This window comes from Ruditapes philippinarum, unplaced genomic scaffold (genome assembly GCF_026571515.1).
Source record: "Ruditapes philippinarum isolate M1 unplaced genomic scaffold, ASM2657151v2 ctg47_1_1_1_1, whole genome shotgun sequence".
NCBI lineage: Eukaryota > Metazoa > Mollusca > Bivalvia > Venerida > Veneridae > Ruditapes > Ruditapes philippinarum.
In genome coordinates this window covers 177,353-249,441 of record NW_026863890.1, presented here as the reverse complement: position 1 = coordinate 249,441, position 72,089 = coordinate 177,353, and the positions used below count along the sequence as shown (strand labels likewise).

The following is a 72,089-nucleotide window of genomic DNA, read 5'->3' as shown; positions in this document are numbered from 1 at the left end:
TTAGACATTGAAATGTTAACACTTTTCAAAGACATGAAATCGTTAACAATTGTCAGTATAATGGCATACAATTGGTGAAGTTAAAGGACATGGAATTGTTATCAAATGTCAAAGACATGGAATTGTCTACAATTGTCAAAGTGTATTGGCATAAAAAAATGTAAAAGTAAAACAACATGGAAATGTTAACACTTGTCAAAAACATGACATTGTTAACAGTTGTTCAAGTCAAAGGACATAGAATTGTTAACAGTTGTCAAAGTATAATGGCATACAACTGTAAAAATTCAAGGACAAGGAATTGTTAACAATTGATAAAGGAAAAGGAAATGCAATTGTTAACAATTGTCAAAGTTAAAGGACATGCAATTGTTAACATCTGCTAAACTAAAAAGACATGTAATTGTTAACAATTGCTAAAGTAAAAGGACATACAATTGTTGTCAATTGTCAAAGTAAAATGACATGGAATTGTTAACAATTGTTAAAGTAAAATGACATGGAATTGTTAACAATTGTCAAAGTAAAAGGACATGCAATTGTTAACATCTGCTAAACTAATAAGACATGGAATTGTTAACAATTGCTAAAGTAAAAGGACATACAATTGTTATCAATTGTCAAAGTAAAATGACATGGAATTGTTAACAATTGTTAAAGTAAAATGACATGGAATTGTTAACAATTGTCAAAGTAAAAGGACATGCAATTGTTAACATCTGCTAAACTAAAAAGACATGTAATTATTAACAATTGTTAAAGTAAAATGACATTGAATTGTTAACAATTGTTAAAGTAAAATGACATGGAATTGTTAACAATTGTTAAAGTAAAAAAAACATGCAATTGTTAACAATTGTTTAAGTCAAAGGACATGGAATAATTAACAATTGTTAAAGTAAAAAGACCTTGAATTGTTAACAATTGTCAAAGTAAAAGGACATGCAATTATAAACAATTTTGTCAAAGTTAAACGGCATGCATTTGTGTAACATGATTATTACAAGATGCTGCTTAGATATTTTATTTAATTAACTTGTTTTACAATTTTCAATTTATCTTTTTTAAGCTTTTAGATAAACATAAGAACTAATATCAACAAGGAAAGGCGGCATTCAAAGAACGCAGCCGCAACAGAACAAAGACACTATGCGATGACATTTGATAACTTAAAAATACCAAACCAAAGGTTATCAAAACAACAAAATTGTTTTTCATTTATTTTTCTTCTGGTCCCTCATATTTGTGGCTGTACCATAAAATATCATTAAATTGTTTCATCCTTTTTAGTAAGAAGGGGAATACTTTTTAAAAATATAATAAATATTATTATTGTAAAATAAAAGTAGCTCACAGTAATTTTTGCATATTTGGATAATATTAACCTAATTCAACTGTCATATTTTAAAATTATTTCAATTTTTAACAAATGAATAAATAAAACATCAATGAAACTTAGCGAACACCCGAACCTATTTGGCTAAAACGTAGAGGCATACTGTTCCAAAGCTAAATGTCTTCGAACAAATGTCACGTTTCATTTATACCGTTAACATTGTAATGATTAATATTGTTGATATATTTAAAGAGATAGTAGGAAGAGCATGTCCAGTCTACCATAAGGACGGCAATAATCCTTAATTTGTTTAAATGCCAAATTTTTTCCCGTAAACGTTTTTTCTATTTTCCTAAGTTTGTTTGTTTGATTGGGTTTTACGTCACACTGACACAGTATAGGTCATTTGGAGATGTTCCAGCTTTACTGGTGCTGGAAGACCTCAGGTGCCCTTCCGTACATTATTTCAGGTACGAACGGGCACCTGAGTAGAACCACCGACGTTCCGTTAGCTAGCGGGATAGCTTCCGCACATGAACGAATCCAAAGTCCCTGTCGGGATTCAAACCCACAGTGGTGGGGGCAAGTGGTTTGAAGTCAACGACCTTAACCACTCGGCCACGGACGCCCCATTTTCCTAAGTAAACGGTTCGATTCTGAAATAAGTCTTAATGTGGATTATTCCTTTCAATTTCTGACAGCCTGTTTGATTTTTTTTACTTTTTAAGTTTTGTACATGTTGTAAGACATTTAAATGGAAAAAAATATGGACATGATTTGCAATGTAATTTTTAGATATTAAACTAAAAAATCAATTCAATTCAAATTTTATTGCATTTTTTTGACAAACCATTGACTTTGGCAATACATACAAAAGATATATAAATCATTTGAAATATGACATGCACACAAAACAAATATACAATGTTCACATCAAATGCAGAAACATCACATTTACAATGTTTCTTTAACACTAGATCTTAATTTAGATTTTTACACTTAATCTTAATAATTGTAATAGTCTACATGTATGTCCTGATGACATCACCTGTAGAAAAAATGTTTACTGTCAAGCATAAGATCGGCATTGAAAGAATATAACCCGAGATATACAAACAATGTGGGTCTATAATGTTCTTTACATGAAATATAATAAATGAAGCCGAATCATTCCATATAAAATATACAAACTTGAGATCTTTGTTAGAAAATCCGACATTTGACATTTGATAGTATGCATAGAGTCCGCTAATTCTTAATTCTCTCCAGAAAGTATTTGACAGTTTGACAGTTTAATTCTTCTGTAGGTTAATAATACATACAAATTATTCAACATAATAATACCATTATTTCTTAATCTTTGGCAAATTGTAAAATTAAAATACATCCATGTTTAAATCATTCTGGATTAGGTATTAAATTAATCAGTTTGTTATTTTTCAAAGTTTACTCTTTTTCCTTTCTTTCTTTTTCTCTTTTTTATTTATTTTATTGTTTGTTCTTTAATTAACAGAAATTTCGAAAATATCATTAGTAACAAACGGATACTCCGGAGTATCTCGTTACATAACACCTGCTTTTAAATTAAAAAGTTCCAAGAATTCCAATTGAATTTAATAGTATAATAGTATAATTTACTATTCATCAACATTATAATGTTAATGGTGTTGGAGAAAAGTTTCGAACAGTATGCCTATATGTTTAAACCAAACAGACTCTACATGTATATAATTATGTATTTATTAGAGTATCAAATTAGGTACTTGACCCTGAAAATTGATATTTTGTGTAGCACAAACAATATCCTACTGTTTCTAATGATGACATCAACTTATTTTTTCAAAGGTCTTAATTCTTTGAAGGTTATTTGCCCGTGTAGTTATGTTTGTTCATTTAGGAAGTAATTTTCTTATAATATTGATTAAATTAAAATATGTTATCAATTTTGGTAGAAACAATAAGGTGTTTAACGGAGAATATATCTATGTTGAATATACTGGTGGAGATCATCTTTAAACAAAGGAACTTTTTTTGATAAATGAAAAGTTGAAAACCAACAATATGTATTTCATCATTCGGGGCAATTTTGTTTTGCTGCCATTTCCTGGTAAAAAGGAAAGAATGATTTTTTTCTTTTTTGGTATTATTGCCGACAAAACAAATGGAATTATTTTCCCTTTAAATAAAATTTATAACAAAACAAGATTATCTTATTATACTTCAAATTTATTGTTTCTTTTTTTCTTTTTTTTTCAAATTTTCAAATCAGTACCCTTTGAAAGAACTGCATTCAGAAGACTTGAAGATCAATAAATATTCTAATTTTCTATTTAATTCAACTTCTGTGTACAATCTAATTGGTTTAATTTATTGTGTATAAGTGTACATTACAGTGCATCTCATTTTAACATTTCGAGGTATACGCTTTACCAAAATAACTGTTCAATTAACTGTAAAAAATAATATTCTTTAAAGTTTTCTTGATTTTAGCGGAAAATATTCCTGGGCTAATAAAGATATCTTTCATTTCTAATATCCTTTAAATATTTATTGATGCAGATATAATGTTGCGCTATAAACGACACGGTAGCTAGAGTATTTAAGACTTTAATGGATGGTTTTATATGACAAAGGCCGCGAAGCGTAAGTGAATACATATGATTCACTTCTTGATGATATTAAACTCGCAGAGGGGAAAAGGAAATGATACGAAAATATTAGTTTTCCTCATTACCAATATAAAAGGTATTTATTGACCTTTGGAAGTCGGTTCGATCAAATCAAATATTTATCGTCTAATTACAAGTGAAAGCTAGGCTTATATTCAGTTTGTTCATGGATGGAAGGTTCCTTGCGCTTGGATGGATATATTTTGTAAATTGGACCAAATGAGTATGCTTCGTTTAATTTAGTCTATAAAATCAAATGCCAGCATTTGCAAAATATGTTCCAGGGAGTATTGGTGTGAAAATACATGACATTATAAATAGAAAGAATCAATATGCTTGTAAAGTAGAGTGAATGTCAGATTAAGATGTCGTCGCGGGGTTTCTTGGACTTAAAATGGAAGCTATTTATCTCAATGAAACAGAACGATGCCGCTATGATATAGTGATATGGTTTAACCAATGAATTTATAGATTTGTACATGCACTTAAAATATATATAAGGCGATATCTGAATCACTATTACAAAAACTTAAGAAGAAATGTATCTATAACATTTCATTTTATTTTTGTTTATTTTGAATTTCAGTTTTCATTTTTTTTATGTTTATGTAAACATGACAGATCATATTATTTATATATTTATGTTAGAATGTTTGATATATGACCGCTGTAAAATATAAATAAATCACAATTATTTATAATAGTGTTTTCTGTTGTTTTATAAAGCCATTTCGAACAAAAACAAAATTTTGAAAAGCTCAAGTCCAGTCAAGTCAAAACAAATTGCAAAGAAGTCCCTTGAATAAGACCTGAATCAAGATGATTGTTAAAATTTCATAAAATAGCACTTTGTGAATAGGTGGAGAACACTATCAAATTCACTTAAATTAATCACTTTTCATGATTGCTTTCTTCAAATGATAAGACCAAGAATAATCAATCAGTCATTTCCTGCATGTGTATGTGTTCACCTTTTGTCGTTTAAGGTTTAAGTTCCATGTTATTGGCAGCCAGCAAAATATTTCCTTTTGGCTATACACAAATATAAAGAGAAACAACTTATGGCCAATACAATCTCAATCATTATTGTAAACAATCATATAGGCAAATAATAAATGTAAATTTTCAAAAGAAGAAAAGAAAAGTATATTGTAAGATCAGAAGGCAGGTGGATTTTCAAGACCAGAATGTTCTAACGTAATGCTTTTTTGCTTCTTTAACATGTTTTGCAAAGATTACACATTTTTATTTTGAGATATTATTTCGTACAATTTTTGTTAAGTATGCCGGAAACAATGACCTTAGTATATTATAGAGTTGTAACATGATCAGTCTATTATGTCTTTCTTTTATACTACATCTTCCTAATTCTATTTCTAAACTATGTGAGCATAATCGTAAATCGTAAATATTGCCTTAATTAATCAGTTGATATAACTTTATATTTTTATCATAACATAATTTTATTTTTTATGGTCATAATAATGATCGGTCTGTTGTATAGTTTACCAAAATATTCGAATAAAAAAACATAATTTTGCTAAATGTCTTGCGATTATCATTTTAAAATAAAATCGTACTTTAGAAAATTTGGAAGCATGTTTTATTTTCCTTAACCAGAAAGAATTCAATTGATACATTTTATTTAGATAGTTATATTTCCTTAATACAACATGATTGGTAGTGTCTAAATATGATATTGCAGGCCAATATACACGTGAAAAGGCAAACCCTTTATATAACATCTACTATATTAAGTATATTTGAATAATATTATATAGTATTATATTGAAATAATTTAATATTATATTGAAATAGCATTAAAATATATAATATTATATTATATTGAAAGGATATCAAATTACATCAAAGCTATAATAGTATATCATATGATATCATATTATATCAAAATTACATCAGAATTATATTAAAATTATATTAAAATCAAATTATTCTATATTAAAATTTAACTTTTACATTATGAAAATGTTACTTATGGACTATCTGTTCTTATTAACATAATATCTGGACTTTCATGCATTAGAAACTTTGACAAAATACTATATGCTCACGCCCTGTGCAGCGGAATATTGTGACATAAAGTGCTTTTGTATTATCAGTTACAAATAAAGTATAAAAAAATCCTGCTAAAATCACCTTTTATGTTTACAATTATAGCTAATATCAGTCAAATTTATTTAGAACGTACTGTTTAATTTGAACATAATATTTTACTTATAACTACATACTAAATATAGAACAAATGTTTTAGTATTTTAACTGTACAATCGGGGAAGACATGACACATAAGACGGCAAAACCTAAATTCCTGACACTTATCCTTGATTCAGTGTTCGTCTAAAACATAGATTTCACTTATTTCTTGTTTTTGTGTGCTAGTGGTAGCATGATTTATCATATACTTCCAATAATGAACACAGTTTGTTGTTATATTTTTCTGGTCCTTCGGGAACATTGATGCCAGCACTATTAAGTGTTGAGAATTTAGTACCGCTCAAGCCGGTGCTAGGGGCGTGAGGGATGTTGCACGTATTCATTATCCCTCATGTACAGACTCAATCAAACCGAGTCTGCAATTCTCTTGTAATTTTGTTGTGATTAATTCTTCCGAGGGATCACTTTGTTTCCAGATTTTTTTTAAATTATGTTAATCAAATTATGGCATTGACACGTTTAGTAATCAGCCTAGAAATTATATAGTTAAATAGGGTTAAGAAATACATCTGTTGTATATCAATGTATTGAAATGTTTTAATCAATTATTATTTTCAGCAGAAGTCATATAAAACCACCAGGACTGAAAGGGAATAAGAATTAGTAAAAGCTTAATATTATTGAATAAGGATATGTTCAAATATTGACATTCGCGTGTCATCTGTTTAAAGCCGTGTTCCGGATGAGCATATTGTAGACGAATCAATACGCTGATACAGAACGATTCCCAAAACAATTTTGTTATTTACAAATTGCATTCAAATCAATTTCATTACGCATTGGCAAAATTTCCCGCACCTATTTGGTGATCGAATTTTACAGAGCTTTGCATTAGTATAATGTGCTTAGGAGAACAACATAGCACCCCTGTATAAATATTAATTCAGTAATGGAACCCGTACGGCTTTAGCCTGTCTCTATTCTTTACAAGGCTTTCTACATTGTTGGATGACCCGCTGTTTTCACGGACACGCCATCTGAAGTCAATCAAATATTTGAAAAGTCTATCAACGTAATTTGTCATAACAAATTACTTCTGTGTATTGACATTTTATTGTATCTTCCCCTCATTATCCTCGCTTTCAAACGCTTGCAGACGCGTTCCATAATCCTCTAATTCTTTAATGCCAACTTTATCAAGGGAATACACGCGTGCGGTATTATTCCACCGCGGCAGGGATCAAAAGCTCCATTTCAATTAACTTATAACAATTGTTACAAATGACAATAAGGTTCACGCGGCTGCAGTTGAACACGGTCTATTTTCTAATCAGATAATAAGGTGAAATTATTTAGATTCTATATTTTGAACAGTCCCTGGCATAATTCCCGGAAATAATCAAACTGGCAAAACGCCAAAATTTACATATTGAAATAGCAGAATTCAGAAGCATAATATTGTCATTATTACGATACATTATATATCCTAAGGTCTCCAGACACTGTTTATCTTTTATCAATTATAATGATCTAACATGAGTGTTGCTGTTCTCTAGCAAGTCAAAGTTTATAATTTGTGTACAGGGCAATATAAATACAACCTTTGATATAGCTTGAAAATCGTTCTAGAATTTAATTTTTCTCGTGAATTTGTCAAATAATAAATGTTAATAGGAAAAGCAACGTTTTCTTCCCATGAGATTTATTTGTATTAAGCAAATATAAAATACAATAGTCCATAGCATATTTTTAGTTTTTGAAGTTTTCTTTTGCCATAAGGTGTTTCATGCCATTGTATCAGAAGTTACCATTGCTCAAACAATGACAAACCAAAAGAAAATATTGTTTCTTCTGCGCGTGAAGCATTTAATGATGATTAACTTGAATTAACAGAATAAATCTTAAAACAAAACAATTGTAATTTACTTGTGATACTTCCATTTAAAGTGTTATACAAAATGAAAGTGGTCCTTGTTTGCAAAGCATTTTAAAGTGTAAACTTTATAGAGGTAAAGTCTGTATAAATATGTTCTAACTACATTGGAAATAACAAATAAGACTTGTATTTATACAAATGTTAATCTGCACATAAACATCAAAATACAAGTTTCATTTTGTAATAGCGTGTGTCATGCCACTATCAGAAGTAGCCATTGCCAAACCAATGACAAACCATAATGAAATATTGCTTTTTCTGCGCGTGAAGACCATATGGACGTTGCTTTGAATTTCCTCTCTGACACAAGTTTCCTTCCACAAGACCGGTTCCAGTTTCAGAACTGTTTCTTAAAAGATTGTTAAAAAATGTTTTGTTGCCATTGAACTTTAACCCTGGCTCTCTAAGGAAATTATATTGTTTCATTTCATTTCATTGAATGACTTATTATGTATTTATCACAAGATTTTAATTCCTCAAATGCAATATTCACATTAGTAGAAACATAATCGCTTGGAAATATTGTTGTATCATTTTTCCCTTTTTTTTATTTCTTTTTAAATATAATATTATTGTAATAATTTCTGATATGACTTATAAAAACATTTCTGTTCTTTATTATTTTTTCATATTTGTTCTATCTACATTCAGATATCTAAATAATGCAAAGCCGGTGACAAAGAAGGTTGTTTTGGATTTATATTATATCATTCATCATGTATTTGAATATATATGACACACTTAAAAAAATGAACGATATTAAGTTGGCAGATCAAGGTGTACATCAATTGTATATGTTAAGTCCGGAGAGAGGTGGATTTTGTAAGTGTGAAATAAGGGCATAAATATTGCAATTTACTGATTATGATGAAGGTATAAAACAACACTGACGTATAATTTAAGCATAATTTTCATAGGGACTTAATTTGAACATAATACTGTGTTGTTTCATTATAAAATGACTATAATCATTATAAACTATAAATTTAGCTAACTTATCAAGTAAAAAGAACTTATCAGAAAGATAAATAATATTTATACTTTAGTTAAGTGTATTTGTCCAATTTCGTATTGAAATTAATTCATTTCGTACAAATAAACAATATTTTAGAATAAAAAAATAGTAATAAAACCAAAGGGATTTGTTATTGTTGTTATCTTTTTTATTAATTCATATTTTTATTTACATCACAGCTTAAGAAAATAATTGAAATAGATACATATACTTGTAATTAATAAATAGTATTTTAGTTATTTGAACTACACGTCTAAGAATAATCAGAGAGAATAGTTAGAATAGTCTCTTAGGTGAATAATTTGCCATATAGAGAAGATAGCTATCATTTGTCATTTAAAAATAGGAACGTCATTTGTTAGCTGTTTAGAAATCAGAGCACGACATTCTGTGAGCATTAGAGACTTAGTAAAGTAATTATTGCGCGGATTTGACAAATATTAGATCGGTGATAAACACGAAGGGCGTAATTAATCTAGTGTTCGACAAGAGAGTGGCACGCGCTTAAGAGCTTTCTAGAATTGTAATGTGCTTGTAAAATTATCGCGAGGATTTGAAGAAGGCGGATTTTTGTACATCTCGTAATTTAATTTCGTGGGAAATATGGTCCAGTAGATTTCATAGCTAAACATGCAAGATTAACACGGAACTAAATATAGACCGGATGAAATTTAAAGTAAAAAAGATCATAATATGTTGATTGCTTTTTCGGAACTTTATGTTGTAAAAATAAACTGCCTTAAATATAAAAAGACTGTTCTACCATTTTGTTAATTGAATATTATAGATACTTTCTGAATGATGTTTATAGCCAATGGATTATTGATTATTCATGTGAAGGAAAACATAAAATAATTATTTATAACAACTCTGGCCAAATGTTAACTAATAATATTTTGACTTTTACCTGTACACTCGACATATTGGCATATTGACACTTTAAATTTCATTCTATTTGAATGGATGATAAAATAAAAAATCATAAAAATTACTTCTTTTGATAAATAATATATGCATCTAGTTCGACGGCCGAATTAATGCTGATTTTTTGCTTATGTTTTCTTATTTTAGTTTTGCTTTCTTTTAAAACCATAGCTTTTGACAACGTTCAAAGTTATCAGTTCCGACTTTGCGTGTTCTTTGAAGTTGTGGAATTTATGAAATTGTTATTAAAAGACCGTTGTCATTTTAGATAAAATGTGCAATTTGTGTCATCTTTGTAATGTACTATGAATAAAGAAATCAAAATGCGTTATGAGCAGACAGTGTGGCGCAGGTCGAGCATTTTTGTTGAATGTCCTAATGTCCAAATGTTGACCAGAAGTCGTGTCATCAAGTCACTTAATTTGAAATCAATCCTATTATAGAAATAAAATTAATTGATTCACATTTTGTGCCTTCTTGAACACTGGAGTAATTATGTCTTTGACACTAGCGTTACTACAAAGTTTGTCTGTTTAATTATGCCCTATTATCATTGTAATGGTATTGTGTGATGTAGTCAATGGTATGTTGTAATTGTTCATGGTTGGAGTGTTGACTGAACTCCTTTTGCTGCTCTTCTTGAAAATCAAATAGTTGTGCTGTGTTTTGTTAGAATAACTGATAAATTTAAATTAAACATTGAATTGACAAAATATTTCAAACGGTTCAAATTATTTTTCTTTCTTTTTTTGATTATTATTCATAATTTTTCCAATGATATTAGGGACTGTATCATGATATCTTGCTGCATAAAATTTTAACAGATTTAAAAGAGATAAAATTATAATATAGATAAATGAAAGAATTGATTGTCCTAAAACGTTGGTCAACTGATATCTTATTTTGTAATTATATTGAAGTCATAATATATGTAAATCTGGAAGAAGGGTGATCCCTCAAAAGTATAAATTAAAACAACAACAAAATTATATGAAAATTGCAAAGTCGGTTTCACTGGGTCTGTGCATGAGGTATAATGAAAAAATGTAACATCCGTCACGCCTCCTAGCACCATCTTGAGCCGTACTCAGTTTTAAAACTCCTAAAAGTGCTTAAATCAATGATCCTGAAGGACCAGAAAAATATAACAACACTGAAGTGAAAACTTAAATTCAAGTTACTTATTCAAATATTTTACTTTGTACAGTAGTACTTTTCAAGTATTGATTTCAGTTTAGATCATCTAAGTTTTTCATATTTAACAAAAAAAAATAATTTGTATCTTAAAACACTAAGATCACGTGCATCTACCTGCAATAAATTATGACTCATATACTGAAACATCAGCACCTCTAACAGTCATTGTTTTAAAAATAAGATTATTTTCTGAATTAAAAAATCAATCAAATATCGTATATGATAAGCTAAACAAAGATAAAAGGTTGCAAAAGCAGTTATCTGAATTATCAGTTCATAGATCATGTGTGGTAAATAATAAGTAACTATTGTATTATATTGCTTACCGGAAACAGGAGAATTGCCTGTGTAAGACTGTGCGTCAATTGTATAACGTTGCCTTTAATCAATGCCTCGCCCAACAAGAATAGTAGCGGGCAGTCTAGCACCGATGAATTTTCTTATGCCTCAACTTTGCCACAGATAATAGTCTCTCCATTGACATGTTATGGGTTGGTCTATTTGAACAAAGTCATGTTTTTAGGTTGAAAAATCAGTTATACCTTCAATTGCAGTAGCTTTCTATACTATATGACATTTGTATGATTGTAGAAAGTATTTTAATACCATGTTTTGTTCAAAATATTGATATTGTCATATTAATTCGTTTTGAATGTAAATACATACAATCATTGTAGCATATTTAAGACCAGTATAAAAATATAAGTGGAATTTTGTCTGGTCAAGACATAGATTGGACAGAGACAAAATGTTCAAAAATGGACTTGACATTTTTCATCATTTTTTTAACTTTGAAAGCATCTGTTCGGTTTTTTATTCTGTATCAAACGGTATACCAAGTTTCCACATTTTTCATGTCAGATATGTTGTTATGCTCTTTTCAAAATGTAAACAAACCAGAATTCTTTGAGACGTGTTTTTCTGTCTCTGTGGTTGACATGGCTTTTTAATCTTGAACATAAATCAAGTTTACTGATATTTAATTGAGCAGTCAATTCATTTCAAATAATTTATTCATTTATTTTCTCCTAAAAATAAATGTTTTTTTAACGAAGATTCGCCTATGTAAACACGGGTCGTCTTCATTTTGAAGAGTGTTGAAAAGCGTTCTCATTGTCATAAAATTACCATGGAAACTTTACATTCGGAACACTCGAACTTAACGGTTGAAATATGTCAGAACACCGCTATCGTGTCCTGATTAGCGCCTCAGCACTTGAAATATGTAAATAAGGCGATTCGTTTAATAGAAAGTAAGAATTCTACTACGGTTCGTGGAATTGTACCCGTCATGCATTTTTTCAGAGAGTAAACACAAACGATTTTAAATATGTAGTCTTTTAATGTTTTAATATAACAACTTTCAGACAAGCAATTTTTCGAATTGTAACAATCTGTTTAAAACTAACATGTCATATAATGCTTCATATGATATTTTAATAAAATAAACATTTACTACACAAGCAAATGAACCATACAATAAAGTTAATTCTTATAAGACATTAAACAGATTTTTAATTTTACAATAAGGCTTGAAAACATCCTCATTGTCACTATACATGCATGTACACACCGTATTTAATATATATACATAAAAATAAAATATCTTTTGATATTATCAGTCACATAGTTAATTCATGTTTTAAGTTGAAATCATTTAGTAATAGATGACAAAAGAATACTAGTTCAAAGTATTCTTTTTATAAGTATTCAAAAATTCAGTTGATTTTTATACATATTCAAAAGTATATAATTATAACGTTTATAAAGCGGAATAAAACAGGACGTCAACGTTACAAGAAAGAAAGTATTATTGATAAAACCATACAGTGCCATTGGTCTCGTTGATATTATATTCATAATTATTCATAGTGTGTGTATAGGAAGAGAATATCAAGAGACAAAATCATTTTTATCTTTTATTTATATAATTATATGTATATACTTTAAATAGTCCTTGCTGAATTGTAACATGGCTTGCTTTTTCTTTATTTATTCAACGGTCAACAGGGCAAGGCGCGTTACTAGGCACATATTGATCCTTTCGTTTGACCCATCTAAAGTCCACGGCGAAAGGCTTGAGGTTCATAGCGAGTTCTGGGTAAGGGTCAGCTCTAATTAGGCAAAGTTATAGTCCCAGATGAAGCATAGCTCGATACCTGGGTCAGGCACAGTTCGAGGTCTGGGATAGGCATATATAGAATCAGTCATGTGTAAGACACAGCTTGAGTCCGGGGTTAGTCACAATTAAAGTCCTAGGTGAGACACAGCTCTAGTCTTTGGTTACGCGGACCTTGAATGTTGAGCTAGTTATATGTTTCCCTTGATGTTTTTATATAATAAGCGCAACTTCAAATATGATAATAGTCAAAGAACTCTCGTTGAACATTCATCCATCCATCCATCCATCCATCCATCCATCCATCCATCCATCCATCCATTCATTCATTCATTCATTCATTCATTCATTCATTCATTCATTCACTTTCATTCATTTATCATTCATTAAAATTTTCATTTATGTATTCATTTATTTACTTTTATATTTATCTATTTGTACTTTTTTACTGGCTTCCTTGAAGTTTAGCTTAACAAACACCTTGAAATTTATCTCCATTCTTCAGAAGTAATAAGCCTATTACTGGTTATTAAAAGAAGGCTGTTTATCGTCATATTACTTTCCAGCTTGCACTACAGATTACATGTTGATAAAAGGCTCAAAACTTCTCAAAATAATAGACCGGCTTGATATCCACGTGACTTGTTTAAAGATGGCCGCATTTTGGCGCGTTTTGGCGCGTGGTATTATTGAAACTCTATCCCATAATGCCTTAATTCTCGTTCTCTGGTATTAGAAAATTAATACAACGCGTGTAAAGAACAACAATTCCCGTCTTTGGTTTGTATCAACAAGGACCTAATAGAATTACAAACGATCATTGCTTTAAATTATTGTCAGAAAATAACATAAATCGTATCGTGTAATAATAGTATACGATCGTCCAAATTGAGTTAGTATTTGATTGCGCCTCTACATCCAAGATTGCAAATATTTTTACAGTAAATTGGATCTGGTGTAACCAAATTTTCTTGTTTTCTCGATTTAACAGATTTCCGTGTTGGTAAACTGAGACGGGTCATAAATCTAATTGTTTTATTTTCAGACGGGTTTTGGTGGAATAATGAAACTTTATTATAGGTTAATCTGTATGTATGTATGTGTGTGTTACATAATACGAAACTTTTCATAATAAATGGGTATTTTGTGGGAGCTTTTTTGATATAAATCCGCCTTGATATCTCTGTTAAATGCAGACAAATAATAAAATATACAGAGCCGTCTATGTTTTATTTTATATGTTCATGTAAATTACGCGTTTTATATCTTGGTCCCTGTTTAGAGAAATAAAAACCTATAACTTTATTCTGTTATAAATGTCATTGTTTATATATTGCATAATATTTTAATTTTCGCATTTATTAGAATTCTGTACCATCCACATTTATTCATTTATTAAACAGAATATAAAGTTAAATAAGAATTTAGTTGTTTTACTGATTAAATAAGATTTGCATTTGTATGAGTGTACTATTACTGTAGACCTTATTAATTTTTTTTTAATTTATGAGCAAAACTGTTAATTTTACTTATTGTTAGATTTGCTACGATTTCGCGTTCGGGTTTGTGCTTATGTTTAAGCCCTTCCTTTTGCAACAAGATAAAGTCCTTGTACCCTCAATGAATGATAAAACATATACCCTCAATGAATTATGAAACAATTCTTAAAATTATCACTATTTTAATTATCATTCTTGGTAAAACAAACGTTCGTTAAGTTTTAGGCATAACTGGTTATTTAAAACGATAAAGAATATTGCATATTAGTATTCGACTTGGAGGTGGGTATTATTATCATGCTTAATTTAAACACTATTTATGTAGTTATTTGAAGTATTTCTTGTTTGAGATGTAATTTAAAATATAATTAAAATCTATAAATGATATAAAGGGAAGAATAAAAGTAATTAAGAAATGATCTGGTCAAAGTCAATACTGTTGTTGCCATGGTAAAGTCAAAACTGGAATTTGCCAATCTGTCGACAGACTGACCAGTGGTCTAAATGTTTAGATGTTTGACCAGAAGTTTGGACATTTGGACAAAAAGTGTCCAATAATATAAGACCGCACGTGGACATAAACAATTGACGAATGTGCGGGATGTCATATCGGTATCATCACAGGTCAGTGTTTTCAATTATAGAAAAATTAATTTTAAACAGGTACAAAGGTATAATGCTTTGTCCACAAAACATTGAGAAAATGAGCTTTTAACGTGGTGCTAGTGGCAACGATTTTAAAAAAAAGGAGGCCCGTCATGTATAAGATAGGTGGAAAAATTTCAGCCAATGTTTATCCAGAAATTATAAAATAAATATCTCTTTTGATATTAAAACAAGTTGACTATAATCACTGAGTAAAAGAATACTAAAAATGCTCAACTAATTTAATGATGTGAATTTGAGTAATCGATTATACCAATGTGTGAACAGACATGTAGAACAACACCATGTACATTATAAAAATGCACGTTTGTAACGTCGCTTTTAATTGGATAACCGTAACGTTTATATACACCATATACGCGACTGCTGTCAACTTCTGAAATAATTTATTTTCTTTTTTCTCTAGTTAAAGGGTGTTTGATAATACTATTATAAATTCGTTATGAAAATTCTTGACAGGGTATATGGCCTGGCCAAGCGGCTCTGGTTATATATGCAAACAGCCGGTTATATAGCGCCATATGACCGGTCTAAAGTTTTTATGACCAATATTATAAACATACATGTACTAAAATAGTGCAGGAAAGCGTTTTAGAACAATGTTATTCATAATGAAACGGCTAATGAAAATTTACAGTAATGAATTATATGTTAGGAAAAGACCTCTATAAGCATTGTATGCTTTCGGATCTAATCCTTTTTCAGCACTGTTTATTATGTAACTAATGATTGTATGTAATAATTGTTTGTGTGAAAATGTTTGAATAAAAATATGTTTAAACTAATGAAAATCTCTTATAAATGTAATTATTATGCTGTGTTTCAGCATTTAGAGGGTATTTTTGGTGGCTTTAATCATTCGCGTGCTTGACAAGATCTTAATACATATTTTTTTTATCTTATACCGGTTCTTTTTGTTCAGGTTATAAAAATATATAAGTGCAACACTGTTTTCATTTGAATGGAATATGGTAATATTTGGTTTACTTTCTTTAATATTTTAGTGTTTTAGTATTTTTCATATTTTATCTAGCTATTTGCGCTCTTGGAGATATTTTCAAATGTTATCTCATGTTTTGCGCTCTTGAAGATATTTTCAAATTTCTTCACGCGCTTAGCACTCTTGAAGATATTTTTATCTTAGCGCTTTTGGAGGTATTTTCGAACTTTCGTTTTATGTATAATGTTTTAGCTTTCATTTGCGCGACAATATTGCTGTAGCCTCGCACCAATAATCTTAATCATGCTTGAGAAAAAAAAGAAGAAAACAATACCTATAATTTTTACTGAATTTCAGAAATTATGACTACTAAATATAGAAACCGGTGGGCGAACCTCTAACTTTTATAGTGTCTTGATCAATGGTCAAGTGCCCGGACAAATGCTAACAAGATAATGAACGTGCTGACACCCATATTAACGTATAATAAATATTGTAAACGCGTGTGTTGCTTTTAGCCAGATATCTTAACGATTTTTCTAAATAATGTCTTTGATCCAAACAACAATCTATTTAATAAATTATTATTCACTTATTTGACAAATTATGTATTACATATTTTAAAGTATTAGTAAATTGCTATACTATAATACACAAATAAAAAACCTTTTTTCACTGTTAATTTTGTGTTGTTCTTGTGTTAGTTGTTGATGTAGTTGTTGTTGTTATTATTGTTGTTGTTGTTGTTTCTGCCGCTGCTGGTAGTGGTGGTGGTGGTTTGATGATTGTCGAAGTGATGATGAGGAAGATGATGATGATGATGATGATGATGATAATGATGATGATAATGATGATGATTTATACTTATCGTTGCTCAAATTTCATGATCATATCTATATAGAAACTAACTAAGATAATAGATTCAGAAACAATAAAAATAATTAAAATACTAGTTTAACCACTTAGACTTATTTCACAGTTGATGTAAACTACAGATATATGTATTTCATAACATGATTTAGTGTACTTCCAGTGTCAATCTTCACTAACATTACTTTTGTGACATTGCACGTTTTGAAACTTAAATTTCTGTCTTCTTACATGCATAGAATTGAGATTATTTGTGTGATCTGGCTTTTGACATATATTGATACAAAAGTTCTAAAAGCGTGTGCCAAACCTTTATGTGAATAATAATACTCGTACAGTATTAGTATGTAATGTTTCCGTTATTTTATGTTTTAACCAAAATGTTCTTTTTTATATGTTTTTATATCATACTTTCAATGCAGCAATGTTTTTTCATCATGCAACTTCATATAAAATATAAATATATATTGTATAACTGCTGATAAAAAAGAAGACTGTATTAGTTTACATTTTTCTGTATAATCATCATGCACTGTGTAAAAGGATAAATTTCACCAATGCAAAGACATTTCGAACTAAATATATAAGTCAGACAACTCTGTTTTTTATTTTAATTGACACCCTTACTTGTTAGCAAAAGCATAAGATTAAAATTCGCATTTCTTTACACTGTTTTCTTTATATTTACCGTAAAATAAACAAACATACAAAGAAAGTCGGTTTAACAGAATATATGGTGTGACGTAAGAAGGGGTCAATGTAATTTGTAATTTACTACCAAACAAGAAGTAAAGCAATGTGTAAAAGTGTTATTTGAAACAGCGTGAATTTTAGTGTTACCAATTTAGATTTAAAAGAATTACCGAGTCATTTAATTTTCAAATAAAGTATTTTACAGGGTCTATAACAAAATTAAGTGCGGTCGAATACACGACTTTAGGATTATATAAACATCAAAGATACGAACTCTTAAAGTTCTGTTTTGTGTGGCGAAATCGATGTTTGCTTCATTTCATGTCTACTAAACTAATAAACAAGGTGCCCACGTTGGTCTTTTAAAGTAAACATGTTTACCGACGTGAAATCGAATTACGATTGAATAGTTAAATATTGTACTTGTATTGGTGGTAGGATTACAGACTATGTGTTAGGTAATTGAAATTAGCGCATCGTCAAATGCTTCTGTACGGACCCCCTTTCATCTTCAAACAGTTTTACAGAAGATTACATTGTTGATATTTAACTTTTATCAAACCTTTTCTTCTTTTCAGACTGAAGATATTTTTGTTTACCACTTCCTTAAATACCATAAATATAAAATATTTCAATAATTGACTAGATTTTGAAAAAAAACAGTGTTAAGGTTCTGTACAATACAAATTTATTTTGAACGATTATCATATTTTTGTTTAGATAGAACGAAATGTATTTATGAATTATTTAATGTATATATTACACGTTACAAATAATAAAAATTAAAAAAAAACTAAAGTAGTCAACAGCAAAAATTTGAAGCTTTCCTTTAATACACCAACGTTTAGACTGAGCATCATTCTTCGGGGTATTTAAATTAATAATTAACAATAAACAGGAAATTTATGTTAATGTCTTATGACGTCAAGAGCACGTTATATATTTGAAGTTTTTTTTACTATATTGAGGTATTTTGAGGGTTATTATTGTATCAATGAATCTAAACTCTACATATATTAACTCTTTCAGAATTTTAGAAAAAAACATGTTTAAGTTTTTTTTTAAAACGATCATTATTATAAATGCAGTATCAGTATTAGTATTCCAAGTATTATCATAAGCTGAAGATATTAAGAAAAAGTTAAAAGTGAAAAGTTTAGAAAGGAAAACCTTTCAAAAGCGTTTGACTTGTATATATTGAAAAAATATATGAATTTGTATTAGTAGGTCTTGTGTAAAGAGCGTCCATTAACATCGGTATTAGCTCCCGATTTAATATATTATCACTGTCCTCCGGTTAACTTAAAGTTATTGCCCATTAACAAATTCTTGCTAGTTAAATGAAGCAATTCCTTTTTATTTTCCCATTGTGTTCATTTACAGTGTCTTGAATCGCAAATATTTATTGATGAACATTCCTTCTTAGGAAATGCGTCTAACGTCTAATTCGCCGCGGAAACACTTTATTCAAATGATACAGCTTCGCTCCGCCCACAATTCTCTTGATTGACATTTTCACGCGGTGACACCGGTATCTAACCAAATAGAACGGCGGGAGGGTGGCGAAGTTTGGTAAATGTTTATTCACAAAATCAAATTTCATCTAGTGAATAGTTCTTTTTATAATGTAGCAAACTTAAATATGAACATCTTTGCCACTTTGAAATTCGTGTGGAACATACACAACGACGTAATAGTGATGCGAGTTCTTTATTTGTAAACAGTTTTGTAGATATTACACTTACTGAAATTTATAAGACACTCTTGTTGGAATAGATGTTTCTCGCAAGAAATTTCATTTATATTATAAAGTTGAAAAAAGATTAAAATCTTTCATATAGCTAAGTGTTTTTGTCTATTAAAATATGACAAATAAACAATGTTTAGAGACTGAATAGGCATTCAATTTACGTCAATATAAATCAAAATAGTGACAAAAGCCTTTAGAACTGTTTGTTCGCGTAAAAAAAACGGTAACAAAGCTGATAATTATCAAACTCCGACATTCTTATAGAAAATACATATTTAGAAAATATCGTTGGCAATGCCTCGTCCGGGCCGGAACACATACAATGACCAAAAACCACCGTACAGTTATATCGCTCTAACAGCCATGGCAATCAGCGCATCACGTGAGAAGATGCTGCCTCTAAGTGACATTTACAAGTTTATAATGGATAAATTCCCCTTCTACAGGTAAAATATTCTATTTAAAGTGTTTTATTAGTTTTCATAAATGTGCACCTGTTTCACTTCCGTAGCATTTGTGTTGTTGAAAATTCTTTGCCTTTTTACCATACGGAAAACATTGTTTAGTTTATGTAACATGTCTTTTTGTATAAAATATATAAAGAGGAGACAATTTCCTGCAACTTAACATCATTTTACATATTTTTATAACAAACTATTTAATGATAAAAACACATTTGAAAAACGTAATCCTTAACATATGTTATTTTTTAATGTAAAAATGTTAAAGAGATAGTTAAGGAACTCTTACTCTGCCCTGCCCGGATGAATATGTGTAATAAGATATGCTTGTGAGAGACATTACAATTCTGATAGAAATATAACTTGAATAAGTAAACTTATATGTACACAGCATGTATATAGCCAAACGAGTTAGATTTTTATTGTTATCATTATTCATCAGAAGTTGGTTTTTATACTATGAAAACCCTGCCTTAACTAATAGTAAATGAATAAAAAGTTGAGAATCTTTAACAATAAAAGACCTTTCATTAGCGAATGAAGATATTAATATTGGGTCCCTATGAATATTTTATTTCAATAAAAATCCTCATTATTAATAAACTTAAACAGTATTTCAAGAAATAAAAATTAAATTCAGTAAATTATCTTATAAAACTTGTTGAATTTATACTTCTATAAAGGATGAGGACACTGTACTTAACAATATGAGCGTGGCATAAATATGATTACCATAAATCATTATATTTCAAGTATAGTAATTAATTTTGTTAATAAACAGATTAATAAGTACAAATATAATTTGAACGGTTGGCATATATAATATATTATAATTCTATTAGTTTTGAACTAAAAGTGACAAAGCCGTAATCATACAAGCTGGACCATTCTGAGACAGAACACAAACTTAAAAAAGTCTCTCATACAATAAGGAAAGAGGGCATTCTTCTCATTGGTCTCTCTCAGAGTTGTTAACTTTTCTTTCATTTACTTCTAATTAAAGGAAAATATTCAACGTTGATTATAAAACATGACTACTTATAATAAAATCTGTAACAGAACTGTTCATAGCAGAACATAACTTGAATAAATGCAAACTTTTGAAAGTTATAACGGTTTACAAGGTTATTTGTTTGTACAATAAACACATGGTATGGAATTTCACATAAACAAAAAATAAATAAACAATAATAATTAATAATATACTTTCCACTATAGTAAATTGAGTTTAACATTATTCTGATACAGAATTTAAAAAAAAAACGAAATAAAAATAAATGGCACTTAAAAAATCTAGATTATGCTTGAACATAGAATAAGAAAGTATTTGTTTAAATATCAAACCTTCTTATTTATAAAAAAAACTATTTAATCGTGTATAAATTTTTATATACTTATATACGGATGTATTGTTGTTTTTGATTATTTTAAAATATGTAATATTAAAATATTCTCTAAAAATCAGAGTAGTAGATAGTAGTGTTGGGCTTCGAAATAATGATTGTAATTAAATGTTGACAACTAATTTATCAACATATCAATTTCATCCAAGTACATTGCTTTTGTCATGTTTGCAAACATCTTTAGTGAGGAACGTTGTCCTTACATTTGTTTCGTTACTAATATACGTTAAAATAACGTTTTTAGAAACTGTAAAACAAATCTATATAGCTTGTAAAGTTTTTTTAAAAATATTTTATGCTTAAATTTTAAGGTTTAAAACACTGATATCTGCTTTACGTCCCCTTTTTAAATGGGAAAAACACATTCTTTTAGTACACAAAGAGAAGATTATGGTTTTAACTCTACACATTATAGGTTAAGACAAATGCATAGTGTCATTGAAAATGGAAGGATCTTTTAAAAGAAAGTAACACATTAACATGATCAGTAATTTGGATTGCAGTTTCCCATATTCGTAGTTTGTATATTCTCTTACTGCAATTAGACATAGTCAACGATAATTTCCTAAATTTCAATAAATTTCTACAATAAAAGCTTTTTGCCAACAACAAAACACATAAAAAGCATTGTATATTGTTATAATTAAATAATTATTTTAAATGTATATGTTTCTGTTTCACGAATAAACAACAGCATTTGTAAGTGAAAAATTGTTGTTTTCTTAGTAATATGGAAACTAATAAAAGATAATCAAATATGCACAGCTCTGATAAATTGGTAGATTGAAAGATATCAATCCATCTTTAACATGTAAATTATTTTTGCTTTTTTTTGAAAGCTACCTATTTACTAGTGTTTTGAATTAAATTAGCAGCAATGCCAGAATGATTGAATGTAATCAATTAAAATAAAATGGTTTCAAATGATATAATGTGGCGATTCCTTAAAAACAAATAAGAGTTATAAAGCTCTGTTTCCAAAGACTCTTGTAACAGTAAAACTATACTGTTCACGAACCTTTAGTGCTGACTCTAAATAGACAGGAAAAGCAATGTTCTAGTAGCATAATTACTAGCGTTCATTCCAATTAATTTGTTGCTGGAGAAATGTTGAAATATGTTGACGATTCTTAAAAGTCTACAACAATACATTGTTACATTTGTAAATATAACCCTATTGTTTTGTTTTATTCAAATATTAAGGTTGTCTTGAAATTCAACATTTCCTTATAGTGCTTCATGATATAAAGTGACGTTATATATAAAAAAAATATTAAAGGACACCATTATATGTCGAGAAAATCTGATAGATAATGTTTAATTTATATAAAAACGGATAATTGTTATCTGTGCGAGTTTGAATTAAGCAATAACTAAAACAGTCTTTTTTTATTTTCAGGCAAAACACACAACGATGGCAGAATTCATTACGTCACAACCTCTCATTTAATGACTGTTTCATTAAAATTCCACGCCGGCCCGACAGACCAGGCAAAGGAAGTTATTGGGCGCTTCATCCCTATGCCGGCGACATGTTTGAAAACGGCAGTTTTCTTCGTCGGCGAAAGAGATTCAAACTACACCAACAAAGGTATAACTTTTAATCAAACTTATCATTTCTGACAGAAAAATGTTATCTGTCTGAAATATATTTACAGTATTTCCAAGGATTTTTTTTGTAGTCAACATAACTAGAAAATTCGTTGTCGATAAAACTGTTTTATTAAATCAAAAAAAATCTTTTTGAAATGATGGAGTCAGAAATGACAGTTTAACTTGTAAAAATCAAACGCTTTTCTCGTCAATTATGATTTGTATGATAAGAAAAAGAAAAATCAAGTGAAATGATATAGTATTATTCGGATGTTTTGTGTATTTAGGGAAAATTTCAACATATTTATCAACTAATTTACTGTATTTAATTTTTTTTAATTTTATTGATTTTAAATTGAATTAATAGGAATGACTACTAATAATTATATTTTACAGACCTGTTGCTTTTAGGTTGCTAGTTAAAACTCATACAGACATTTCTTTTTTCGAGTGTTCATTATTCAAAATGTTTTAAAGACAATATTTGTTTATAATTTCCATTTTTGAAAAACAAGGGTATCCATGCACAATTATTTCGATTGAGTAACTCTTCATTAGTGATGAAAATATGCTACGTATTGAGATTTTAGAAGTTGATACAATCGGGTATATTGTAAAGTAACACTTACTTTCGAGACGTTCTTATTTAGAGGCTTCTGACATTTGATATTGTACATCCATTAATTTTTTGGTGGTTTTACTAAACATAATTTTATTTCACAGGCAGCTACAGGCAATGGGCTTACTTCCTCCAGATTCTAACATGAAGCATGGTTTAGAGATGACGTCATATTTACATGATGACGCTAGAGTTCGTCTGCAGCAGTTTGCCGTGAGCGCTGCAAGCTCGACTTATTTAAACAGTCTTCATTCTAATGGACGCTCTGCGTATAAGCCACCATTTACTATTGAAAATATCATTGCGCCAGAAACGAAAGCCGGAAGTTCATTAAATCCGTCACTTCCTGTAACTCCATTACCCGGATTTGCTAGTCAGTTTGGTCCTACACATAACATTCCTCCAAATTTTATGCTACCTTACCATGGCATTAGAAATGAGTCAGACTTAATTACAAGTTTAGCATGTACATATGGACAATTCAATGGACGCATGACAGCTCTTGAATATTATAATACTTTAAAATCTACTCTTCAGCATCCGCCGACGGCGATATCTTTACCTTTGAAACCAACGGCTTTGTCGGCTATATCGTTAGCTAGAAGTCAAGACACTTTAGACAAACCGGTAACAAAACCAGCTATAATGCACAGTGTGGACTCGTTACTGAAACCATCTAAAGAGCAACATTCCCCAACCGGAAGTGCACATGAATTATCACCGGATATTGCAAGTCACAAATTAAATGACAATATGTCGGTTTATAGAAATGGCGGAATTTAGGAAAAACAAATCATAGTTTTTTTCTATGATATGACTATCAATCAAAACTTAAACAATTAAAACAAATATTAAGAGTTATGTTTTATCAAGATGAATAATGATTGTAAATTATATTGACAAAGGAAAATGATCCAAGTGTCGTAAAACTAGTATGTTTTAAAAGTGCATTCTGATCTTCTTTGACAGAGTGAGAATGTCAAAAAATATGATTTAAAATTTTACAATTTTGAAGGGGAAGTCGTAAAAAACTTTATTTTTTTGTCAAAGTTCTTTGTTTATTTAACTACAAATAGAAATTAAAGGCAAATTAGTTCCTATGATGTTGTAGAGAAAACAAATTCCAAAATCCAATTATCAAAAAGTTTGCATATTTCTATTAACCTCTAAGGCCTAAAACAGTAAAAAGATCGATTATGCCAAACTTTTAATTTTGTGTTTCCGTAAAATTATATTTCTTTGTTTAAAAATATTACCTGCAAATCCTGTACTTCTTAACTTATTTTCTATATACAGACGGCTTATTAAATATACACTGACTCGACATTATACGTTTAATATATCTAACTTATTTTGCTGAACAATTTATTTCAATTATTATTTTAAGCAGTTAGTGAAAGCAACGAACGCTGTATAAAGATGCAAAATAAATATTAAAGGACAATTTGTACCAACATGTTCACGGATTGATACTGAAGGTGGGGAGTCTCCGTGAGTGAAAATCCGATCTCGCTACATACACAAAGTGTTCAAATAACACAAACATACAATATTGACAGATGTTTATGGTCGAATTTTGATTGGTTACAACGATTTCTGTCCCAGAGCTCTTTAATGGTGATTACTTGCATATATATCAGGTCTTTTTTGTTGTTAGTTTCAAGCATAATTATTAATAATTAATTTAATATTTCATCCAAGTATGAAAATAATACCAAAATATTAAAATGGTTTTGATGTTAGTAGACTCAATATTAATGTGACTCAATATTAATGTTTGTTTTCCGTGGTTACTTCGGTACCCTGTCCTTGTATAAACCAATTTCAAAAAAAAAAAGAATTTATTAAGAACATACCAAATTGCACGTGCTGAAAATGTGATTTTTGTATTGTTCCTCAAAGAGTAAGGCCTTTTAACCAGTTAAACAATACACTATATGACTTTAACTGAGCATAGAAAAAAACACATTACATGCATGATATTAAATGAAAAAAGATATAAAACCAAATGTGTATGTGTAGAAAACCTGCAATTCACAACTAAGTTACAATAAATAAATCGGTTTCGGAGAGTTACTCTTTTACTTCAAATTATCAGTTAACAGAAAGTTCTTTTTTCAAGATCAAGATAATTGTAAAACATTAGAAAACTTTCAATACTTAAACAAATAAAGATAACAACAATAAATAAAATTTCTTGATTTTGCCTAAGACGATGTAGATATTGTAGAGTTAGATGACAGCATTTATCTGTTATATAACAAGTAAACGCGTCTTTGACAGAATGATAATGGAAAAGGGACAATCACAATCGATTAACAACTACTATTTTATGTGCAATTTCATAAATATAGCAAATGACCCGTTTGTGTTATGTTTCAATTAAAAGGATAATGTATTTATCGCTAATTCATTATAATTATATTATTTAAAGCTAATTCTTTACCCGTATTAAAATTGATAGAAAATTACATCAGGCTCATTATTTTTTTCTGAAATACAAACTATTTCCAGTTAAACGTGTGTTACCTTTATCTATCAATCTATCATTATCTTATTTGTAATATTTACTATAAATTTTGGTTTAAATAACTTAAAACCTGATTTGAAATATCATCATATTAAAACCTTTGCACATTTATAAGAAAACAAAGTTCAAAAAACGTACTAAGATCAAATTATCCAAATAACTGCATGTATAAAATGTGAGTTGATACGTGTTGGAAATGAAATATTTAAGCACAGAATCGTTTAACATAGACATGAAAGGCTAAATAAACATATTTGATATGTAATAATAGCAATAAAACACTTTCATATACCATTCCACTGGGGATGAATCGATATGGGTGGAATTGGATTAAATTAAAAACATTTTATTTAGACATAAAACCAAAATATTGCGATACTTTTTATTGATATTCATCTAGACGTAAAACATGTACGACAGGTATTTTCTTTGATGTTCGCCGCCAAGTAATCGGATGAGGTTTTTACAAAGAGATAGTCGGTTTATGAGCAGATTATGTGTATAACATTTATTTGTAAACAGTTTTCATAAAAAAGTATGACATTAAACAGTTTTCAATGCGGGAGAAATATTGTATTAATATAACTAAATTTGTCAGACGAAATAGTGAGAGTAAAAATGACCTATAACTACATTTCTCGCCGTTGAGATACGGTAATTTGGGAATTGATCAGTCTCTTAATGTTCTTCCCAATATGACTGATTACACAGCCAGTTATAAGATATTTCATACAGTATCATAAGATCAAAGGTCTGTCAGCTCTTGTCAGCTTTGTCATGCGGGAGGGATCAAACTCTCTAGATGTACTTACTGTCCTTGTTAGCAAATATCTGTTCACAGTATAGAGTTGAAACTAGTGAAGTCCACGTTCATAAGTTATACCACTATAAATGATGTTAAAACTGGGTACAATAAGATGAGATAATAAGATGGGTTGATAATACAAATTATGTATTTTGTAAGATGATACAATGGGTTAATGCGATTTTATTAATATTTAAAATGTGTTTATTTATTATCAAAGTCTCATGTATATACATTGTACAATATAATACAGCATTAAACATATCATAAGAACATGTATATAATCATTCTATACAGGATTACAAGAGCCTACAAATGAATAAAGCACATACTAATATACATAGCATTTTATAACAATGACAATTTACATGATAAAACTAAGGCTGGTAATCGTATGTAAAACAAAGGTAAGAATAAATGGTAGGGTGACAATCAGGGCCTAGAAAATGATGAACCTGGACAGTCATTGCAACAATGAATGTTATATACCAAAATGTTCATTAATGTATGTAGTATATGAAACCACCGGCATAAATTGGGGAAAATGATGGCGATCAAAGAAATCCAAGATGGCCGTCAAGATGGCCGCCATCATGGAAAATTTTCAAGAAATATTCTTTAAGCTATACTTTTATTGCAAAGTTTGAATTTTACCAAATTGTATCAGCCCTTTAACATTATTTTAAAGGAGCTTGCATAATTTTAAACTTATTTTACTAGTTTTCTGAATCAAGGCAGCGTCAAATTTAAGGATAAAGTGAAAAATCATAGAAGATACAGTTCAAAAAATGTATAAGTTGACACCAGTTTTATATATTATTTTAATTAAAAGAGATGCTTTACTATGATTTTTTTTACATTCTTTGTGAATAAATCTTTATCTTATTTCAAAACCTATGAAAAGCATTATGAAAGTTCAAACATGTACATGCATATAAAAGTGTAGAAACAAGTAGTAACATTATTATACTAAGTTCTTTTATGTTGTATGGTGTACATAAACATTGATACATTTGCTTATATTAATGTAAAAATTCAGCAAAACCAAAACAAAAATCAGTGGTTCAATTTGATAAAATTTAAAGGGTTTTCAATGTTATTTTCTACAGTAACTTTCTATACGTATATGACACAGTGATTTAAAAAAGATATTGTTATTTATGTCAAACCACAGTCAATGTAACACTTAGTGTATTTTTCTTTTCAATTTCACTATGGACAACCATCATCACGATTATCATTTGTTTCAACATTTGCCGACATGGTAAATGTATTTGCCCTTGTAAAACCCCTTTGCAAGACCAGGCTGTTATGGTACACGACTGTACATTGCCCAAACAAACACGATGATCACTGCAAAGGTTAGAACAAGTATCAGTGATTTTCCCACTTATATAACAGACTCCGAAAAAAGGCTTCTTCCCAATTGAAATTTTCTTTAAAATCATGCAGTTTTCCCAAAAATCTGAACTTAAACCAGCTTTTTTACTTCCCACATCAGCAATTTTAGCGATAATTTTTCCCAAAATCAAAAGGCTAAGGCCTCTTCCCAATAAAGAGAGAAAAAACACTGAGTATAAACATGGTCACTCAAAAGTTCAGATACGGCTGAAGGTTGTGTCATAAGCTGTGGATTGTACATTCCTAACTATATCCAAAGTTGATGAAGTGGAGGAATTATTGTTTTCTAAGATGAACGCCATACGAATAACTGAAGTATACATCGCAGTAAATGAAGAATAAAGCTATCATTTGTTGAAGCTCATTTCCTTGATATGACCCCCCTTTTGCAAAGAACCCGGGATGATATACTATACAAGAGACCAACAAACTTAAATGCAGCAGTGTTAGCATGAATTGGAAGTACCAGATCTTTTCCTAGGTCAGTAAGATTTTTAAGATCATTAACAGCCTTACACATTACCTGAAAAGCCTTCCTCTTTCCTATGCTACGGAATTATGAACAGGTATCACAACCTTTAAGATAATACACAGAAAGTATGATACTTCTCTGTTGTGGAGGCAGAACACTGAAATTTTTACTGTATATACCGGAATATATCTTGTCAGGTCTCTGTGCATACCTCTACTACCAGTTAAGAAATACTTTCCATATTAAGCTCTGAGAAATGATTTATAAGAAGTACAAATAAATCAGTATAAGGACTAAAAACAACAGGCTTGCTGTATACCTAATGAGGACGCAAAAGCAACATGCAGAATTATCCTGCTATCAGCTTCTTCATGATTTGAATCTCATATTGGAACATACTCCACACATGAAGGAGTGATTTTTAAATTTGTTCATCTAATCCTCCTGCTGTATAATTAGTGGTTCTCTCATCAGGACAAGTTACTCATGACAGTTTTCAGTGAGATATCTAAAAAAGAATTTTGTAGGTGGATTTTGTCCCCTGCCTTTTCGAACAAAAAAGGGGGATATAGAAATAGATTTTTATAATAAGACGATGTGTCATGCGCAACAACCAGACCCCTACCTCCAGGGTCGAGGTCGCACTTGCTCATTCAAGGTCAACATTGTCTATTTGTCTATAACTTCTTCATAGTTCAAGGGATTTTGAAAATACTTGGCACAAATAGTTACAATAATAAGATGATATGTCATGCACAACACCTGCATCCTTACCTCCAAGATTGAGGTCGCACTTAGAGGTCAAAGCTTAACATGATAGATTTTTAAATTTTTTGTTTCATTTTATTTCTTTAAAAACTTTATTGTTGGATTTTGCAGATATGGTATTGATCATAATTTTGGACTGAAAGTCCTGAGATACATACCTCAATTTTTATACCTCAATTTTTTGAAATAGCACATTTTATGCTTCCTGAGGCGGGGGGAACGTTGGTAACTCTGTTACAAAATTCTTGTTACTTTTTGTACTGGATATTTTGGCTGAATTACAACTGGCTGGAAACGAAATATTTTCACCTCGATTTATGGGTGTTTGGTTTTAAGGCTATCTAAAATATACCTGTCAATAACCCAGTTATGTGCAGTGCACTTTGACTATGTGACAGAATGTCTGCAATTTGTCAGAACGATAAAGCCTACATCTGGTATGTTGTCTTTATCCTTGACTGAGGCTGCAGCAGCTGAACAACGGCCATACTGCAGTAGCATCAAAAATAAAATAGTCGTCTATACTCGAAGCATGTGCATTAAACTCATCATTGTTAAATGTTTTTAGGTTTTTAAGTTTTTCAAGGAAATCAGATTTCTGTGTTGACATCATCTGTGAACAAACTCACAGGAACGGGGGCATTCCCAAAGGATAGAACCCTGTAAAAATGCACTTTCTTAAATGAATTTATTGCGACAAGTCTTAAATACATCTCTTCACCATCAATAGGGACAGTTTTCAATATAAACCTGACTTTGGACTTTACTGACCTCCTTTAAAGGACTTAAAATTTTGGCATAGGATCAAAGAATCTCTTTTTTGGGGGTTTACAATTATCTACAACAAATCACACTTTGGGTGTGGAGCTCAATTTGCGTTAAAATAAAAGAAATACGTTTTATTGATACATATGACAAGAATATGCGCTGGGATTGACAACTATACAATTTGTTTCAATTTTAACGCATTTTGAGCTCAACACTCAAAGTTTCTATGCAACAAAACTGTCTCACACAAAAAATAACAATATTTCGTTGGCCTGTTTAACTATTTAGACAATTTAGTAGGTTCCATTCAACATCTTATGGATGTTCAACACCTTTGCAATGTTTAAACGTTGAAAAGGTGGATACAGATAAAGAAAATGGATCGATAAAGGTGTCACTTTTGAATACACACAACATCTTTTTGCCTTTGTATGGAAAGGTGTATCTGTGTGATGTTTGTTTGAGCAAGAATTATTGTCAGATGTGTAAGCCATGGCATACTTAGCAATTAATGGCCTTGCAAGAAACCAGTGATAGAAAGCACAGTCATTATGGGTTATACCTATAATGCTTCCAGAGGATTCCAGTGCTTTATTTTCCGTGACTTCAAGGATATAGTCAAACTATACACTCAGAATGAAAACACCAAGTACTTAGTTTAGCAACAAACTTGCCTTTTTAACTGTTAATCTGTAATTCTCTAACAGCAAATAGGCCTGAATCTTGAATATATTGTACTAACGGAAGAAAACAAGAAGGGCAAAAGTATTGATGTTGCATACTGATTTCCTTGCCATAACCCATGCATGTTAAATTGGTAAGGAAACCCGTGACAAGTAATCTAAGACAGTGATTAAACTACTTCTGACATAAACAATTTATTCAGAACATGACAAAAAAGTATAATTTCCCAAATTTGCTAATAATAATTACTTGGTTACCCATAATGAAATGATAGGTTCTTTTTAACATATAAAAGACTATATCATACGTTTAGTGTACCCGTGATTAGCTTATGCTCCATTTTATTGGGGGGGGGGGGGGGGGCGGCGGGCACGGGTACACATGCAATAAAACTGCTAAAAATATAGAAAAGAGGTCAAGATAGAAAAGAGTTAAACTTAAAGATCAATTTAACATTTTATTTCATAAATTATGCATTCTAAAATGATCCAAAAGAATTCATATCTTTGAAAATTAAATAAACTTTTCTTTATTTAACTGGAAAAAAAATATTTGCCATGAAAATACCAACGTGCGTTTTATTTTATATTCTATCATGTTCCACGAAAGAAAAACAACGTTAAAGTCGATTATTGCAATGAATATCAAACGTGAGCTTTAATTCATATCCAAAAATCTTCATTTGGTAGGATAACATAAATTCCTGCAGAACATTTATTGTTAACCCACTGCTTAAAGCAAACTTTCTTGTCAAATTTCTATTTTATCAACAAAATCTTTATAAGAAAATACAAATCATGCATGAAAATTTGTTTTAAATGATATGTTTATCTTTGTACAGTCCTTACAGTGACTTGAATATGTGATAAATATTAAAAATGTATCAGATTATATGCAAAATTTTAGCCATGCAAAGTTAAGGGTGAAGTTCAGTATCAAAAGCGGCCATCTTGGCGGCCATCTTGGATTTCTCTGAATGCCATCATTTATGCCAATTTATGCCGGTGCTTTGATAAACTACAAACATTAACGAACATTTTGGTATATAACATTGCTTGTTGCAATGACTGTCCCACCTACCCTATTTTTATCAGACTTTTCAGGTCATAGTCACTCTACCAAAAGCAGTACGACTTTGTTTTTAATAAGTGTGCATGTACATATATGTAAATTTGGTTTTAAAACTGTATATTTGAATTATATATTATTATTATATATATATTATTATTATTATTATTATTATTATTATTATTATTATTATTATTATTATTATTATTATTATTATTATTATTAGCTAATTAAGATATAACATGTGTATTCTATATATTTTTATATATATACTGTTTGTTTACATAAAATGATTGTTTGACGGCATATTTAAAAAATCTAAAGGGCGGTTATATAAAAAGATGAATGATTCAAAGCAAATCAGACAGAACAATATGTTTCGAAAGATTCTATAATAAAACTTGCTGAACTTAGCAATTAATATCACAGAATAAAATTAGGACGCCTAACAAGTGAAACTATGTATTATAATCTTCATAGTACCAAGTTTTTCACATTTCTTTTATTATTATAAAATATACACACAACTCTATTTTCCAAATAATGTCATACATGTTTCATTAATTATTTTTGGCCTGAAGGTGCTGTGACTGGGTTAGAATTGTTTCTAAAAGTTGAATTGACTGCGAAGAAAATCGCAAAATATTAAGTACGGAGAGAACATTTCAAATTCTACAGCTTAGAAGTTGACTTTGTCCTGTCCTTACCAAGCCATTTCCCTCAACAACATTGATTTGAAAACCGTCGTGCGTTTTTCTTTTATACAACGGGACGTTTTCTCCCATAATGAAATATGCGTCATTTGATAAGCACACATAGTACGGGAGGTGAATTTAGGAATCACACCGTTGCAATACCCTTTGCTCAAAAAACTAAATTAATGCTAATAAAAATATAATTTCCCTTTGATATTTCTTAAAGAAGTAACATCCGTTACGGTAGAATCATGTCGCACAAAGTCTGCATGTTAATTTATTCATACACATCAATGTGTGTTTATTTGAAGTTGGATGCGAACGTTTCAATTGTTGACTTCTTCAAACACGCTTTATTTATGACATTACCTATGCCGTGAAATCGCTATATGAACCAAACATAAATGTACATTATAACTATAGTTTAATCAAGGTGTGTTGCCTTGTTTGAAATTCAAATTTCAAAGAACTAAGTTCCCGTATTGGCGCCATACAGTTAATAAAATCTTAGTTAGCCAATATCGTTAGACAGTCCCTCGCTGTTTAATAGCAACAAACTTATGACCTATCTAAATATAAATCAATATTTTACGGTGTAAAAAATATTAATTTTAAACAAACAAGATTATTTATACCACACATGCTTTATAAGCAGAAAATAGAATAACCTTACGTGACGGGATTATATTTTCTATAGCATATAGAGAAACTAACAACTTTGGGTGGCCATGTGGATTTTGTTGCTGAAATTAAACTATAAACCTGCTTTCGGTAATAGCTTTCATAACAGCACAGCACTTTATATCTCTTTTGAAGAAGATGGTGATGTGATTTACTGACGAGGTATTAGACTCGTATGACACTTATTTGGCTGTACGTAATATATCAGTAATACAAGCAAAACATTTTTCTTGTCCTTGTGCAATCTTTCTGCAATTAATTGGTATATAGTGAACAGTCCATTGTTTTAAATCTGTTGTAACATGGTTTGTTTGGAGAAGAAGTAGTACATAGTTTATGCATGGCTCGAGATATTAGAGTAACTGGCCTCTTGATCAATTAAAACAATTCACTCCTATCAGTCCCTGCAATTCAGTTGTTATGATTTGTTATGATTTGTCACTAAAATAGTTGTCTTGATATTTTCTCATTTCGCCTTATACTGACCTTATACTGTGTTGGTGTGGCGTAAAACCAAACCAAAAAAAAATTATCTAATTTCGTATTACTTAAAAAATCGAGGTTAACAAAGAGTAAAAGAGCGTCAACTTATATATAAAAGTTGGAATGGTCTATATAACTTTACGTTTACCTTATAGGTTTGATTTTTTAAAAAATATATTATATTATTATAACAGAAAACCAATTATATATCAACATGATGATATCTTACAACCATTTCATTTAGCTTTCATTTATTTTTAAAGATTAACTAATTTCCTTTTAATCCTTGCTTACGTTGATGTAATTTTACATCTAATAATAATCTTTTCTAATCACCCTACTAACAAAAAGTAGTACTACCAAGTCATATAGGTGCATGTTTCCCTACGTAATGCACGGTCATATTTACTAATTTACTAATGTTTCTCATTCAGTAAACTGCAAAACTGCAGAATTACTTCTCAATCTTTTTTTTCTAATATTTAAAAAAGATATATTTTCTATATATATACAAATGAATGTTTACTTTATAGCTGATGGTTATTTGAATTTCTATCGTTTGCGATGACTCATTTAGCAAACTATGTTGAAAGAAACGTTCAAAATAAAATTGCAATGGTCGCAAACGTCACTTTCTAGTGTTTCATCTTTTGTAAATTATACCTGTTTATTTTCCATTTACTCGTCCCGATGGTGTCAATCCTCACATTAAAGAGACACCGCTACTGAATATCTGTCAAAAGTTTGTTTCACCATTATACGAATATTTGGCTCATTTTTGAAATTTAATTTTCAACGCCGCAATGACTTGTGACCTCAGCCAATGAGAAACCTGATGGCGACTCACTAGGGGGCGCTACCAAAGCACGTATCGTGTTTCTAAAATTAGAAGGAAGATGCTGGTTACAAGATTTGGCGACTCAAGTTTATTATGTTTAAGGTTTCTCAGTGTCTTTTTAAACAGTATCGGTTTACTTGACTTAGTACCTTAGTGTCATCAATATCACTTTTACAATGTTATTTGAAATACTATACATTGCACTATGGCATAGGGTTATAGAAAGTTAATTCAATCCATTCGTTATCTTATGTTTTCAATCAAAGGATATCTTAAGAAAATGTTGGAGTCTGATGTTACAAAAATATTGACATCTGTTTTAAACGTTAAAATGCAGTATAAATGCCTTGTATTAAAGTATACATGCATGTAACAAAATACTCATTCGAGCATCAAAATACTAAGATAAAAAATGCATTAATCTTTTTAAAATAAAGCATTTAGATAGTAAATTATTAATTTCAACAGCAGATTATAATTTAAATTATAGATGATATAATAAATATAAAAAAGGCATACAACCAAAGTATTTTTACATTCAACTCATCATATGGAGATATATATATTCGAGTCAATGTTTCAGACAAAGAGTAAAGAATCGTCTGTTGGTTAATGTACACCTTATAACATTTAAGTACTACTAGAGACAGAACAATATTTCCTAATGTGACACAAATAGGGAGAAATAGAATTCCAAAAGAAAGTCCACAACGGCAAAATTGTAAATGTTGTAGGCTCGGTTTGATTGAGCCTGTTCATGGACAACAATGGAAACTGCAATATACTGTCCACGCCCGCTAGCACCGGCTAAAGCAGTATACGTAAAATACATCTTTTTATTACATAATATATGTTATCGGGCGAACATACAATCATTTTTACCGATCAACAATGCAATCGGGAGGATATATTTTTCTAGATTCATAACCATTTACATATGTAATGGTCAAAATTTGAATTTAGAATCATCCGCAGATGTATTCATACGACGGTGATCATGGAACCTTCAATGTGACAAGTTTTTGCCAAAGACTGATTTTCCTACTCTTGTTGACTTCCTCACAAGTGCTCATACAGTGTTGCCCTCACATGTTCACGTGACTGTTTATTATTATTTATTATTACAAATGTATTTGTCTCATGTTTTTTGTATTGTAAATATGCAAACTGGGATATATATTCAAATGAATAAGAACTTAAAAAAAAACTTGAAACCTGAGTCCGAGACCATGCAGTGTGAGACTGCACTTGTATTTATTTTTATTTCATACAAATATTAAAAGTTTACTTATTTGTCAACGATAATATAATATAATATTTTTCCACAATAATGAATGAAAACAGGAGCATAATAAACACGTTATAATAGCAAATTAACAGCAACATACAAACAGCAATTAACAAAAGTAACACATTTTTATTATATACATGATTGTATCATGGTAGACTAAATACAAATGGCTATTTCCATTACTACAATGTAGATTTATACATTATTTACTTCATATAACATAATATATTCGTCTTGAGAAAAAAGCCTGCAAAAAAAATCTTATTTAGAATTGAAGAAATAAGTTGATGAAACCCACATTAAGCGATTTCGCCTCATTTAGCTAATGCTTGCTAATATTTGACAATGCCAGTATCACTGACACTTCTTAATCTCTCACTCCCTCTATAATCAACAATAAGAGAAATCTCCGATTTCTTTCCGCTATAAGGACAGGCATAAGAGCAACTTGTCTTAAATACAAAGACGACAATGACACTAAAACTTCATTTTCATTCGTGCGCCAATTTGTCTAGTCCTGGTTATAATGTCCGGTGAGGCGGTGTACAAATGCATGTTTTTCTAGTCAATAACATGGTCTTATAGAGTTAAATAAATCTTGATCGTTTTCATTGCATTCTCCGGACATTTGTGTTTCCACGGTATGTGTCAGTCAAGCTGAAAAACGGAGAAATATAACTGGGCAATGGCTCGCTTAAAAAAACTCTTTAGGTAGTCTTTGTAAAATGATTTTAGTTAAATATAGTTTAAATTAATCTCACATGAAAATGGAATTTTGACACAAAAAGGATAATTTTGCAATAATTCAGTATGTACAAATGGCAACATGTTTTTCATTGATCTATTTTTCTGTCACACAATGTTTGTTTGTTTGTTCGTTCGTTAGTTCGTTTGCGTGTTGACTAAAAAGTAATATTTTGAAATCCTACTTTGCATTATTGGCATTTTAAAACTATTCAAAGGCAGCAGGACACTTGTTTGACAGTACCATACGTTCAACTTAATTATTTTACAATAACTCTTATAAAAACAGCTACAATTGATTATAACTCAATAACCCAATCAACTCAGCATTAAAGTTTAATTTAGTATTATATATCAATTAAAGAAATCCAATCATTAAAGTTAACACATTCCTATTTAAGAAGAGAGTAGAAGAAAGTCATATTAAGACTTCCGCAAAGTTCTACTATACAAATTTAATATGAAAATCTTGATCACAAATTCCATATCGGTTTGGTATTACAAAATAGTTTCCAGATTAAGTCAGTGAGTTATTTATGTAAATATTTAGATTTAATATCAATATGGCCCGAGTTGTTCACAGGTGTGAAATGGGACACCATCATACAATCTTAAGCTACCGTTGAATGATGAATTATCAAGGGTGATTATAAATTCATACGGTGACACGTCAAAATAAATCATAAAATACATCTTCTATCAACGTCTTTTGTTTCCATTCAATGGGTATATAGAAGAAGCCTGTTCCACGCTTCGAAATAATCCGAAATCTTTATGCATACGGCAAGGCGAAGATATGTCACCATTCTTTTTTCTATTAAAAATGCAAAAAGTCACTTTTCAAAGTATAAACTTTAAATTTCACGCTGCTAATATTCATAAATATCTAATAACGTCCTGCTGATACTTTTTCATAATGATTTTCATGAAAGTTATATTTATTTTACGGGCATTATCACCAAAACACTTAAAATTACTTTTGTAAATATACCAACTTTTAAATTTATTTAATGTTCCCGCCCCGTGAATTAGGCCTCATACGGTGTTGATTAAGCCCTCTTTTTCGAGCTTACCATTATGATTGATCGAGTAATGATCATCAGATATATATATAAAATTTAGTTTTCATAAACATAGTATTTTGAGAGGAAATATCATTCAATCATTCTAAATGGAGTATCATAGCGTGGTCTAAGATTTAGCATATTTAGCTTCTATTTAGTTATGAAAAATCATTTGACTTGATAAAAGTGCAAAATCATTGATACTGAAACTCTTTAGAAAAATTAAAATAGAAAAACATATTTCTCAGTAGGATGAAATAGTAAATAGTTTTTTCTTATTTTTTAAACGGTCGCAACATGCATATTTCAGATATTTATAAAGTATGTGTCAAACTGTAGAGCTTGGATGTTTTAAAAATGTCAGTTACATGCATGTTTGTATTTACTGAAACAGTCAACATTATATTATGTCTTTGTTTTTTATTGATATCAAGGTAGATTACGTAAATATTCGTTCAATATCATCATATATTTCATATATGACTACTAAACCACAGCATAATTTAAAGGTTAACTATTAAATGTCAACATATGCATCTCCGTTACAAATATAAAATAACAAGTACAACATTAGCATATATGTCTCATTTATTCATTATAAGTGAAAATTATACATTTGTGTATCGCATTTGGCTTCATCTTCAGTCATCCATAAAATGCCAAAATAAAATTTTAGTTTATCATATAATATCAAAACAAGTCTCTGGGCCGAAAATGCCTGTATTCATAAATTGATTATACATATATTGTAAGCATTGTAAAATAATTATGTTAGTATTTCTGACATTGTCTCAAGCACAAAATTGCAAATTACAAATAAAGTCATCTTGGGTCGTCGTTGAGAACAGCGGAAGTTAAATTTTAAAGCTAGAAAGACGCTGTTATTTTCCTGTTTGTAAACCCAGTTTGTGTCAGCTTAAACCTTTTCCCTATACATTTAATTTAATCATACCTATTGTAATTTATTGTATTCTTTATAGTTCATTATTTTGTTTATTTGTTTGTATTTATTTATTTATTTATTAATTTATTTATTTATTTATTCATTAATTAATTCATCCATCCATCCATCCATCCATCCATCCATCCATCCATCCATCCATCCATCCATCATTCATTCATTCATTCATTCATTCATTCATTCATTCATTCATTCATTCATTCATTCATTCATTTATTACTTATTTATTTATTTGTTTGTTTGTTTATTTGTTTGTCTCTTTGTGTATATCTTTTTCTTTCTTTTATTCCTTATTTATTTATTTATTTATTTAATATTTATTTATTTATGTTCGGCAAATAAAATCAGTTTTAATTTAAAACGTTGAAAGACTTGCCATAGTCTAAGAATCTACAAAAAGTCCAATAATGAAATAATGCGCAGAAGGCACTTCTGGTCTTCAGCGCCAGTAATGCTGAAGTAAAGCTGAAAAGTCGCCATTTGATATCTACTGTGTTAAATTCCAACCAAAGAAAATTGAATTCTTTAAAAATCAGTGAGTATTTGTGATATATTTGAAACATGTTAACAAAATGAAATAAATTAATCTAACCGATCACTTAGATTTACAGTTCGTCAAGTATTTATATAACTCATCTGATTTAGCCGTTTAACATTTCGAACAATGTGTTGTGATCAAATCTTTCACATACATTGTATTTAGTTACTTTTAATCGTTTTTGGATTTATTGCGTTCAGATTTGGTGAAAATGAATAAAACAAACATAAGGAGACCATCTTTACTGTCACTTGTTTTGTTTTTTATTTGGAAATGTCCCAAATCATACGGTTATTTGATGCGCAGTATGAATGTATTTTGAATTGATGGTATTTCTTTAAATACAGGAGCAATTTAACTGGTCTCTGTTACGACACACACTGTCGTAAAAGGCAAATATTTTGATAATTGTGCAAGATTAATTGGTATGCAATGTCAGTCAATTACAAGGTGCGATAATGGGCGTAGGCGAAGGAATGCAAACCAACATGATTTATTGTACTGTTATGATGTAACCGCACTAAAAGATTTCAAGGGATTAACTTTACCTTTGCTAACGAGAGAAGAAACAGCATACACCGGCTATCAATAGCTCAATGCGACGAAATGACAGCAACAACAATAACGTACAATGCGGGAAAAAAACGAAAAAGTTACGAAATAGAAATACTATTTAAATAAAATCAATTGCTTTTCAGTGGTGTTTTGGATTTTTCCTTTACATTTGGAAAGAACTGCATAATGTAGATTGTAGAAATATTAGCACACTGGAATTAAAGAAACCGTCAAAATAACGAATGAATTAGGTACATGATCTTTAGCGCATGGTGCATAGAACTTATTGAAATTATGTAAGAATCAAAACCCAGAATGGAAAGCATGTTTATTAATGTATTGGGATGAGTGAATTATTCTGCCAAGACAACATTTCCATATGCATCATATGCAATGAAGTTCAGATCATCTACATAGCAAAATACTAGCTAAATAATGTATATGCAATAAAAGCAAAACCTTGGCAAAATTATTCAGCCCACTTACCGGGGTAATTCGCATAATCTTTAAAAGATTGAAAGAACATTATCTGAACGATTGATTCCACATCCTTTATACATAGCCCTAATAATCAACAGTTGTAACCAATATTGGATTGGAAAATAATTGTTCCCCATAATTTCCTGTCAAGCTATTCAATTGAGCATAATTTTCAAATAAAACTTGCATCTTTCCTATTCAAGAACGTGCATTTTGCTTCACTCTGCCATTTAACTTAGCTTTTGATCAATATTTGCTTTCAGTAAAGCAATAAACCAGGTTCTAATGACATCCGTAGGAATTCTAGAAAAAAGACTTCTAAAGTAATGCAAATATTAGAAAGTCAAACGAAAACAAGCGTGACAAAATCACAGATCAATTGACGTCCAATGAAATTGAGACACAACATTCTACGGCACGCAGACGCTTGGATTTAGTGACAACCGGAAACACGTGTTCCGGACAGACTAGTAACTTCCATTAAGGCAATCAATCACTTCCGGTGCATTTGAAAAGGCCAAACGACATTCATTTTGCGTAAATATGTGAACAACGTTTGTGTGTACTTTTTTTCAGGATACGGATTCAACTTGTTACTTTCGTGTTTACTTTAGGCATTTAATCACTTATTCTTACACCAACGCAAGAAAACATAAATGAAAACTGGGAAACTATAGAATCCTTATTTTCACTGTAGGACAACATTTGCTAGCAAGGTTCGTTACTTAAACTAAACATGTTCTCACTTCTTTAATGGCTGCAATCTTATAAAGAGAAAGTCTCCTTGTTGCCACTAGCAACTGATACATCAGAGTCCAACTATAACGTTTATTCTTATTTTGAAATTTAGCTCAAGCCATGTTTTTCTTCTTCCTACCTACATCATATGATACCAAAACGTACATAGATAAACCACATATAAGAGACATACGTTTAAAGTCGATAATAACTTATATAGGCTCGAACTGACCAACCCTTTAATAAATAGAACATTTTTACCACTTGATGACAACAGGGCCTCCCTTTATCATATAAGCATTCCGTTGATAACGATGACCTCGTAATATATGCCTCGCATCAACAGCAATGATAAATGCATTCAACAATTATTATTTTTTCACAACAATTTGAAACACTTACAGTATTTATGGCATTCGTTATAGTCCTTACATAAAGAAATGCCATCCATTCAATTTTAAATGTCAATGTATTCTGACAAAAGTAATTATTTATCCATGACGCTTTGATCAGACAATAATCACAACTTCCGGAACCCAATTTGCGGCAATTTGCATAATAATGAGTACGACAATATTGTTTAACATTGGTACCCTTTCAATCATAATTCGTGGGAAATCCCTGTTCAAACTGGTGTACGTGCGCGTCATTTTACTGCATATGTCCGTGTCTTTAATTGAGTGACATGTTCTGCTGTACAAGTTATTATATGGAATACAGTAAAATGATATGAAATAAGACCTTTCAGTTCTTGTATAGCTGTTTGTGTTGTTTTATAGGCGGCATGAAAATTTTATTTGCATGTACATCATTTTACATGTATTTGATAAGGGTTTCTTTGCTCTTTCAAATACTACATGTGCAATTGCTACGTAAAAGTACAAATCCCGAGAAGATGAGGTCTAAATATGGCATTAAATACGATAGTTGGAGCAATCTGGTGAACTTCTTAACATTTTATTTGATAACATTTTGAGATCATGGGTGGTTACTGTAAGCGTATGAAAAAGTTACTTATAAGAAAGTATATGGGAGAGAAGGCCAGTTTATAATGAAGCACTTAAAAAAAGAAAGCAACGGAAGCAAAGTTGATAAACTTAAGTAAGGGTATCTCCTGACATTTCAGCTAAAAAACGTGAGGAAAGCATTCTTCTTTGGAACTGGCACTATGAATAAAACTCGTTTTTCTGAAAATAAACTTTACGTATACCAAGAATAAGAATGAGAATATTAGTTTACACTGCAGTCTCATTAACAATTCGTAAATAATTAACAAATCAATTATTCAATTTAATTACGTTTAATGTAACTGGTCACATTACGGTTTGTAAGAGGCTATATAGTCTTAGATATTGCATTTTACGCGTACCCTGCTTGAATAAAAAAAGTGATTTCCCTTTGCCTTTCAGCATAGAGGCAAGTCTGACCTGCGAGCTGTCCGCTTACAAACTTTCATTTTTCATCTCGAAATCTCAAACATCGATCATTCACATCCCAAAGATGGATGCAGGATAATCTTAGGCTATGTTAAAGTTTACTAGTAAAGTTCTACTTTAATATTCAAAAGTCAAATCGAATATCAACACAGTCTTATTGTCCTATTCCCATCTCCACTATCTGTAGGGAAGTAAACATAACGCAGAATTGTGCAATTTTATGGCCGAAAAGAGCATCACGGTTAGTAAATTCAAAGTAAATCAAAATGAAAGCATGGAACTTACGCAAACAGTTGCTGAGACATTATATTTCAAACCTCAAAAAAATATTTCCACAAAAGTTTTATTTTTTAAGGACACTCGAAAGGGCCGAGAGGACGCGATTGCATAAAAAATACCTGGATTATTTTACTTTAATATGATGCCAGGGATTTGGCAAATGTCTAAAGCCTTTATATGCGTTATTGTACTAACCATTATTAACGAAACACAATAGTCGCTTTCAAAACAGAAATCAGGCCGTCATTCTTACAAAAAATATAAAAAAAGTAAACATAATCCGTGAAATATTTCGAATGGCAAATGCTAGTTACAGTAAGTATGATATAGCGCGTTTTATTAATGGGAGGTAACTCGACGCTACATCTTCGAACAAATGAGTACAGAGTTATTTCTCTTACAATGCCCTGAATAAAATTTTCCTTTTCAGTAAATCAAGTCTGTTTGGTATGAATAATTCCTAGATATAAGGATATTCTGTAAAATGGTGTCTATCCTTACTGAACAACTATACTTTAAAAGCGACTATGACACCATCAAGCATTAGTTAACAAAATAAATTATTATACATAATTTTATAGGTGACTGTGGTAAATATCGTACATTAACGTTACCATTATAGATCCACATACATCTCATCTTTTACAAAACTTGTTAAGGATCATTTTTTATTTGAAAGCATACTCTAAATGAAAGAAAAGAAACTAATTTGTCTTAACATTTATTATAATACATTTCTATTGCATCTTTGTTCAATCATATTCAAATATATACAAATTATAAATGTAGTTTGTAAAAACATAAAGAAAATCTTGACTATTATTAATATTCCTTAATAATGTAAATAATGATGCAACTATGGCATCAAAATGAGACACTGATGATTTACTATAATAATGGTACAATAACTTGACAATGCGTAAATTAATTAATACATATACACTCACCAGAATTAGAAATAACAGAATCGTTTATTTCAATCATTTCATGGAACATGAATAAATGAAGAACAAAACCTTTTTAACTTTCCCTTCATATCTATGTCAATCTATCTCAAATAACCTATTATTTTAGTTCATTTCAACATAAATATCCTGATAACAATTGACTTTCTATAAATTCTAAATCGCACACCATGTCTTTTAAACTAATAGTCTTGTAGAACTTTTATTCTTTAAACTTTTTACATTTGCATATAAATAATTTCTTTTATTAACAGTTCCCTGACAACGCTTCTGCAAGTCATAATCAGAATTGATTGTTAAGCAGTATGATGTAGAAATAACAAACAAATGATCTTAATTCATTTCAACTTATATAATATGCCAGTAATAAACTATTTATTTTAGTTCATTTCAACATATATATGCTAGTAACAAAGTTATTAACATAAAAATGCTTTAACAAAGTTATTATCTTAGTTCATTTCAACATAATAATTATTGTACCAAACTACTTACTTTAGTTTATTTAAAATAAATATACTTGTTAACTAAGTTATTGCCTTACGTTCATTTCAAAATAAATAAACCAGTAACAAACTATCTTAGTTCATTTCAAAACTAAATATACAAGTATACATTAAACTTATGTTGTTAACTTTATCTGTTTGATAAATCTTAAAGAGAATTGATCAGGTGATAAAAAATGTTCATCAAAACATGTGCAGACTTAAACTTCCAAAAAGACAAAAATCAAAACATCATTAACTAACAGCACAATATTACACATAGCCAAAATAACAACAATAATGTAACATCAACATTATCATTTTCCAAATGAAATAAAATCGAAAAAAATCAAGTAAATAGAGATTGTTGATTATTTTAATGTATGGTCAAGTCTAAGGAGTTTTGCACTAATTGATTATAACCCTGGCTACTCAGTCCCATGGAATAGCATGGAATACTTAACCAGAAAATGCCCTATTCAATAGTATAGAGATATGGTAAATTCTGCACTAAATGCCGTAAAGTGATCACATCTGACACTATTTTAATGTCTAAACAAAAAACCTGGCTGTAAAGAAGACATATAGAAGGTAAAACTTGTTTCTCTCGTACTCCATGCGTAGCAGGCTGGGTTAAAATTTACTTGAACATTTAACCTAAGTCATGTAAGTATGATAATGATGATCACATAAGCATTATAACCTTAAGATCACAAAAACATATATACTTCCTAGGAAAATATATAAGATCGTTCAGCTTGACCGGGCTGGAACTAGTTACATTGTTAAACTGTGCTGGTTTTTAACCAGAATTGAAAAGTGCACAGAAAATATGTATATACATTGTAAAAGATTATATGTTTAGGTAACATTCTTCATTTAAGTTATGATGATTTTATGTGTAAATACAGACTAAACTTTTATATAAAACAGTATTAGTAACACATTTGGAATAAAGTAGACAAAATCATTAAACAATGTTTTTATAAGACTTGTGGTATGGGGATGAACTAACTCAATAATAACCTGACAGTAAAGTAACACTGTAAACACATTTAACAAAGACAAAAAATATAACATTTGTTCACTAAATACTTGTACAAAAGTGTAATAAGTACATATAATAATGGCAGGATGTATTGTATATGATATATATTGCACCAATTACCATACAATATTGACAATACTACATTGCTGACTATGATGACTAGATTTATCCTTACTTATATAGCTACACAATGTTTAGAAAACCTCACAAAATTTATGAAAGTTAATTAATACATGTATAAAGAAATGAGGACTGGCAGACAGCAAACTCAACTAGTGTCGGCACTTGACAGATAATACAGATAATCGAAAGGCCAATTAGGAATTTTCATAGGTTCACAAATGGTCACAATTCAGTAATAACGCACACTAGAGGGTCCTAGAATGTAATATACAATTATGACCATGAAGATATGTGTGAAGTTTTAACTCATACACCTTACTGAACAATAGACATTGAATACCAAATCGTAACTAACATTCAAGAAAAAAAGAAGCTTTATAAAAGGTGAGCTGTAAAAAGTGTAGGAAAATAACAAGTTATTACATTTTGTATTTTGGAGGAAATCTTACCATTAAGTTAATTTTCAGTTAAAATAAATTACTTTGTTTATCATTCCTTACCACTATACAAGCAAAATTAGTACACCCACTCTTTGAACACAATCATAGTTTATATCAATTCATATCCCAAAGATATGTGTGAAGTTTCAAAAGAATACTTTCAGTGGATTTTAAGAGGCAGGTTGATAACCTTATAAACTTAACCAAGTATGAATTTGATGCTGACAAGCTTCGGACTGCTGACTTTATTATTTTAATAGTCCAGCTAAATATGCAGTTTAGTTTAAAACACAGTGCAGTATGGCTTAAGTCAATATCAAAGAATCAGAAAATATAATTGAAACTCTATAGACTTAAATGTATGTTATAACATAATTGAAATTCTATCAACTTAAAGTATATGTTATAACAGAGCTGCTGTAAGTTATTAAATGTCACATGATCTGGTACATATTTTGATTGAAGTCAACACTGTCTCTACAAACATATCTGCCAATAAATTAAATTCCCTTGTCCAACTTCAGCCTGTCATCTGACCAATCCTGAAATAATAGAAATAACAATTTAAAGATACATTATGCTCCAATTTGAAACTTGAAAATTCTGATAATTGCTAAATAGTCTCTATGTTATACAGTCTCAATAACATCTTTTGAGTACAAACAAGGGACATATTTTGCAATTTAAACTCTACATACTTTAGGTAAGCATAGATGGAAGACCTAGTCATTAAAAAAAACCTGGCAGGTTTTTAAAGGATCAAATTAACTTGACCATTTATAGGGAATGCAACCTCCCATACATTGTTTGCTCATTCTCTTATTCAACTTAGAAATATTCAGTAAAAAAATTCTAGATTTTCTAGAAATTTCTGCAATAGAAATATTTAAGCCAAAAATAAGCATATTGCATCTGTAAGAATATGTGATATAACTGCTTGAGTGCATCTATAAGAATATGTGATATAACTGCTTGAGTGCATCTGTAAGAATATGTGATATAACTGCTTGAGTGCATCTGTAAGAATATGTGATATAACTGCTTGTATAGCCTTTATCTATGTAATTAAATACGGGACTTATAGTAATCAGAAAACTTTACTTTAACATATTGTTTGACAATACTTACACGAAACTACTTATTATTCTTGAGGTATTTTTTGTAGTTTCCATGGAATTATTACTATCAAAATATGCAATTTAATGCTACCTACAGGCTGTCCAGCACCCTCTGACAAAAAATTAGGGCAAATTTTAGGGAAATTTTTAAGAAATTTTAGGGCTAAAATTAGGAATTTTAGGGTAAGTGAAAGAAATTTTAGGGCTAAAATTTGGAATTTTATAACTAAATTATGGCCCCAAAAGACCATGATTTGGGCTCAACTTTGCATATTTGATACAAAAGTAAGTAACTCACAAATAATGCTCTAGTTTCAGATATAACAAAAGTGTCTACCAGTGTTCCATAGTCAGCTGTGAATAAATAGATTCACTGGTCAACTGCCTTTAACTGCCTACTATGAATAAGAGCTGAAAAACTTAACTACATTAAAACATAACTAGAATGAAAACATTTTTAAGTTATGAGTATCCCAGAACAACCAATATTCAATTAGTTAAGCTGTTATTTGCCAATAGTAAATAGAAAGAGAAATTATGCTTTAAATTTATTATAGCTATAAATGCATAAAAAATTTATCAACAATTATTCATTTTAAGATTGGTACAGTTTGAACAAGTCTTGATCTTTCTTAAAAAACAATAAAAACAATATGACCCACTCAAGTCATTCCCATGAATATTCTTATTTAAATTCAAACAGCAGGGTATTCACCACTAAAGAATTTGTTAAAAATAAATTAGGGCTACTAAAAATTGTAGAAATTTCACAACAGAGTCAATCTATGCAATGATTTTTAACAGTGTTTTTTTTTTCCAAATTTAATAAAAACATACACTTAATGTTATAACATATTTACAGTACATTGCATTGGTATAACTAATGTTAATGTGTACAAAAAGGGCAGCTGAAGGGGTCACTTCTTACTTCTTAGTACGCTAATTGGGGTGCAAAATGGTAAAAGCATCCAATCATTAAAGCCAGTTTACCTTTCCCACTTTATAATATTACCAAATATGGAAACTTGTCTAGATCTGCCAGCTGATATCACTTACAAAAGATCTATTCTGCAGTCATCACTTGAAAATAACTTGATTACAAATTAAGATTTTATCAAAAAGGTCCCCTACATAAAGTCTGATGAAATTTTGTGGTACATCATAAATAGTTGCTTTAAATACACCTAAGACTGAGGTAAATGGTAAAACTCTGAAGTAAATCAAAAATATAACTTGCTTGGAAATTTTTTTATCTCTATTTTAAACAAGTGACCATTTTGAGATAGTCAAAGTCGGATAATTTTCATTGTTCCATTTAAAACAAACAGTTTCTTATTATTTTTCTGAAAATATCTGGCAATAAATCAAGTATGACATTTCTGCAGAAGTTGAAGTAAATACAACAAGTGACTTTATGCAATTTAGTCAGGTATGACATCAGCGCCATTGACTGTGTTAAAATTTAGGTTGTGATTGAAAAATGGTTGTTTCGGGATATGTTATAACAAAAGATAAAAAAATAGGAATTTCAGTGAAAAAATAGGGCATTTTTAGGAATTCCCTTTGAATTTTTCATTTTTTTAGGAATTTTAGCCAAACTGAAAAAAATTAGGATTTTTTAGGAATTTTAGGGACGCTGGACAGCCTGTACCTAGTACATGCATGTTTTGGTAATGCTGTATGTTAAATAAGATATGAGTATTAGTGCAGTAGTTCTGTATTTCCCAAAATCACAGATTTTAATCCTTGATGAAATGAAATATTCATTTTTAATTCATAATTCAATCATTTTATTAATTTCTCCCTAAAATATTTACAGTAAAAGTGAAGAGGTGGGTAATCTGTTTAATATCTGGGTCTTTTTTTCCATCTTCTTTGCTGATGGATAAGAAGACATTGCAAGTGGTAAGTGACAAAGATGTATATGAAGAAATGGTGGGTTGTAAGAAACAAAGATGCATTGTTTTCATTTTTTTATCTTACGTACCTAGATAATCTTCCTGGTGGAATGAATAAAGGCCATTTTGTACACCCTGAGACACAATATCTGGTAAAATACCTGAAAATAAAATACACAGAAATGAATTACTCTCTGTGTGAAACATTCTGACTCAATTAAAAAGTATACATAAACACATGTGTTTGTACAACAATTAAAACAAATAATTATAACAACAAATAGCAATTATTTTTTATTGGAATTGCAACTGTTTCATACACAAACAATTATCGTGGCTAGTAAAAAGTTCAACTACTAAATTTGTCAAAGAAACTAGGGAGACTATTTCAGAAAACTTACACATGCTGTGAAAAGTGACCTTTTTGTAGAAAAGCATCAATTATTGAGACCCTAAATGACTGAGAGCAAAGAAAAGCCAGTAGGAACATTGTTTACGATAGATAAATTGAAATTAAGAATATAGAACAGTTTTATATTACGAGACAAACTAATATATTTAAGTAATTTTTGTTTCTAGTTTTGTAATGTTTTATGTCACATCAACACATAGGTCATGTGGCATTATTTCAGGCATGACGGGCAACTGAGTAGAACCACCATCATTCCGTAAGCTAGCTGGATAGCTTCCTCACATGGATGAATCCAAATCCCTGTCAGGATTCGAACCCACAGCAGTTAGGGACAAGTGATTTAAAGTCAACGACCTAAATTACTCGGCAACAGATGCCCCTTACTGTATTAAGTTACAATCATGAATGTGATAAGAATTCACTGGTATCAAATAAATGTTCTCTTATTAAATTAAGAGAACATTTATTTGATACCAGTGAATTCTTATCACATTCATGATTGTAATTTCAAAATTGAAAAACTAATTAGGAATGACAATAATCAAAACAAGAATAAATACTTCTGTAATTTTCTTGAAGAAAAGAGTCTTTGATAAATCCCACCATGGGCTGATGACTCACTGCCGGTTCTGATAGACCTACATCCAGTGAACTGTAAATCAAAGTAAAACATTAATATACCATTGCTTTCTTGTAACGAATAAAACAATTTTGTATATTGTTTGTATCATGAACTTGGCCTCCTAGGTTTCAGAAATACCTGTTATAATTTCATTGCAATTGTTTCTGTCATGGACACAGTTGAAAGTCTTTTTACCTATATTCCATACAAACAGAGACCCCTAGGGCTATGATTTATAAAACATTTGTTGTCACATATACACAATGCTATTTCAATATTTATATAATCAATATCTTAACCATATGTCTGTTTCATATCAATTGAGTATATACATGTATCTCTTAAGTCTTAATGATTTCTGCAACAGAAAAAGATAGAAAAAGTGGACAGGGACCATCAACAGGACACTTTTTGAACATTTTTCCATATAGTTTTCACAATTTTAAAGGTAGATACTTGGAAATTTAACACAGTAAAGCTAGGTTCTTCTTGAAATCGATGAGCTAGTTTGTTTATATCTTTGAGGCCTCTGCAGGGGGTATCAAAATTTCTTAAATTGTCCTTATTACAGGTAACCAGGTGTCCGGACAAATCTATAATTCTTTAATATAATTCAGATAATGGCTTTACATTGATTCTCCACTAAACATTCAAATTAGGCTGTAAGTAAAAGTGAATAATTGACATTTGCGCATAGTTACCCAGACACATTTTTTAGTTGGTACAACTCATGTATAACATTGAACACATACTGGTTCTTTTAACATTTCACCAAAAAACTTGTAATATTTTCTGAAATTAAGTTACCTGCAAGAATTCGAAATTTGTACAAAAACAGATACGTTACCATTTTCCCAATTGCTTTCAGAGACTAGATAGTAATAATTAGCATGAATATACACGATTTAGAAATTAATTATCATTCTTTCAGCATTATAGCACCAGTATATATTACAAAATATTATGCATTAATATGCGTTTTAAAAAAAATCTACGTCTAAGAATAGCTTGTGAACTTAAGCTGATGAAAATGTTACTTATTAATCAGACTTGTTTATTCCAAATACATGAGTTACTTATAAAAGCATTTTAGGTCAATAAAAATACTGATGTTCCATACTTATCTATTGACACAATGTAGCTCGGATTTACTTAACAGTATAAATTTATTCCGCTCAGTGGAAACAAATATTAAATCATAGTAACGTATCTGTTTCACAGTTCTTCTATGTACAAAATAATGAAAAACCCTGAACACATAGATAGATATCCATAAAGTTTTTTAAACAACTGACCAATAAATAATATGTCTGAACCAGTACTTTTAATATTAAACAGAACACACAATATCATTTAAAGTTTTTTTTAAGGTTTTATTGTTTTATGTGTAGCTTCAAATAGTCAAATAACATTGTGACTTTAAGAAACAGATTGAACTTAACAAGAACATTTGAATAAAGACACTCATCTATTAAATGTGTAGCAGCTAGATTAATGTGAGTGTTTCTGACATAGACTAGTGTGAATTGACATTCTGTTGTCTTTTTGGTTCATCTGCTGTTCAATTGTCTTTATTTTTTCTATATACGTTTTCTTTATATACTGGTACAATCTCGATCCTTGATTTTGTCAAACTTCGTGATATGAGTTAGCCTACATGTATATCCTTATATACATTTTAACAAAATTATATCAGAAACAATGGTACTGCTTAAAGAAAACCAACTTAGTATAATAATCAATACATATATATGTGCACCTCCAAGATTTTGAGCTATATCCAATTAGTCCATCCCTACCATAGACAGAAAATCTTGTTGGACCCTGACTAAAATTTAGAAACTAACGGGCATTCATTTAAAAATACATTAATATGTTTTTTTTTCATAAAGTTACAGGGCTGTTATATATTGCCTAACCATATATTACTTATTTAAACCAAAGTTTTGTTGAAGATTTAGTTATATATATTAAACAGTACTCAAATCTCATTCGAAACAGATACGTTACTATGATAAACAGATACGTTACCAGAAGTTATACAGTCCTCTACATTTTATTTTAACACAAATTTTGCAAACCAAAAAGATTTCAACATATATTTATTCCAGGGAATAAAACAGTAAATCTTTATATGTTTCTTTCCTGTTTTTCAACATTTTATTTTCTAGAAAACTCAACTAATCCTTGAATTTCAAATTCCTGATTCACTTTTTTAGTTTTCCAATAAAATCGAGATCAAAGCATCATTTATTGGCTACACGTACGTTATGCTGTGATTTTTTACATGAAACCATTTCAAAATTGAGCAAAATCGGCAATTAAGATTCAAACAATAAATATTGGTAACGTATCTGTTGGTAACGTATCTGTTGGTCAAAAAACTAAAATATATCAGATATACACACATGTTTGCCAAATATATTGAAATATTAAGTTTTGTAAAGTACATATTTGAATAATGCATAAATGCGAATCTGCTTTTAAGTACTGGTAATAGTAAATATTTCTCAGTGGGATATCATGGTAACGTATCTGTTTCACTTTAAAGTATAATCCAAATTGCCTCATCATTGCAAAGGCATTGTGGTTCTAGCATGTATATTGTCGTCAAAATTATTTTTGAATAATGAAATATGATAAAACTTGAGTTCAATAGCAAACTATTAATATGTTACAAGTTCATATTACTCTTACTCAGGTTTACCTGAAGTTTGGTAACGTATCTGTTCAATATATGAGGGACATGCATTTCAGCTGGTAACTTTTTTTCAAATTCACTATAGAAAACAATAAAAATCGCTCACTTAGACATTTAAACTAAAACTTAATACTAAAGCAGTTTTTCTTCAACACATGTTTCAGGTGAAAATATGTAAAACCAACAGTTATATGGGACCCAAGCCTGGGGACATTACATAAATGGTTATACAGTACCTTTGCATGATAATATTTTCGTATAAATCCAACAGACTAAGTCATTAATTTGAATGTTTTACATACTTGACTATGTAATGAAGCAATGGAATGCCCAAAAAGTATTTTTCAACTGCAGTGCAACAAAATATACTCGAGGGACAGAATATTTTCTAATTTGCACGTTTAGTGGAGAATCAATGATTAGTTTTATTTTTTTATTTTTAACCTAAAATATAGTATTCCAGCAGCATATTCTGAAAATTTGATTATTTATTTGTTAATTCTGAAAATGATTAAAGCTAGTAAAAGAGATCTGGTATTTTACACTTGACGACAAAATTTTCAACTATTAAGATTAAAACTATTAAGATTAAATCAATTTAATCAATTAATCTTATAAGAAATATGCACAACTTATTGATATTAGAGTGGCTGATTGATTGACAGCCATTGATCAAAGACAATAACTAAATCAAGTGTTTATGGGCCCGTCCGGGTTTGATAGTCGTCTGGTTTTGGTGGCCTCCGACCAGTAGTATTCAAAATAACATGAAAAGGTATAATAATTTTAATGACAAAGCAAAGGTAAAATATTATCTAAAATGCCTTCAGATTTCAACAACTCAATAAATTGTGGTAAAAACACCAAAATGTTTTCATAATACTTACACCATTTTATGCTTTTTGTACGCATTTTCATTATGAGATAATCTTTACTTTTAACAAACTTTTACAGAGACTATAATGATATTATCTTGCCAATTTTAAGTGTAATAAGCTTTTTAACAATGTCTGATATTATTTACAAAAATATTGTTTTTGTTCCATAGAAATCAAGGCACAGTCAAATCATTAAATGAACACTAGTATTTGAATTGTGTTTGCACTACAAATTCTACCGACTTCATCTAGATCTACCAATTTCAAACTGAAATAACTTTGTTTAGTTTACAAACAACTGTGGCTTGCACCAATGCAGGATGCAATTTCTATAAGTTATACAGAGTGGAAGTCTACCAAATTTTCCTTTCAACAATGTCTTTGCACTTATTTTCATTTTTAAGACATTTAATAATCCCTTTCTAGACATACACATATTGTGAACAGAAATACACTTACTCAAAGCTTCCAGATCTAGGTAAATTTACTTCTAAAAATTTCAAGAAAGATCTTGGTATAGTTTCACCCTCTAACACACCCTGAAAAATACAACCATTTTGCAAACATCTTTAAATGACCTAAAAAATATATATAGGTGTATTGTATATAGAAATGTTGGTATATATCTATAATCTCTCAATTCAAAAGTTAATTGAGATACATGTATATACTAGTATATGATACATAAAGATGTATGACATATGAAGAAGTATCATATATACATATGTTTGATATACATGTATGTGTTTGATATATGCAGATGCATTTGATATACACCATACATGTGTATGATTTATACAGGTATATGATGTATTAATTATTATATATAAAATTGTTTCACATCTCATAAAATATAACCAATGCACTTTCAGCATTTGAACCACCAGATTGTCCAATAGAAATTGTTACTGGGTCAAATCTCATCAATATAGCCTCATTTTTCAGTCATTGAATTGTAGATTTTGAATTTACTGGTCCGAATTCCAGTTTTGAATTTATTCTACTAAATATTTAACTAAATTTTCTTACAATTTACACTGGCCCGAGCTAATTTTCACTGGCCATGGGCCACCGGGCCAGTGCTAAAATTGATGACTGATTTTTATTTCATGAGTCTAAAAGGTTCTTATCAAATCCATGTTGCATAATTATATAGCCTTGTTTTTAGAGTCTTTATCAAATCCTTATCGAAATTAAAGTACCAAAGATCTGTCAAAAAGTCAAAACATGGTGCTTTGAAATAAAGTGGTCATTATATTTTGATGAGTACAATACTGATCCTATTGGGCTCTTACACAGCTGCAAATCCTATATCAGACTCAGTTAGAGCCTCATCAAATATAGTCTTGACAGATGTTTACTCATGCAATAGAATTCAGTTTTGTACTCAACAATGTATAACAATCTAGCTAATAGTGTATGAAATATACAGGTAACCGTATATTGTACAACTTACTTATCTAAAAGTTAAGAGTCCATAAAGAATAAATAAACGACTTAAGAAATATGCTATCAAAAACTAAAAGATACTAGTAACCCTGTACACTACTTTTTTACCTGGAGATAGGCCTCTAAAAGTACCCGTCTTTGTTCTACGATCTTCTGGTTAAACTTAAGAACTTTTTTGGGTGGGAATTCCGGGGTTTCTATAAGCTTCTTTAGCTGTTTGTGTAATTCCTCAAACTCTGAGTATCTCTTCTGTAGGGTATGACAGCTGCCACTTTGGAATACATCCACTCTGTATGCCTAGATTGGGATTAAATTAAAACAATATTTCATTAAAAATAAATATACAATAATTATAAGATATTATCCTGGTCTGAGTTACACACCCTGTAAATATTTTGGCCAGAAGTGTGTGATTTTTGTTACATACAACACAACAGTACTGTTTGTACAGGGACATTCAGTAGTATTAAATTATGTTCTGGGAGCTGAAGTACTTTGGGCTGCAAGATACTAAATTCCCTCAGATACTTCACCCTTACCCTTCCAATAAAGTACATTGTACATGTTGTAGCTCCCTTGTCAACATCGTATAATAGATTCTCATAAAAAAATTTTGTTCCTGTATATCAGATATCTGTCTTATGTGTGATATTTTATTTTACTCATTGGGTTTTTTAAAAGAAGACTTTTCAACTTTTTACTATTCACATATAGTTAAAAACAATGACATCTCTGGGGCGGGGCCAGTTTTGACCCTAGGGCTTTTATTTGAACAAACTTTGTAGACACTTACTAGAAGATGTTTCATGCTTAATATCTTAACTCTAGCTATTTGGGTTTTTTCCAAGTTTTTGCCATACACATATAAGGAAAATCAATGACCGCCGGGGCGGGGCCAATTTTGACCCCATGGCTTTTATTTGAACAAACTTTGTAGACACTCACTAGAAAATGTTTCATGCTTAATATCTAAACTCTAGCTATTTGGGTTCTTTAAAAGAAGATTTTTTAAGTTTTTCCTTATACACACACATAAGGAAAATCAATGACCCCCGGGGCGGGGCCAATTTTGACCCCAGGGCTTTTATTTGAATAAACTTTGTAGACACCCATTAGAACATGTTTCATGCTAAATATCTTAGCTCTAGCTCAAAAGAATTTTTTTAAGTTTTTACTATATGCATATAGGGAAAATCAATGACCCCCTGGGGCAGGGCCAATTTTGACCCCAGGGCTTTTATTTGAACAAACTTGGTAGACACTCATTAGAAGATGTTTCATGCTAAATATCTTAGCTCTAGCTCTTTGGGTTCTTTAAAAGAAGATTTATTAAGTTTTTATTATATGCATATAGGGAAAATCAATGACACCCTGGGGCGGGGCCAATTTTGACCCCAGGGCTTTTATTTGAATAAACTTGGTAGACACTCACTAGAAGATGTTTCATGCCAAATATCTAAGCTCTAGCTCTTTGGGTTTTTTAAAAGAAGATATTTAAAGTTTTTTCTTTCGGTTGCCATGGCAACCAGAGTTCTGCATGGAATTAAATTCTTTGAACAATTTTTAAAGGTGCCCAACAAAGGAACATTCCTGTGAAGTTTGGATGAAATTGGCTTGGTGGTTTATGAGGAGATGTCATTTAAAGTAAAAGTTTACGGACGGATGGACGACGGACGGACGAAAAGCGATCACAAAAGCTCACCCTGTCACTTTGTGACAGATGAGCTAACAAAAACATAAACACGGAAAAAGTGTGTGTTTTACTTTTAATTGAAAAAAAATAGGTTAAGGGCCACTCACTTTTAGAGCAAACTAGAGGATGCTTTTGTAAAAAAGCGCATGTCTCCCCCACTGCTGAGAATAACTGTGAATGGAAACAGGAATGGAAATGGAGAAATCCGGAAATGAGAAAATGACCAATGGTCACTGTGACCTTAACCTTTTGACCTACTGACCCCATAAACAAGAGGGATCATCTGCTCAATAAGACCAATCATCCTATGAAGTTTGAGGGTTGTAGGTCTAAAGGAACTCTAGTTTATCATCCGCGAAAGGAGAAATTAACAACGGTCGCTGTGACCTTGACCTTTGACCTACTGACCATTAAAAACAATAGGGATCATTTGATTAATAAGACCAATCATCCTATGAAGTTTGAGGGTTGTAGGTCAAAAGGAAACTCTAGTTATCATCCGGAAATGAGAAATTGACCAACGGTCACTGTGACCTTGACCTTTGACCTACTGACCCCCAAAAACAATAGGGATCATCTGCTCTATAAGACCAATCATCCTATGAAGTTTGAGGCTGTAGGTCAAAAGGAACTCTAGTTATCATCCGGAAACGAGAATTGACCAACGGTCACTGTGACCTTGACCTTTGAACTACTGACCCCAAAAACAATAGGGATCATCTGCTCAATAAGACCAATCATCCTATGAAGTTTGAGGTCTGTAGGTCTAAAGGAACTCTAGTTATCATCCGGAAACGAGAAATTGACCAACGGTCAGTGTGACCTTGACCTTTGACCTACTGACCCCAAAAACAATAGGGATCATCAGCTCTATAAGACCAATCATCCTATGAAGTTTGAGGGCTGTAGGTTTTTTTTTTTTTTTTTTTTTTTTTTTTTTTTTTTTTTTTTTTTTTTTTTTTTTTTTTTTTTTTTTTTTTTTTTTTTTTTTTTTTTTTTTTTTTTTTTTTTTTTTTTTTTTTTTATTTTTTTTTTTTTTTTTTTTTTTTTTTTTTTGTTTTTTTTTTTTTTTTTTTTTTTTTTTTTTTTTTTTTTTCAAAAGGAACTCTAGTTATCGTCCGGAAACGAAGAATGGACGGACTGACGGACTGACGGACGGACTGACGGACTGACGGACAGGGCAAAAACAATATGTCTCCCCCCGAGGTGGGGGAGACATAATTAGCAGAATTTTCAACTTAAGAAAAAATAGTAATCAAACATGAATTGAATCAGAAATAATTAAATTGGCATGCCTGAAATCAAATAGAACATTGGGTGAATTGTTGCAGCCCTGGTTATCATAATTTAGATAATGCAGAATTGCATTATTTAACTTGTGGCAGGTTCAAGTTTTGTGAATTCAAAGGTACAGAAAGTGGTTAACTTCAACATTGTCGTCTGAGTGGTGACTATTACAACACTAAAACACGACTGTAGATCAGTTCACACAGTCTTCAATTCAGCAGAACCCCTGGATTAGACAGTTGAATTAAAAAATTGAAAATTGTAGGCCGGGTAACTTATCTTATCTAATTGTAACAAGAGGGCCATGATGGCCCAAAGTCGCTCACCTGTATATAGGCCCCCCGGAGCGGGGCCAGTTTAAACCCCAGGGCTTTTATTTGAACAAACTTGGTTGACACCCATTAGAAGATGTTTCATGCTAAACATCTAAGGTCTAGCTTATTGGGTTTTCTAAAAGAAGATTTTTTATGTCTATATATATATACACTTAACAAATCTTATAAGTGTGCACATTTTATGTCCTTATAACTTTTTTGTGTATCAATATATTTTTCCAAAATTTTGTGTTCTGGCTAATGGCTGCATTTCCACACTTTTCATGTGCTCAAGCTTGTTTTTTTCAATTATGAGGTGCGTTCAACCATGAACGAACGAAATTCACACAATGCACGAAAAAAATTGTGAGAATGGGTGAAATAAAATTGCACATGATATTCTCGGATACGATAGAGATCAACATATCAGAAAAACACCACATAGGTAGATTATCTATACAACAGCGTGGCATAGCCCTAAGATTGGTCAACGCTGGTGTACACCAAACAGAGGTTGGTAACAATCATTTGTTTGAATAATTATTCTAATTCCTTTGCATTGTAAAAGCCGAAAATCATTTAAATTCTGTTTCTACCTACATTTAAGACGAACATTTTTATTTAGTTATTACTTGTCTGTGTCATTTGTAGGTTGCACCTCGCATGGTGTACACCGAAATACCATAAGAAGGCTAATCATTAAGAACACAGCAACTTCGTTGGTAACCTTCTTCACCGACCCCAAAATTATCTACAACGGTATGTAACATTGATGCGACGACAATGCCAGGTTGTAATACACAGTCAGAGTGGGCACACGCGATAAAAGGACATCATTTTGCAACATCGACTTTCGACAAACATTCACATTTTTTAAAAATACATCTTAAATTTGTATCTTGAATGAAGAATACTGAATAAAAATGATAACATGTCTCTTTTCTGCATTTATTGAAAATTTCAGCATGATCGAACAAATATTGATACACCTATGAAACCATTTATACATGCACACTTATAAGATTTGTTAAGTGTATATATAAATATATTATGTATATACATATTATATATATATACAGTATATATATATATATATATATATTATATATATATATATATATATATATATATATATATATATATATATATATGTGTGTGTGTATGTTATGATATATATATACATACACAATATTGGTTCCTTACATATATATATATACATACATATATATATATTAAGATATATATATATAATATATATAATATATATAATATGTATATATATATATATATATATATATAATATGTATATATATATATATGTATGTATATATATAATATGTATATATCTAAAAAAAAAGTCGAGCTAATGAATGACCCCGGGGCGGGCCAATTTTGACCCCAGGCTTATTTGAATGAACATGGTAGACATCCATTAGAACATGTTTCATGCTAAATATCTTTAGCTCTAGCTCTTTGGGTTCTTTCAAAGAAAATTTTTTTAGTTTTACTATATGCATATAGGGAAAATCAATGACCCCCTGGGGCGGGGCCAATTTTGACCCCAGGGCTTTTATTTGAACAAACTTGGTAGACACCCATTAGAAGATGTTTTATGCTAAATATCTTAGCTCTAGCTCTTTGGGTTCTTTAAAAGAAGATTTTTTAAGTTTTTACATATACATATAAGGAAAATCAATGACCCCCAGGGCGGGGCCGATTTTTAATTCTAGGAACAAAATTTGAACAACTTTGGTTTTGGATCTATAGATGATACCATAGACCAAATATCAAAGCTCTAGGCCATTTACTTTCAGACCATAAATTTTTCAAGTTTTCACTATATGTATATAATGAAAAATCAATGACCCCCGAGGGCGGGGCCAATTTTGACCCGAGGGCCATTATTTGAACAATTTTGGTAAAGGTCTACCACACAATGTTTCATGCCAAATATCTTACCTGTAGCCTTTGCCAATTCAGAGAAGAAGATTTTTTATGTTTTTACTATATACATATTTAGAAAAAACTTATGACCCCCCGGGGTGGGGCCAATTTTGACACTAGGGACCAAAATTTGTACAACTTTGGTATTGGACCTTCAGATGATACCATAGACCAAATATCAAAGCTCTAGGCCATTTACTTTCAGACCAGAAGATTTTTCAAGTTTTCACTATACATGTATGTATGTAATAAAAATCAATGAACCCCGGGGCGGGACCAATTTTGACCCTAGGGCCATTATTTCAACAATCTTGATAGAGGTCTACTACACAATGTTTTCATGCAAATATCTAATCTGTAGCCTTTGCCAAATCAGAGAAAAAGATTTTTTAGATTTTACTATATACATATAAGGAAAAACCTATGACCCCGGGGCGGCAGCCAATTTTTGACACTAGGGACAAAATTTGAACAACTTTTTGGTAGAGGACCCATAGATGATACCATATACCAAAAATCAAAGCTCTAGGCCATTTACTTTCAGACCAGAAGATTTTTCAAGTTTTCACTATATGTATGTAATGAAAATCAATGACCCCCCAGGGCGGGGCCAATTTTGACCCTAGGGCCATTATTTGAACAATCTTGATAGAGGTCTACTACACAATGTTTCATGCCAAATATCTAATCTGTAGCCTTTGCCAAATCAGAGAAGAAGATTTTTTTAGATTTACCTATAGACATATAAGGAAAAACCTATGACCCCCCGGGGCGGGGCAAATTTTGACACTAGGGACAAATTTGAACAACTTTGGTAGAGGACCCATAGATGATACCATATACCAAAAATCAAAGCTCTGGCCCATGTACTTTCAGACAAGAAGATTTTTTTAATTTTGTGTTTTTTGAAATCCTTTTCTGGCCCTGTGACCTACATATGCAACAGACCGGAACCATTTGAACAACTTTGAAAGGGGACGCACCCAGGATCATTTCTGCAAAGTTTGGTTGATGTGCAGTCATTGGTTTCAGAGGAGATGTTGTTTATGTGAAAAGTTGACGACGCACGACGCACGACGACGGACACAGGGCGATCACAATAGCTCACCCTGAGCATTGCTCAGGTGAGCTAATACAACTAGAGGATGCTTTTGTAAAAAAGCGCATGTCTCCCCCACTGCTGAGAATAACTGTGAATGGAAACAGGAATGGAAATGGAGATAAAAGAACAGAGTATATAAAACCAGACAACTGATATATCACTGATATATCAATAATAGTTAAATGTCCTCACTGATAAGAACTCTAGTTATCATCCGGAAATGAGAAAATGACCAATGGTCACTGTGACCTTAACCTTTGACCTACTGACCCCATAAACAAGAGGGATCATCTGCTCAATAAGACCAATCATCCTATGAAGTTTGAGGGTTGTAGGTCTAAAGGAACTCTAGTTATCTTCCGGAAACGAGAAATTGACCAACGGTCACTGTGACCTTGACCTACTGACCCCAAAAACAATAGGGATCATCAGCTCTATAAGACCAATCATCCTCCTATGAAGTTTGAGGGGTTGTAGGTCAAAAGGAACTCTAGTTATCATCCGGAAACGAGAAAAATTGACCAACGGTCGCGTGACCTTGACCTTTGACCTACTGACCATTAAAACAATAGGGATCATTTGATAATAAGACCAATCATCCTATGAAGTTTGAGGGTTGTAGGTCAAAAGGAACTCTAGTTATCATCCGGAAATGAGAAATTGACCAACGGTCACTGTGACCTTGACCTTTGACCTACTGACCCCAAAAACAATAGGGATCATCTGCTCTATAAGACCAATCATCCTATGAAGTTTGAGGGCTGTAGGTCAAAAGGAACTCTAGTTATCATCCGGAAACGAGAAATTGACCAACGGTCACTGTGACCTTGACCTTTGAACTACTGACCCCAAAAACAATAGGGATCATCTGCTCAATAAGACCAATCATCCTATGAAGTTTGAGGTCTGTAGGTCTAAAGTAACTCTAGTTATCATCCGGAAACGAGAAATTGACCAACGGTCAGTGTGACCTTGACCTTTGACTACTGACCCCAAAAACAATAGGGATCATCAGCTCTATAAGACCAATCATCCTATGAAGTTTGAGGGCTGTAGGTCAAAAGGAACTCTAGTTATCATCCGGAAACGAGAAATTGACCAACGGTCACTGTGACCATGACCTTTGAACTACTGACCCCAAAAACAATAGGGATCATCTGCTCAATAAGACCATTCATCCTATGAAGTTTGAGAGCTTTAGGTCAAAAGGAACTCTAGTTATCGTCCGGAAACGAAGAATGGACGGACGGACTGACGGACGGACTGACAGATGGACAGGGCAAAAACAATATGTCTCCCCCAGTTTGAGGGTTGTAGGTCAAAAGGAACTCTAGTTATCATCCGGAAATGAGAAATTGACCAACGGTCACTGTGACCTTGACCTTTGACCTACTGACCCCAAAAACAATAGGGATCATCTGCTCTATAAAGACCAATCATCCTATGAAGTTTGAGGGCTGTAGGTCAAAAGGAACTCTAGTTATCATCCGGAAAACGAGAAATTGACCAACGGTAACTGTGACCTTGACCTTTGAACTACTGACCCCAAAAACAATAGGGATCATCTGCTTAATAAGACCAATCATCCTATGAAGTTTGAGGTCTGTAGGTCTAAAGGAACTCTAGTTATCATCCGGAAACGAGAAATTGACCAACGGTCAGTGTGACCTTGACCTTTGACCTACTGACCCCAAAAACAATAGGATCATCAGCTCTATAAGACCAATCATCCTATGAAGTTTGAGGCTGTAGGTCAAAAGGAACTCTAGTTATCATCCGGAAACGAGAAATTGACCAACGGTCAGTGTGACCTTGACCTACTGACCCCAAAAACAATAGGGATCATCAGCTCTATAAGACCAATCATCCTATGAAGTTTGAGGGCTGTAGGTCAAAAGGAACTCTAGTTATCATCCGGAAACGAGAAATTGACCAACGGTCACTGTGACCTTGACCTTTTGAACTACTGACCCCAAAAACAATAGGGATCATCTGCTCAAATAAGACCATTCATCCTATGAAGTTTGAGAGCTTTAGGTCAAAAGGAACTCTAGTTATCGTCCGGAAACGAAGAATGGACGGACGGACTGACGGACGGACTGACAGATGGACAGGGCAAAAAACAATATGTCTCCCCCAGTTTGAGGGCTGTAGGTCAAAAGGAACTCTAGTTATCATCCGGAAACGAGAAATTGACCAACGGTCAGTGTGACCTTGACCTTTGACCTACTGACCCCAAAAACAATAGGGATCATCAGCTCTATAAGACCAATCATCCTATGAAGTTTGAGGGCTGTAGGTCAAAAGGAACTCTAGTTATCATCCGGAAACGAGAAATTGACCAACGGTCACTGTGACCTTGACCTTTGAACTACTGACCCCAAAAACAATAGGGATCATCTGCTCAATAAGACCATTCATCCTATGAAGTTTGAGAGCTGTAGGTCAAAAGGAACTCTAGTTATCGTCCGGAAACGAAGAATGGACGGACGGACTGACGGACGGACGGACTGACGGACGGGGCAAAAACAATATGTCTCCCCCCGAGGCGGGGGAGACATAATAAGTTTACCATCCTTGCAATTTTCAGTTTGTTTATAGTGAACTCGAAGACCTGGCCTGCAAAGCGAGCTTTACTGTAATGCGAATACCTGCTAGATAGTGATGATTTTTTAACACTTTCGCCGGAAGTAATACAAAATTATAGGTTATGGTCTATTATGGGCAATCGCAACTTTTCGACTTACAACATTAGTATAAAAGCTGAGGAATTCTGATTGAAAATGGATGTGTAGACTGTAGACAGATCTCCTGCGCACTTCTATGTGAACCAAATTAAGACAGGGAACCAGAATAACAGAAGCAGTCCATAAAAAAACGAACAGCACTTTTAAAACCGAAAATGTAAAATAGATATGAATAAGTATTTTAACCCACTTTCCAGTTCATAGTTTTGCCTTATTTCACTCTTTATACAACTATATCCCCAGCAGAGCTATTTAAAAAGTGTCTTCTTACGTCTGTAAGAAGACACTTTTAAATAACAGTTACTTTCCACGTGGATTTAATACAGCGAGTTGAAATATACGGTGTTTTATAGATATAGAAGCAAGATTTTACATTATCTCAAGAAACTTTTCGCGCAATTCAATGTTGAATTTGTCTCATGCTCATACTTTCTCATACTTTAATCCTCTAGTGCGAATCAAAATATAAAAGTCTTCGCAACGATTAACCTCATGTCTGTCTCACGTGTAACTTATTTATAGTACAAGTATATATAGTATAAGTTCTTTGAAAAAAAATGTTAAATCACGCTATTTATCTATTAACAAGAATCAGTGCTCGACTATTCTCAGTCAAGAGCCTGAATAATGTAGATATAATGATATTTTCTTAGTTTAAAGGGGTCATAATAAGTTCTGTCAAAATTCACAATTACAATAGCTCTCCCTTTTTTTCGAATAGTCGAGCGTAAACAAGAAATTTAGTCAATCTTAAATCGTAACAGGTGATATTTTAACTGCCTCAAACAGGACACCATAGAAACCTACAGAAAGTTGTAGCGAACTTGACAGCGCAACTCATGAGTAAATTCAGTTTTTTATAGTTTTATATTTTCAATTGTGAACACACATTTAAATTCAATTAGATCTATTTATAATTAAATGTGTTTATTAATTTATCTGTTCTTTACACTTAAACGTCATATAAGTCAGATACAGTTACTCGTATTTTCTTCAAAAGTGTCTTCTTACAGACGTGAAGAAGAGTTTGCTAGGACAAACAACAATTTATCTTTGCCTCGGACAATATGTTGTTTATCCTAGCAAACTGTCTTCTTACGTCTGTAAGAAGACACTTTTGAAGAAAAACTCGTACTGTATCCATTACATAAAGAGCTCGCTTTGAAGTTTTGCCTTATTCATATTAATTTTAACCAATTTCCCTGTAACATAAGCTTGATAACATTGACATAATGTTCATCAAAAGCTAAACATTCATTATGACCGTTGTTAGTAGTATGACTCCGACAATAAATAGATATTATATCTAGTTTACCTTTAATACTGACAGCATACTGTAAAAAAAAACATTCTAAATTTGATAAATCTGCTTGACATAATTTCATTTTATCTTATTCACTCATACTCAACTAAGGGCTTAGTATTGATAATTTGACTTGCATCTTTACAATTCAAACATAAATCACCTAAATCATTAATTTTTGAATCAATTTGATCAGGAAATATTTTGCAAAATGACTCGCGTAAACACATGACAATACCAATTTAAACTTTTTCCACTTGCATGTACTCAAAAAGATTTATCAATACTCAACTGTATAACTATCACCATTTCCTTCCACTTTTTGATAACTTGGAATTGAAACCCGTATCATTTTAAAGGCAAAATACTCTAAAATGTCACACCCTAAAAAAGTGTAAACAAATGAGCGCGCTTGATTAGTCGTATGGAAGTTCTGATCTAAATCGAGTAAGTTGTTGTTGTTTGTTTTTTTTTTGTTTTTTGTTTTGTTTTTTTTTGTGTTAAAGATATTTCAATAATATAAAAAATTTCAAGATATAGAAGATAGATTTAGTAAACATTATAATTATGCAGTCAGAGAGCGAAGTGTTGCAAGAGCTAAACAAATATGTAATTAGAGAAACATTCTTTTGATGTACTTGCATGTCTACTGTTCCATGCACTGTCTTACTCGAATATAATGAAAGCGATCAGGAAACACCATTGTATCGAACTGTAGCCTTCAACCTAAGTACCTTATGTTAGCCATTTTCTTCTTCGGTATGTACTCACTGTTCTTGTGCACTGTGACGCTATCTGTTCTAACCAACATCCACATTATTTAGATTGCCATGAACATAAAAAATTTAAGTACATCCATGGTATGTGCATTTTTGAGAGAGCAATAAGGAAGTTCCATACAAAATATTACCTACTATATCCTTTTTTACCCATAATGTGATACATTACCTTTGAAACGTGTTAATTTTAAGAGGAATATATACCAGATATTTATATAAAACGTACAATTTGGTATACTCTGTTTGAAATCTTAAATAATTCAAGAAAATTTAGTTGAAATCTATCAACAAAATCTACATTTTAGATTCCTCAATCTTCCGAGCTGTGCAAAATAATGTAGAGAGCTTGTTTTATTTTGAATCGAGATTTTATATCTCATTACCAATGGTTTGTTCCTTTAGATCAATCAGTTCTTTCTCATCTCTTCTATTTCACTCTTTACTCCTGACTTCCGACCTCCACTGGGAAGTCGAGGGTCGGGTGTGCACCTGACACGGCCTATGGTGCTTCTCATCACAGGAAGACCTTATTGGATCTTCTCTGCCCAAGATCGTGCTCTGGTCGAGTCCAGGTCAATAATATAGAGTAGGCGGAGGCCACCAGTTCACACCAATCTGAAGTATTTTCTATTAAATACATGGTAAAAAACATTCAATTGACTTACAGAAATAGTTAAGCTTTCATTACCTATCTTCTTAAATTAAAGGGAACAAAACGCAACTATATATGTCAAGTGAGACTATCTCCCCTCATCTGTCAATGCACTTAATTTCAAGTATTTCTGGAATTTCTTTTTTTATTCCACTAATCACTGATCACTAAAATCTCCATTTATACATTGAAAATGATTCGCATGTTTACTAAAATTCTAAATTCATCAGTTAAATACGTTTCATGCACCATGATATTGTGCTTTATGTTTAAAAATGCTAAAATGACTATTGAAATCGTCAATTTAATACTACGCATTATTTATTATTATTATTATTATTATTTTATTTTTTATTATTATTATTACTATTATTATTATTATTATTATTATTTTTCTTCAACTTTAATTTCCGTTTTTCTTTAACACTAAACCTAACAATCTTAATTACATAGTCACTGTAAATTTTCTTTGTCCATCCAGCGACAACTTTTATTTCAATCGAATCGCATTGATAAAATAAAAAAAATACAATTCGTACAAAGAATGGAAATTGAAACACTATTTCTGAATGTTAGATCGGCTTAGAATTAGTCATAACAATATTTCGTATAATTTCTTTGTTTGTTGTATGTTCTTTTCCCAGTTATGTATGGGACCTTGTCACTGCTTATAATCTGTAATTTGCACTCGTTATTGCAGAATTTAACATTTTGTTATCTGTGTCTTCCAAATAAAGAGTATGTTCTGTTCTGTTCAGTTTGATGATAAAACTACTAAATAAAATGTCATTAAAAACAGATAAAATTTCACCACAGACTCCTGCATTTATATGGAACTAGATGATTAATTCATGTCTTGTCCGAAGAAAAACATAAAAAATTTTTTTGCTATGTTTATGATGTTGTAATTTTAAACCATTGCAACGTTTTATTTTGTAAATATTGACTTAAATTATATACACACCCACATTATTTGGTTGCAAGCAGATCCGTTGATTGCGGGTAGAACAGTTGTGTGCTTCATGTTTTTTGTATTTTCGAAGATCGAAGATCAGGAAATACAAAGCTGACATACAATCTCTGACACAGCGGTTAATGACAAACCTAACAACAAGTAGTTCTCAAAATATCTTAAAACTAGCGATTTAAAAGAAAGAGATATTTTTATTTTGTTACAAGTATCCAACAAATTACAACGCATTCAAATTTTAAAATTAGCGTTGGCTTATAGAATTGAAAGATTAAACAAGACTTACCTGTTGAAGTTTGATCTTAATTCTGTTGTGCCATTGGCTAGGAATTATATGAGGTAACACGTGGCCGCCAGACGCTTATCAGCCTCAGACTTCAAAGTGGAAAGTGTAGTCATGGAAATACTAATGTTAGGGTGGAAACAGAGTTCGGGTGGGCATATAATTCCTGGCCAATGACACAACAGAATTAAGATCAAACTTCAACAGGTAAGTCTTGTTTAATCTTTCAATTCTGTTGTGCCCATTGGCCAATCAGAATTATATGAGGTTTTAGAGTCCATGTCTACACTTGATATCAAATCTTGTAAACACAAAGGGAATGTAATTGTTTTGTATATGTAATCTATTAAGTTCTACTCTAGATCCAGTACATATGTGTCCATTATAGTAATACAACATAATAAAATTATTTTTATAATGAAATTACAATATGACAATAAACAATGTATGAAGTAATAAAATATTTTTAAATATGCTGGGATAGACATTACCGTATTCAGAGCCCACAGTGTGAGATCAACTGCTTGCAGTACAATAAAGGGTCATATCCCAATTGACACTATCTTAAGAACTGCGGGTTGGTCTAAAGAAAGTACATTTCGAAAATTTTATGACATTCCAGTAAAATGTTCTGGTGATTTTGGACAGGCTCTATTATCAAAAATAGGACAGTAAAAAACTTAAGTTTTTCAGAAGAGTGATTGATTGATTATTGATTGATTGACTGCATCAAATGTAGATCTAGACATACAAGATCTTAAACAAAACACATTAAGCTAGACGTAAAAAAGTTTAGATTTACTAATAAAACAATTATTTGAAAATGATCATATTGAATCATCTTTATAAAGATGAAAATACGGAAAAGGAATAATGATAGTAAATAAAGAATAGATGAAATAACTACAAATGCAGTTTTTTTTATATATACAATGTATAACAATACATATCGCAGAGTCTAAACAAAATATAAGTATCGCAGAAATTTTAAAATGCAGGTTTAAATCTGCTGTTTCGGTGCAACTTGAAATAGTTTGACGATAACTACTCTGTTAAATATAAATTGAAACAACATTGAATGTTATTTTAATGAATAACTTGAATAAATATTTGTTATCTTGAAGAGATGTTTTCTTGTCTGATGTCGTTTATGAACGATATTATTTATAATTCGGTAAATTTTAATTTATCTTTTTTATATTGGACTTGATTTAAAAATCAAAATGACGTTAGAATAGTGTTTTGGTGATATGTTTAGTTGTGTGTGTTCCTCAAATAATATTAAAATATAAATCCTGAAAACATGAAATACTGTATGTAAAGTCATGCAGGTTTTAACACTGACATAATAACGGAAAAACGAAATAATATGGAAATGGGAAACTAAAACTCTCACATGTACAATTTGTGTTTAACAATTTTTTTATAATCTTAATTTTCAGATTTTTAAATGAAATATTGATCAAGAAAAAAAAAAGAAAAATTGAAGTTTAGCAAATAGTCCATGTCATTGCGTTGTAATAGAATTTCAATGCAAACACATAAAATTTTAAAATTAGTTTGCTTTTGAAGACAAAGAAAAAATCAGAAATCCTTTCTTTCAGCAAAATAAATGATGTTTTGCTTAAGAAATACCACAGAATATAAATACATCAAACTTGGAATATGATTTACAAAACCATTTTAACCTTATTTACTGTCTAAGGGTACGTCTCCCAATTGCTGACAGTTGCTTTTTCGGAAAAAAAGATTGACGTCAGCTGTCATGATAAGATATGTTTAAAAAATATCTAACTAGCAATTTTGCATTCATATCCGGTATTCTTTCTAAATATTCGTTCAACGCAAGTAGGTCTTTTTAGAACCGAACGTTCAATCACCGATACATATTTGTATTAAAAGCATTTTTGTACGCATTAACTGATACACTTATGCAGGAAGGCAATCAAGCGGCATTTTCCTTTTAAATTAAGTTTGAATTTGAACATTTATTTAGTGATATTTCCAAATATTGTAAAACTTACATAGATTAATTGGGACACTCTAAACAGAAAGATATGCAAAAGATAGTAAGGAAATATAATCGGAAATAAATTAAAAATTGTAGTATTGCGCCCAATTTGAGTAAAAGGCGTTGCAACGCCTTTCAGTTTGGGTCAGCTTGAGCCCTTATCGTGATTGATTTTTAATGTTAAGTAACTTTATAAAAAACCGTTTCTTAAGAATGTTGTAACCAAAACAAAGCATTATATTTACATGACCTCATATAGAAATGTATAATGTGAGCACTTAACTGTAGTGTTATCTTGCTATTTTATAACATGATTTGGATTTAAAAGTGTTTACATTATACGTATGATGAGGGTCGTTCAAGTAAAAAAAACTAATTTGCAACAGTTATCCAAATACATTTTATTTATCACCTTTAAACTTTTACCTATATCACTTAACGTCAATCATTTCAAACTTTAGGAAAAGTAGTTCAAGGTTTTACAGCAATTTTGGAATGTAAATCATACCATCTGAGTCACTGTCTTCATATCTTTATGAACATTTTTGTTGAAATAATACACATAAGACACTCTAATAATTTATTAATAATTGAACACGTCAGCAAAAGCAACTCATATCTCAGAAAGTATTTTTTTATTATTGCTGGGATATAGAGGCAGTCATAAAACTGCTGCTAAGATTTGGTGCCAGTTGTAAGTGATTTGAGGATAAAATCCATAACGAATGAATAGATAATCTTGTATCTCAAGTCTATATTTATGTTTGAAATAAAACGCCAAACATGCCTGACCTGATACCATTTCTGACATATACGTGTACAAGGAACGTTTATGTCACCGTTTCTGATCCTGACTGAATAGTTAGTTCAACGATTTAGAAAATGTTATAATATCTGGAAGGATTTTGTTTAATTATACATGTACAGTATAACCCCACTAAGTGATTCTTGGATCGGTTTCTCTAGTACACCCTGGCGGCTTCATTCCTACCACACTCTAGCATCGTCATTTGAAGAATGCTATAGCATTAAGTATTTCTAGCATATTTCCAAAGCACCTTATCTTCGGTATAAACTAAATTCAGATTTCATCACTGAAATCAAAGTATATCAATTTCTTTAATATTGCCTAGCCTAGAATGATCAAACTATGAGCACGAACATGTCAAATGACCGTGTTTTATTTACAATCAAGTTGATTAAAGTATTGCTCCAGACAGAATTTGGGGCGTCCGTGGCCGAGTGGTTAAGGTCGTTGACTTCAAACCTCTTGCCCATCACCGCTGTTGGTTCGAATCCCGACAGGGACTTTGGATTCTTTAATGTGAGAAAGCTATCCAGCTAGCTTACGAAGGTCGCCATATGACCTATAATGTGCCGGTGTGTCGTAAAACCCAATTAAGCAAACACACCAGTCAGAATTTCATCGTTCGGCTTGTTATTTAATAAGTTAACATGTTATCCAATTAATATAATGTATCTATAAAACCGTAGGTGGTACGCCCAACATCAACAGTTGTTTAAATAGGCTAGACATAATGCCATAACCAGCAGCTGTATAAAGTACTGAACAATTTAATTTTGTACAGTTGCCACAAGCCACAAAGCAAAAAAAAATATGATAATGTGAATAAATTATTTATGTTATAGGGAGATCCCTTAAAAGTTAAGGCAACTAACATCAAATTGTTAAGAACTCTCGAAAAGCAATATAATAAAAT

At 30.9% G+C, this 72,089-nt stretch overlaps 2 protein-coding genes and 1 long non-coding RNA gene across 3 annotated transcripts; 2 read left to right on the top strand and 1 right to left on the bottom strand.

Annotated features, from left to right (window-relative positions):
• Window positions 1-19,647: 19,647 nt before the first annotated feature.
• Window positions 19,648-24,845, top strand: LOC132723670 (forkhead box protein B1-like). Its single transcript, XM_060708429.1, has 3 exons — window positions 19,648-20,235; window positions 23,053-23,244; window positions 23,970-24,845. The coding sequence occupies exons 1-3, from the start codon at window positions 20,084-20,086 to the stop codon at window positions 24,646-24,648; spliced, it is 1,023 nt and encodes a 340-aa protein (XP_060564412.1). The 5' UTR covers window positions 19,648-20,083; the 3' UTR covers window positions 24,649-24,845.
• Window positions 24,846-46,327: 21,482 nt separating this feature from the next.
• LOC132723663 (uncharacterized) lies at window positions 46,328-46,749 on the top strand. Its single transcript, XR_009624778.1, has 2 exons — window positions 46,328-46,564; window positions 46,603-46,749. It is a non-coding gene; the product is annotated as an uncharacterized LOC132723663 (long non-coding RNA).
• LOC132723662 (sorting nexin-24-like) lies at window positions 46,558-66,098 on the bottom strand. The gene is made up of 6 exons (XM_060708421.1): window positions 65,966-66,098; window positions 55,392-55,580; window positions 54,294-54,373; window positions 50,194-50,285; window positions 49,311-49,382; window positions 46,558-46,747 (listed from the first exon to the last, which is right to left on the bottom strand). Exons 1-6 carry the CDS (start codon window positions 66,023-66,025, stop codon window positions 46,734-46,736), a joined length of 507 nt encoding a protein of 168 aa, XP_060564404.1. The 5' UTR covers window positions 66,026-66,098; the 3' UTR covers window positions 46,558-46,733.
• Window positions 66,099-72,089: the final 5,991 nt, after the last annotated feature.

Excerpts from the sequence above, each read along its gene's own strand:
- LOC132723670 (XM_060708429.1), top strand. The coding sequence starts at position 20,084 with ATGCCTCGTCCGGGCCGGAACACATACAATGACCAAAAACCACCGTAC. Across the intron at positions 20,236-23,052 it reads GATAAATTCCCCTTCTACAG|GCAAAACACACAACGATGGC; the intron begins GTAAAATATTCT and ends TTTTATTTTCAG. Across the intron at positions 23,245-23,969 it reads TTCAAACTACACCAACAAAG|GCAGCTACAGGCAATGGGCT; the intron begins GTATAACTTTTA and ends TTTATTTCACAG.
- LOC132723662 (XM_060708421.1), bottom strand. The coding sequence starts at position 66,025 with ATGATACGGGTTTCAATTCCAAGTTATCAAAAAGTGGAAGGAAATGGT. Across the intron at positions 54,374-55,391 it reads TTTTAGAGGCCTATCTCCAG|GGTGTGTTAGAGGGTGAAAC; the intron begins GTAAAAAAGTAG and ends TGTATTTTTCAG. Across the intron at positions 49,383-50,193 it reads TCTTCAAGAAAATTACAGAA|GTATTTTACCAGATATTGTG; the intron begins GTATTTATTCTT and ends TTTTATTTTCAG.